Source organism: Ambystoma mexicanum, chromosome 4q (assembly GCF_040938575.1).
Source record: "Ambystoma mexicanum isolate Mex_15411 chromosome 4q, UKY_AmexF1_1, whole genome shotgun sequence".
Lineage (NCBI taxonomy): Eukaryota > Metazoa > Chordata > Amphibia > Caudata > Ambystomatidae > Ambystoma > Ambystoma mexicanum.
Window position 1 is genome coordinate 355076193 of NC_090928.1, and position 72089 is coordinate 355148281.

The following is a 72089-nucleotide window of genomic DNA, read 5'->3' on the forward strand; positions in this document are numbered from 1 at the left end:
GATTGGCCGACACATGCAGGAAACCCCCGAACATGGAAGATCCCAATTGGGCCACGTCAGCACGGTGCTCTTCGTGATGATGTGCGTGCTCCTCCCGGGAAGCACGCACGTCATCACGAATTGCACCCGCGCGCATCGCAACCCCAATCAGGACCTTCTTCATACGGACATGGGTCCCCTCGTCTGCAGGTGGAGGGGAGTCAGGTGACATGGACATCCCCTCTACCTGCGGACGGGACGGGGCAACCCTGCTGGTGCACGCACAGGGTCAGGGACAGCGACATGCACAGGCCCCTCCACGGTGACCTGTGCTGCCTCCTGCCCCTGGCCCTGGACTGCACCACTTGCACCAGCAGGGATGCCCCCACCAGGCCCCATGTGTGCCCCTGTGGCGGCCTCCTCCTCCTCTGTGGTAACCACCAACCTGGATGGCTCCTCACTGTCTTCCACCGTAGCAGGCCCCTGTGGGGGCTAACCCACCCCTTCCGCTGCAGCCGTGGGGGCATCCCCGCTGCCTTGCTCCACAGCGCCGTCTCCGCCCTCTTCTTCACTAGCCGCTGCGTAGAGGGAGACAAAGAACACAAGCATCAGGGTACTGTACAATGGTCCCCTAGACAGGAAGCAATAGCAAATGAGTACCACTGTCAAAACATACAATGATATGGAACTCACATGCATCATGGGTCATGCCTATCACATGCACACACTTCACCTCAGTCACATCCATCTGGCCCCATACACCCCAAACACAGCGGATACAAGGGTAACTAGGCTGCATCAGTGAATCTGTGCATTGTCACACACATGTGTCATGCATCCATGGCATGCACAAGTAACAGACACGCAGGTCAGGCACACAGACATGGCTACCATAAATGTACCTGCCATCAGCACCCATCCCTCACCCCCACCCATGTCCAGGAACAGAGACTGGCATGCTCTCATGTCTAAAATCTGCATAGGGCTCCCCATGTGGCATTAAAACACATGCAACAACCATGTGGTTCACACATCACTGGTCGCACATGCATTACCATGATGTACCTGCACACATACATGCATACATGGCCTATGTCACACATACAGGCAAGTATCAGAGAACCAGCACACCGCAACATGCCCTGTCTCACACAGCAATGCTTGGACACTTACCTCTCAACTCCAGACGGGTCTCCCTCTCAAGGATCTGGGCGTGGAGCGCTGGGCGTACGCGTTCCAGGACCCTCATCTGGATGGAACTCATGCGGCCCCGGCCCCCCTCCACGAGGCGCCGGGCCTTCACGAGGGTCCTGGACCTCAAGTCCTCCCAGCGCTTCTTGATCTTCTGGACGTCGCGGGTTGCCACCCCCTCCGCGTTGATGGCAACCACACAGTCGGCCCAGATCCTCTCCCGTCCTTCCTTGCTGGCGCGGGACGATCCAAAGAGGGCATCATACTGCCCCAGGACATGCTCCACCAGGACACCAACTTCGGTGGCAGTGAAGCTGGCCCCCCTCTGCCCCTCTGGCCTGGGGTTGCCACTGGTGCCAGATGTGGAAGTGCCCGACATGGCAACCCCAGAGGCAGGTGTGGGTGGGCAACTGGGTCCTGGGGCTGGGCTGTGGAGCGATGTAATCTCAGTTGGGAGTCTTCAGTTCCAGCAGGGGTGGACACAGCAACTGGACCCCTGCAGATGGCTGATGTGCAGGCACCAAATGGCAGGGCACGGTGGCAGCAGGCAGGCAGGCAGGCAGCAGCAGATGGCACGTGGGAGGCTGCTCGGGGCACTGGGGGGCAGTAATTCGGCCTTCTGGGCAGGAGCGTGGTCTTCCGTGTGTTTTCGCTTGGCCAGCTTGATACGGAGTGATTTGGCACGTGAAAATCCTGCACGTCAGCGTGAAATTCGAGGAAAGGCCCTTAGCGCGTAAGCGCGTCAGCACGCATACGCGATTCTATTGGACCAAAGGCCCTCAGCGCGTAAGCGCGTCTGTGACGTGACCCGCACGGGTGTTTCCCACACAGCACGTGATGACAGAGCACACGTGGAAAGACTGCACATCAGAGTGTCATTGCGTGTAATTGGACAGCACGTCAGAGTGTCATCGCGTGTAATTGGACAAAAGTGCGCGTACACGCGATTGGCCTGCGTACGTGTATATCAGGGGTGCGCGGGCACTTACACACGCAAGTACGTCAGCGCACCTGTATCCCGGGGTGCGCGGGAATTTCCACACGCTATTGGACTGGGTACTGGATTTCAGGGGTGCGCGGGTCACACGCTCGCCTACAACACGCGCAATGCATAAATTTGCGCGCTAACAAAATAACAAGCTCAGACCCAGGATGAACATACCGTTCCTAGCAGCAGTGGGCGTGGGCTACCAAAGGAGGAGGAGGAGGATAGTCAGGGCCAGAATATTCACACCCAGAACCAGCCTTTTCGGGATGCCTGATGACCAGGTGTATGGGAGGTACAGGTTTCCACCACACATAATACTGGACCTGGTGAGTGAGTGGGAGGATGACCTCACATCACCCACCCTGTGCTCCCAAGCACTCAGCCCCCTGGAGAAGGTCCTCAATGTACTGCACTTCTTAGCCACTGGATCATTTCAGCGGACAAGTGCCATAGTGGGTGGGGTATCACAGGTCACCCAGTCACGCTGCCTACACCAGGTCTTGAACATCATCACTGCACGCCCATCAGTCCGCAGGCACATATACCTGCCCAGAACACCTGCAGAAAGGCATGCTGCCGCCCTGGATTTTTACGGTGTGGCACGATTCCCCAAAGTGCTGGGTGCCATCGACTGCACCCATGTGGCTCTACGTCCCCGCAGGGCATCAGAGCACATCTATAGGAACCCCAAGCACTGGCATTCCATCAACGTGCAGGTAGTATGTAATGCCAAGAGAATCATCACCTCAGTATATGCCAACTATCCCGGCTCCACCCACGACAGCTTCATTTACCGAATGTCCACCCTAAGCCGGGACCTAGAAGCTGGGCGGCATGGCGATACATGGCTGCTTGGTGAGTATGAATGCCACTGCACATGCATGCATGTCAGACACTGAGCAAGGTCACAACCCCACCAATGATACCAATCACCACCTCCACAGGGGACAGTGCCTACCCTCTCAGCCCCCACATGATGACGCCAATTCGGAACCCCACCACGCCACCCCAGGTAAGATATAACACAGCCCACATTACAACCCGGGGCATAGTGGAGCGCACATTCGGAGTGCTAAAGTCACGCTTTCGCTCCCTTGACCGTTCTGGCGGGCAGGTGTTGTACGCTCCCCCAGTAGTGTGCAGGATCATAGTGGCAGCATATGTCCTGCACAACGTTGCAACACGCCGGGGCCTGGCCGTGGACATGGTGGTGGCCCCACATCCCCAACCACATGCACAGCCGCTGCGCATGGGAGGGGAAAGGGCACGGGGGGAGGCAGCCCGTACACAGCTAGTGGCTAATTACTTCACATAGAAATCACACCCCTGTGGAGTGCACACTGCCCTGGCACATTCCATCTGACAATCAATGATGACTCAACCTGACACTGATCCTGAATGTCTGGAGAATCAACCGTGAAAACCATATCAGCCTGAGATTGTTCACCTGGCAGTGTTACAATGTGTGCATCCCTACCCACACAGACACCATCAATGCAGTTTTGTGAAGAAACACATTCAAGCAGCTAAAATGAATACCCACTTGCAAAATGCAACAAGAGGACAGTGCCATGTCAGCCAACCCATCCCCAGCACCGCCACACGACACACCGTGCCATGTCATGCTGTTTGCAGGTAAACAAAGTAATCCCCACAACATGACACTAGTGTCACAATGTACAGTGTCCCTAATTGAAACTTGCAACACCTGAAATGCTCACAGTAATGCAGGACCAACAACAAACTTGAGCAGGTACTACCATTAACATGACATCACAAATGTAATAAATTAGTAGTCTCACCACCTGGAAATGCCTGCACTCCCACCACTACCAACTGTGCAGTGTTGGCGCCATGTAGAGTTGTAGGTGCACTGCTGCCAACATGGACCCCATCTCCAAACTAGAGGGCCTTGTGTAGACATGAGGAAGGGACCTGCAAATTGGGAGGTAGACACAGATGATGAGTTACACATCAATGCACCATGCAGTGTACAACGCAACAGCAATATGCACTAGGAATGTATACACAGTATTGACTAGACTACCCACACATGTAGTGGGAGTCCAATGTCACCATGTACGTCAATGTCACTTGGGCACACCCTTTGCAAGCCCATGGAAACGGGAAGCAGGAGGGGTGTGTGTGACTCAAACCCAAGCATCTGAACCAAATACATGAGAAGCCTGCATGTGCCCAGCCACAATGCAGCGTATGCCCACAGGAACCACGCAAGGCAACAAATTGTCCCAAAAAAAATGGGAAAAAAAAATTAAAATTAAAAATAAAAAAAAAATAAAAAAAAAAAAAAAAATCAAAAATGCCCATTGATGGGCCCGGGGGGGTTGGGGAGGCCACCCAGGAGGTCCGAAGACAGGGTGCACACCAAAACCCACCTGTGTGGATCCTGGGAAAAAAAACACCTCCATGGGCTCATGGCCCACACGGCTACCCTATTGTGGGAGTATCACTGCTGTCGCTATTATCACCCTGTGCAGCTGCATCCGGAGGTGGTTGCACTATGGGAGGCAGTCCACGCAAGGCCCTAGTCTGCTCCTCCATGGCTGCAAGCATGCGGGTGTGGTAGGTCTCGTTCTGGAGGATGAGTGTGCGGAGGTCCCCATGCAACAACTCACGGGATGCCCGGACCGCCGCCCTCATTGCCTGCATCTCAGCTGAGAGCGTACGGGTGAGACGCTCCAGCTGCTGTTCTGTCCTTTGGTGTGTTGAAGCCTCAAGCTCAACAAGAGTCGTCCTGAGGTGAAGGAGCTCCTGCCTCAGGGCTTCCCTGTGGCCCTGGGACTCTATGGAGATGGCCTCCTGCAGAGTCGCCAGTGCCGCCTGCCTGACCCTGTTGGACGCCAACATGTCCTCCCTGTGTGACTGGCAGATGGAGTCGGTTGCCTGCTGTAGTCGCTCCATCAGCCTTTCAGGGGGGACAATGGAAGTGGCCACCCTATCCATGGCCTGAGCCATCATCTCGGATGATGCTGCCTGTTGGGTTGCCATTCCGTAAATGGATTGCTCCCATGCGGTATTGTCAGGTGGCGTACGGCCACCACGTCGGCGGGCACCACACCTGTCTGGGGCAAGGCGAACTGCGCCTTGCTGTGCCGGCACTGCCTGAGGCTGCAGGACTGCATTCCCCCTCTGATCTGCTGGACAGGAACAGGATCAGATGTTGCGGAGTGTGACCCTGCATCCGTAACCACCAAAGGCGTAGCTGCCAACACTGACATCCCCATTGAGGGTTCTGACCCTGGTGCAGGTGGGTGGGACAGAACAGAATCCCTCCCTGGAACACTCACCTGCGACGGCACGTAGGTCTCATCATCCGAATCAACACCTGAGTACAGCTCGGGGGAGGTGCAGCCAGAGACACCCCTTGAGGGCACGACCTGCAGCACTTGTGGGTTCTTACCCACCACCACACCACGTCCCTCACTGGTGGTTGGTCGGCCCTTGGACCCCTCCTGGGTCTGCACCATCTCCACAACCCCAGCAGTATCAGGTGCGTCTTCCCCTGCAAAGACATAAAAACAAAGAAATGGAAACAGGCATTAGCACCATGGCACACAATGAGGGCTGAGAAGCAAGAGAACCAGTACTTGATTGACACATGTCCCACATGACTAAAACCCTCCCATGCATGCACCCGCACTGTGTATGAAGGGGAGGCAAATGGCACACATTGATGACACCAAGATGGAAGATGAACACATTTTCTGCATGCTGCCTGGCAGTGGCATCACACATTGGCCTGTGATTGCCAGGTGAAACACACATGCCATCACACAGATGGCATGTGCCATTGCTATTGAGTGAAGATGGAGAGGAGGGCAGCACCTATTCATTCAGTCCAGTTCCCGCATGCAATAGCTTTTCTAATTCAAACAGGTCAGATTTTTCACCTGGAGCTGCCAGTCCTAAATGGTCCAATTGCACACGGACATGTGTGAACAAATGATATCCAGGTAACAAAGTCACTCCACTTTACCATAGCCATGTCAGACATGTGACTAGAGGACTGCGAAATGGCTAGTAAAAGTGGTGGAATGCAAACAATCTGACTGAATGAACAGTGAAAAATAAGCAACAATGTTGTGGCAAGGTGACACTTCAAGGGCAACTGGCGTGCAGTTGGGCTAGATGTCTACTGTTGGCAGAAGGGATACTGCTATGGCCAAATGCAGCTGCGCAGGATGTATTGCATGAAGCACATGGCTGACCCATACGACTCAGGCGCACACACTCTCACCTGGCACACAAACAGAAGCCCTCACACACACACCATGCACATGGATGACACACACATGCATGTGCACTCACCGGACAATGCCTCGTAATCAGGCAGATCTCCCACGCTTTGGATCTGTTCCTCCGTGACGTAGGTCCCAGCGACTGACTCATGTGGAGTGAGTTCCATGTCTACTACTGGAGACCCACCTCCAGTCACTAGAGTTGCGGCATGACTTGAGGCCCGCTTACTCTTTGCCCTGCGCTTTAGGTCATTCCAGCGCTTATAGCAATCATTGGCTGTGCGCCTCATGATTCCAAGGGCACTTATGATGTCCGCAACGGTCTGCCAGTGTGCCTGGCTTTGTGCAGGTGTGGTCTTGGATCCTGCAACAATGACCATCTCGTTATCATGTGCGGACACATACTCGACAAGTGCATTCAGTTCGTCATCCGTGAAGCTGGGCTTCCTCGACGGGCCGGACTGTGTAGCCGTGTATGGGGCATCAGCCTGTGCCGGACGAGCACTCTTCCTCTTCCGCTTGGAAGGTGGTGGTGATCCTGAGTGTCCTGCGCCGCTCTGGACACTAGGGGCAGGAGCCCTGGTGGACTCTGTATCAGGAGTGTGGGATTGCACACTCAGCATGGGAGTTGGTGCAGGCATTGGCTCAAGTGTAATGGTGTCAGGGGGAATGTCAGCAGGATGGACTAGGACCGACACTGTCCTGGCTGGGTGTGTGAGAGCTGGAGTGGATGGAGCCGCAGCTGCCCCTGCAGCCTCTCTGCCCTGCCTACTTGGGGCAGCAGATGACCTTGCTGCCCCAGATGCACGTGGCATGATGACATCAACGTGCACCAGCGCACGTGTCATAGGCCTGCTGACCTGGAAGTCAGCCATGGAGTCAGCCAGGTCTGGTGCCACAATGGGCTGGTCCAACAAGGGCTGAGCATGGATGGTGTCAGCCACATCAGCCTCAACGGGAGGGGGGGGGATTATGGGTGCCCTTGATTGGTCCTCCACACATGGGGGGACAGGCTCACCGTGCAAGTAACGACCACGTTCCTTACCGGATCCACCACGGCCACCACTTGTGGCTCTTCCACCTTTGCCACCCTTACGGAATCCTCGCCTCCCTGCCATGGCACTGATGTTAATGTGCGTATGGGAGTGGCCGTCAAATATTGTCCTGGGCAATTGGGGGTCAAAGGGGTTGGGTACCAGATGGTAATTGTACCCTAGTGCTCTAGACCACATGTGCAGAAAGAAAAACCTGCACTACGCTGTGGCACCCAGTAACACAAGAATGAACGTATGCGTGTCACACGCAGCCTAGAATGACCACTGAAGGGGTAGGCTACACACGGGGCAAGCACAGATGTTAGATACATGCGTGACTCACCGTCTGCCAGGTAAAAGAGCGTGAAAAAGGAGCGCGTTTGGTTGGCAACACCCCCGCCAAAAGAAGATTTGTACGCTGTCTGGGGAGACTGGACAACAGTAGAAGGGAACACTGTTTGAGGGAACAGGCCCAGGTAAACCAGTAAAAGAGTAAAAAGAGAAAAAGCTGTTAGAGGTAACAGGGAATACGAACTTGAAACGCTGTGAAGTAAATTGCGTGTGAAACGACAAGAAGTACAGAATTCACCCACTCGCTCTCCACGAAAAGCACATACAAGGAAATGGTGTTCTACACGTACCTTTTATACAGGCCCACACGTCCAGCGTCACTTACGCGGCGTGTACGCGCTAGGGCCATTTCCACCAATTACACGCTTTGTCACTGCCGCGTGTACGCGCTAGGCCCATTCCCACCAATTACACGCTTTGACACTCGGACGTGTCTTTCATTTTTTTAACACGCAACATTTTCAAATGTGTGCCCAATTCAACGTGCACGTGACTTCATAGACGCGCATACGCTGGCAACGCGTTTACGCGCTAAGGGCCTTTGGTCCAATGACATCGCATATGCGTGCTGCCGTGCATACGCGCATGGCCCTTTCCTCGTTTTACACGCGGATGTGCAGTTTTTCACGCGCGCTGAAATGCGCATGCACATCTGTACGCGTCACGTCACAGGGGCGCTTGCGCGGCCTTCTGTCCAATGAAAATGCGTATGCGTGCAGACGCGCTTCCGCGCTAAGGGCCTTTCCTCGAATTACACGCTGACGTGCAGATTTTTCACGTGCCAAATCACTCCGTATCAAGCTGGCCACGCGTATGCACACGGAAGACCACGCTCCTGCCCAGAAGGCCGAACTACTGCCCCCCAGAGCCCTGAGCACGCTCCCACCTGCCATCTGCTGCTGCCTGACTGCCTGCTGCCCACGTGCACTGCCATTTGCTGCCTGCACATCAGCCAGGGGTGCTGTTGCTGTGACCACCCCTGCTGGAACCGAAGACTCCCGACTGGGATTCCATCGCTCCACAGCCCAGCCCCAGGACCCAGTTGCCCACCTACTCCTGCCTCTGGGGTTGTCATGTCGGGGCAAACACCATCTGTGACCACTGACAACCCCCGGCAAGAGAGGCAGAGGGGCACCAGCTTCAGCACCACCGAAGTTGGTGTCCTGGTGGAGCAAGTCCTGGGGCAGTATGATGCCCTCTTCCGAAGTTCCCGTGCCGACAAGGAAGGACGGACTCGGATCTGGACTGACATCGTGACTGCCATCAACCGGAGGGGGTGGCAGTCCGCGACTTACAACATGTCAGGAAGCGCTGGGAGGACTTCAGGTCCAGGACCCTAAACAAGGCCCGGCGCCTCTTGAAGGCAGCGGATGCCAAGGGGCGCCGTGGCCACTTGTCGGAATAACAGATGAGGGTCCTGGAATGCATATCCCCAGCGCTCCACGTCCAGGTCCTAGAGAAGCAGACCCGTCTGGAGTCGAGCGGTGAGTGTACATGCATCCTGATTGTGAGCAGTGCGTGTGGTGATTATTCGGTAGTGTGCAGGTTGCACATCTGTTTGTATGGGGTCGAGTATGGGTGGGGGTGTACAGGGCCGTGGGGCTGACACATGCGAGGGCTGTAATGTGTGAGACATGGATGGTGCTTGTGTGTGTAGGCTTGCATGCCAAATGCAGTTGTGTGGGCACACATGTTTGGATGAATGTGTATGTAAGTAGACATGTCCGTGATGTCACGCATGTATGTTGTTTTCGGCTGCATGTATCAGCACTGTGTACATGTGCATGTGTGTGTATTTGACAAGGGTGCAACAGTGATGCAACATGGATGCATGTGACAGCGGTATGTGGAAGCCTGATTGGCAGATGTGACATGGATGCCCCTCTGAACACTGCAACACTTGGCAGAGGTGTACACATGCATGCAAGTGTGGTGGTGTGTGTACATGTGTGGTGCACTCCCTGTGTTGCATGTGATGTCGGGCTCACCTTTGGCTGCTCATGCTGTTGTATGTGTAGGGATGGTGTTGGCAGTTGCAATATGGCTGTGGTATGGCTCATGTGTGCGAGTTGTAATGACATGTGTGTTGGGGATTGTGATGACATGTCTGAGGTTTGCCAATGCCACTCATGTGCAACTGTCATGTGTGTATGTGTCCATTGTACAGTGCCCTGATGCCTGTGTTTTGTTTCTCCCTGTCTGCAGCGTCAACTGATGAAGAGGGCGGAGAAGGTGCTCTGGAGCACAGCGGCAGGGATCCCACCGCCAGCCGGAGACGCAAGGCCCGGCTCCCCTCCCGTGTTGTCATCTCGTCGGGGAGTGAGGAGTCCGGTGCCGCGTCCCAGGCCGCAGCTGCCGGGGGGAGGTCCAAGAGGCAGAGGTTGGAGTTGGACTCCTCGGCAGCAGAAGGGGCAGCTGGGACCCCATAGGGCCCAACAGGGGAAGATGGCACAGAGTCATCCAGGTTGGTTGGGGGTTTGGTGGAGGAGGAGGCCATGCAAGCACCAGAGACGGGGTCTGGAGGTGGGGATCCCACTGGTGCTAGTGGTGCAGTTCAGGACCAGGGACAGGAGGCAGCACAGGCCGCCGCGGAGGTGCCTGTGTGCAATCCTGTCCCCGATCCTGTCCCTGCATCATCTTGCACCAGCAGGGATGCCTACGTCCAGACCCGTTTTCAGGCAGGGGATGAGCTGACGTCAACTGGCCTTCCTCTGCCTGCGGACGTGGCTATCCAGGTCCGGGTTGAGCCTGTCCTGGCTGGTGTTGCGTTGCGTCAACGGGCCATGCGAGGTGACCTGCAGTCTTTTCATGGAGAGACTGCACGTCATCTCGAATGGCTCGTTGACCACGTCAGCCTGCTGGGACAGGTCATCCAGGCCGGATTCCTCCGTCTGATGGGGCTTGCTCCAACCCCCTCCTCAACTGGACCCCCTACGTGCCAGTCGTCCTCTGTGCCATCTTCCCACCCATCAGTCACCTGGGTGCCCTGTGGAGCTGCCTCTGACGGTGCGGCCAGGCTGGCGGAGGAGGCATCCCTGCCACAGTCGGGAGTCGGACGTCCAGCAGGGGTGGCCACATCTACGACTGCACCCCAGCCGGCGGAGAATGTGCAGGCAGCTGGAGGCAGTGCACGGGCAGAGGCAGAGCAGCAGCAGCAACATGGTGGGAGCCATGAAGGCTCGGGGCCTTTGACATCAGAGGGGCAGGCATCGGCCGGAGGGCAGGAGGACCCAGGACAGAGAGTGTCTTCCGTGTGGCAGCGGTTGGGCCACGCCATAGATGCGGAGCGGCGGCGGGCGGAAGAGGCGCGGCTCACAATGGTCAGGGCAGAGAGCTCCATGCGGAGGGCCCTGAGGCGGGCCGAGTGCCTCGAGGCAATCCGCATGGGGTTGGAGGAGGACACGGCGTCGTCCCTGCGGACCCTCGGGGCCATGGAACAGGACCGCCTCCGGGACATCGAACAGGAGTTCGATGATGCCCTGGCCCGGAACACCACGGAGTGAGCCGCTGGACTTGCCCGCCGCCTTTGTATATAGTTCTTTAGTTTTAGGTTTCCTTTGTTTGTTCTTATGATTTGGAGTCGACGGACACTGCTCCACTTTTTGTATATAGTTGTATTTTAGTTAGGGTTTTTTGTAGGTTTCCTTTGTTCAGTTGGGCTCATGGACCCTTGGAAGTTTTGTACATAGTTCTTCATTGGATTGATTTTATTTTTCATTTGACTTTGGACAACATTTTTTTGGATTAGGATTTGGTGTTTTTATTTTTTTAAACGGACATGCAGCTTATCTTTTTTTCATTGCCATTGTAGTTTGTATCATTTCTTTTGCATTCTTATTTTTTTAAATACAATTTTGTTTTCATACTTCACTGTGTGGTTTCATCTCATTGGTTTCATGCATGTCATGTTGGGTGTTTTCCCATTCAATTGCAACCATTGTGTGTGACAGACATGGGTTCATTAGCTTTATGAACATTTTGGGTGTAACATGTAATTTCCTTTTCCATGTGGGTGAATGGGTTACTTGGTAGGGCTTTTTGGCTGTGGAGGCTGACCATAACGCACATGATTGTGGATTGTGAGGACCTGGTGGAGGCTGCCCATGGTGGCTGGGGGGTGGGGGTGCAGGGGAACATGAGTGGGCGCCTGGTGGGGGCTGCCCATGGTGGCTGGGTGGTGGGGGCGGTGGGAGACATGAGTGGGGGCCTGGTGAAGGGTGCCCCTGCACTGCTGGGGGTTGGGGGTGATAGGAGACATGAGTGGGGGCCTGGTGGAGGGTGCCCCTGCACTGCTGGGGGGTGGGGGGGGTGGGAGACATGAATGGGGGCCTGGTGGAGGGTACCCCTGGTGGCTGGGGGGTGGGGGTGGTGGGAGACATGAGTGGGGGCCTGGTGGAGGCTGCCCCTGCACTGCTGGGGGGTGGGGGTGGTGGGAGACATGGGTGGGGGCCTGGTGGAGGCTGCCCATGGTGGCTGGGGGGTGGGGGTGGGTGGGAGACATGAGTGGGGGCCTGGTGGGGGCTGCCCATGGTGGCTGGGGGTGGGGGTAGTGGGAGACATGAGTGGGGGCCTGGTGGAGGGTGCCCCTGCACTGCTGGGGGGTGGGGGTGATAGGTGACATGAGTGGGGGCCTGGTGGAGGCTGCCACTGCACTGCTGAGGGGTGGGGCTGGTGGGAGACATGAGTGGTGACCTGGTGGAGGGTGCCCCTGGTGGCTGGGGGGTGAGGGTGGTGGGAGACATGAGTGGGGGCCTGGTGGAGGGTGCCCCTGGTGGCTGGGGGGTGGGGGTGGTGGGAGACATGAGTGGGGGCCTGGTGGAGGCTGCCCATGGTGGCTGGGGGCTGGGGGTGGGTGGGAGACATGAGTGGGGGCCTGGTGGGGGCTGCCCATGGTGGCTGGGGGGTGGGTGGGAGACATGAGTGGGGGCCTGGTGGAGGCTGCCCCTGCACTGCTGGGGGGTGGGGGTGGTGGGAGACATGAGTTGGGGCCTGGTGGAGGGTGCCCCTGCACTGCTGGGGGGTGGGGGTGATAGGGGACATGAGTGGGGGCCTGGTGGAGGCTGCCCCTGCACTGCTGGGGGGTGGGGGTGGTGGGAGACATGAGTGGGGGCCTGGTGGAGGGTGCCCCTGGTGGATGGGGGGTGGGGGTGGTGGGAGACATGAGTGGGGGCCTGGTAGAGGGTGCCCCTGGTGGCTGGGGGTGGGGGTGGTGGGAGACATGAGTGGGGGCCTGGTGGAGGGTGCCCCTGCACTGCTGGGGGGTGGGGGTGATAGGGGACATGAGTGGGGGCCTGGTGGCGGGTGCCCCTGGTGGCTGGGGGTGGGCGTGGTGGGAGACATGAGTGGGGGCCTGGTGGGGGCTGCCCCTGGTGGCTGGGGGGGTGGGGGTGGTGGTAGACATGAGTGGGGGCCTGGTGGAGGCTGCCCCTGGTGGCTGGGCGGTGGGGGTGATAGGGGACATGAGTGGGGGCCTGGTGGGGGCTGCCCATGGTGGCTGGGGGTGGGGGTGGTGGGAGACATGAGTGGGGGCCTGGTGGAGGCTGCCCCTGCACTGCTGGGGGGTGGGAGTGGTGGGAGACATGCATTGTTGATCAGTAGTGCAAGGTGACAGGTGGGTTGGCTGGGGGCATGCCCATGGTGGATGGGCTGCCTGCGGGACATGAGCAGGGGTGCAGGGTAGTCCCCCGTGGTGTGGGCTGCCTGCAGGGGCCGTGGAGGCGTGGAGGTTGTGGAGCGTACACCTGGGAGGACCCACACGGCCAATTCACGTGTAGTACTCCCCAGAACCCCTGAAATACACATACCCTGCTGAAATCACATGTGGAACTTCCCGCGCACCCCTGAAATACACGTACCCTGCTGAAATCGCGTGTGGAACTTCCCGCGCACCCCTGGAATACACGTACCCTGCTGAAATCGCGTGTGGAACTTCCCGCGCACCCCTGAAATACACGTACCCTGCTTGCACGGGGCCAATCACGTGTGGAACTTCCCGCTCACCCATGGAATACACGTACCCTGCTTGCACTGGGCCAATCGCGTGTGGAACTTCCCGCGCACCCCTGAAATACACGTACCCTGCTGAAATCGCGTGTGGAACTTCCCGCGCACCCCTGAAATAGACGTACCCTGCTGGAATCGCGTGTGGAACTTCCCGCGCACCCCTGGAATACACACACCCTGCTGAAATCACGTGTGGAACTTCCCGCGCACCCCTGGAATACACGTACCCTGCTGAAATCGCGTGTAGAACTTCCCGCGCACCCCTGAAATACACGTACCCTGCTGGAATCGCGTGTGGAACTTCCCGCGCACCCCTGGAATATACGTACCCTGCTGAAATCGCGTGTGGAACTTCCCGCGCACCCCTGGAATACACGTACCCTGCTGAAATCGCGTGTGGAACTTCCCGCGCACCCCTGGAATACACATACCCTGCTGAAATCGCGTGTGGAACTTCCCGCGCACCCCTGAAATACACGTACCCTGCTGGAATCGCGTGTGGAACTTCCCGCGCACCCCTGGAATATACGTACCCTGCTGAAATCGCGTGTGGAACTTCCCGCGCACCCCTGGAATACACGTACCCTGCTGAAATCGCTTGTGGAACTTCCCGCGCACCCCTGAAATACACATACCCTGCTGAAATCGCGTGTGGAACTTCCCGCGCACCCCTGAAATACACATACCCTGCTGGAATCGCGTGTGGAACTTCCCGCGCACCCCTGAAATACACATACCCTGCTGGAATCGCGTGTGGAACTTCCCGCGCACCCCTGGAATATACGTACCCTGCTGAAATCGCGTGTGGAACATCCCGCGCACCCCTGGAATACACGTACCCTGCTGAAATCGCGTGTGGAACTTCCCGCGCACCCCTGAAATACACGTTCCCCGCTTGGCATTTGTTGTTTGCCAGCCCGGTGAACTGGTCCAGGGTTAGCGCAGCCCTTTGCGATGATTTAGCGATTTTGATGGCTTTTCCTTGCGCGAGGGCGTTCTTGGGGGCGTTACTGGCGCTGCTGCAGGGTCGCTGCGATTCTCTGCGCCACGGCTGGTTTGCCTAAAATCCATGAATACGCTGTGCGCGGAAATAGGTTTTAGCGCAAGTGCCTGGCGCAGACAATCGCAAGTGGACACTCTGTGCCAGCCGCTTGCGACACTTTTCTGCGAAATTCTATGAATTAGCCTGACAGGGTTCCAGAAACGTATGTACTGTTATTCCCTGATTTTAACTATAGGGATCTTTTCATCAGGTTTAGATTCAATGTATGGCACACCAAGAATGTTCTTACTAAATGGAAACTAATGCCCAGTGCTGAGAATATCTGTCGCTTTTGTAAACATCCTGAAATGCCTGAAACCTTGCCTCATCTGATAGCTGCTTGTCCTGCGCTTCTTCAGTCTAGGATTGTTCATCCTGAAAGGGTAATCGACTCTCACCTAGCCTTCCGCAAGGCCATCAAAACCAGCCTGTTTGTCTGAAATGTCAGGCGCCGTATGCCCATCTGTACTCTGTAACCTAGCACATATGATGTAACCAAGTAACCGCATGTCCTAATGTACTCATGCCTACGTACACTTTCATGTAAACAGCGCCTCAATGCCTTGGGGCTGTAGTGCGCTTTACAAATGTAAAAATAAATAAATAAAATAAATAAATAAATTTTAAGCGTCATTTTGAATCTTATAAGTTGTTCACAGCTACAAACTTTTGGATCATGGTATATAATACCGACATGAACAAAGTAAGAATTGCTGTTATCAACTTTTTACTGTCACTTAATCTTAAAGATGACATCTCTGAATTGTAACAAGTTCATTTTAAAGCATGGGATATAATAATTTGTAAAAAATCTTATGTACAGGTAAGAATTGTCCCTATATTATTTTTCTTTTTAATTTTGTGTTTAACTTTATGGTGTAATCAAATGGAAAAACTATTTTGATTTAAATGACAATTGTCAAAAATATTTTTTAGTTTGGATATTAATAGTTAACATTGTATGTTTGTAAATATATAGAAAAGTTGAGTTGTCAACTATAACAATAAAAAAAAATGCAGCTTTAGTTGCATGTACCTTGAGGATATTAACTCTACATCATGGATGTATTGTGAGCCACTTCACAATAATTATGCACATATGGATTCACTGTGCGTTGGAACTGGGAAGAGTGACCCTCTTTTACAGCTTTATGGGACAATAGTCTGTAATGCGTCATTTTGGTGCATTGTTTACATTATGACATCATCACGCTCACGCGATGATGTCACACGTAATACTTTGTTTAAAGGGAGCCATCCTGGGTGATCCGCGCTACTCCTACTTTGATATATCATTACGAGATGCAAGACCTTATCTTGGCGGTAAGTAGGATGTTACTCTTATTTGACTAGGGTAATCCAGACATGGACAACTTGCTTACTGTTCTTAGAGAGGCACAGCTCCACCTCACTGCTGAGGCCCAGCCAGGCCGAAGCATGTGTCTGGGGTTGCTGTTGGTACTCTTGTTCAGTAGAGAATTGCCTAGCATTTTGGTGCTGGACTGCCCTTGGGCAGGACAAAGACTTATATGTTGTGGATATTTCTCTTCTGTGAAAGGCATAGTGTTAAGTCAGGGTATATTCCTTGACAAGGTAACCAGGATCCTGGCTTCAATATTTTGAACTCGTCGTGTAGAGGACAAATTCTTTTTGTCAATGTACCCAACAGAGAGGTAGAAGAAACTCTCTGAACAGTCAATTGACCTAAAGATGAGAGGACGTCACAGGAACCGGTCAACCTGCAAAGGAACCGTACATTAGTGACAGAAGACAACCTGAATAGCAATGCACAGACAACCCAAACTCTTAGTACCTGAAAATAGACTGTAGTTGACTGACTGGCAAATCAGAATAGTAAGGTTGGCGTCAGAATTCTAAGAGGACAAAAAATAACCAGTAATTCACTGGAACCCAAACAAGGATCAAAACTTGAATTAGATATATAGGAACAGTCTTGCCGGTTGAGAGTTTCCAAGGAAGTTCAAAATCCGGAGGAATAAATGAAGAGCGGAAGTGATCCGCAAGCAGGAGCGTAGATCCACCTACCCACCGCCGGCACGAGGACGCCTAAACAAGAATCCGGTAAACAACAATGTCCACCTGAAACCGACGGCACGCAAACGCCTAGTACAGAGTCTCCAGTTCCATGGGGCAACGAGGAAGTCTGTATCCACAGGTCTGTAGAAAAGTTCCAGTAGCAGTAGAATGAAGGACGGAGATAGCAGCACCAGCCGAAATGAGGACAAGAAAAATCCGTGAACAGTTCCAAGAATCGAAAACCAAGCGGGCAAAATTCAAGCAGACATCCGTGATCCGTAACAATTCCAATGAGCAGTTCCGAGGGTCGAGGGTCGAGGCAACAACAAGAGGGACAAACAAGGGAAAACCAGCAGGAGTCCAGTAGGCGATCCGGGTCAAACACTAATTCAACAGCAGCAAAGAAAGGTACGTAGCGGCAAAAGAAATAACAATTTCAGAAGCAGCGAGTAGCAGTGAGGCGGGGCATAAGAACAAAAGCCAAAAAGTCACGTGAGGGTCTAACAATGTGTAAAGACATGTGACCTCAAGTACACAGAGTGACTGCGTTTCCATGGTAAAGCCCAGCGCTGCTTAAAGGACACAGAACGAACTGGCTGAGCAAACTTCTGTGTCCTGAACCAACGTCTCTGTGACAAAAGCGAAGGAAACCCAGGTGAGGAAGGTAAGCGAGTAGGAAGGGAAAGATTGCCAGTATGCCTCCCTGATTTACGAATCCTGACACATAGTGAGCTAAACAATCTGGTTGAGACACCCTACGACTGAAGCCTGTAGAGAGACTCCCAGAACCCCCCTGTTTTGCAAATCAAAAAACAACTTTGGGTCTCACCCTAAGTTACTAGTGTAATCCAGACGTGGACCTCTTGTTCACTGTTCTTAGAAATGCACAACTCCACCTCACTGATGAGGCCCAGCCAGGCCAAAACATGTGTCTGGGTTTACTGTTGGTCCCCCTTTTCATAAGAGAATTGCCAAACATTTTGATGCTGCACTACCCTTGGGCAGGAGAAAGACTGATATGTTGTGGATATTTCTCCTCTGTGAAAGGGATAGTGAGCTAAATAATCTGGTTGAGACTCACTGTGACTGAGGCTGGTAGAGAGACTCCCAGAACCCCCATGTTTTGCATATGAAAAAGTAACTTTAGGTCTCACCCTAAGTTACTTGGGTAATACAGACGTGGACCCCTTGCTCACTGTTCTTAGAGAGGCAAAGCTCCACCTCACTGATGAGGCCCAGGAAGGCCGGAAAATGTGTCTGGGGTTGCTGTCGGTGCTCTTGTTCTGTAGAGAATTGTCTAGTATTTCGGTGCTGGACTGCACTTGGGCAGGACAAAGATAGATATGTTGTGGATATTTATCTATGAAATGGATAGTGAGTTAAAAAATCTGGTTGAGACTCCCCTGCGACTGAGGCTGGTAGAGACACTCCCAAAACCCCTCTGTTTTGCATACTCTTATTTGACATCACATTCCTGTACAGGATACAAGATGTGCATTAGAATATTGACTTTGTTTTTAAATCTCCTGTATCCACTGCATAACAGACCACGTCTGCTATCACTGGCTGTCCTGAATTCTGACATCACATACATCCTTAGAGATTTTTGACATACCTACACAAGGTAGATATTTTATACTTTTTTGCCATGTATTTCTGACCTTTTGGTCACCAGTTGTTTTGAACACTAGACGTCATATTGGTGCATAATACTTACATTGAAATTTATTTCATTGTAGTGATCATCTGATTGTAACTCTCTAACTTACATTTTGAAGAAAGGACGCGTATTGGCTCCTAGTACTGGGTAGGATACCTACCTGTTTTGGTGCAATTGATATTCTCAAACTCCTTGCTACCAATTTGCACTTGGGAATTTGCACCGATTGTAATGCTCATGTTTTCGCAGATAACACTAGTTGTGATGTGAAGTTGATGAAGAGGATTAGTCCTCCGGAAGAGAATTTCAGATTGATTTGCTTATACTGTTCTCTTCTGGAAACCAGGTGAATAGGGACCCCTAATATGCAAGTCAGATTCTCCAATTTTCTATGACATTGATGAATTTTGGAATCTTAAGACAGATATGGCTAGTACACTGTATTTACTTTATAGTAATGGAAGATTAAAACTGTTGAACAGATGACCTAATTGAAGCTCCTGATGAAGAGGTTTACCCGAAACGCGTTGAACCCTGTATTGTTTATTTGACAACATCATTAAATGGTGATTGAATTCTTTTTGAAATTATCCCAATACAATTGCCTTTAATTCACTGCTTTGATGACAAATGTGTAGTCTTAAAGCAACTCTTGTTTTAATTTCAGAACAATCTTGACTGTTCTCAGTAATTTGGTTGTGCAGGGAAAACAAGGGTCCTTATTAAGGACTCACTTTCTTAGCTATTATATTCCACCTGGTGCCAGGGTGGTTATACTCTCCTCTACACCCTAAGTATCCTTATTATATTGAATTGATACCCTCAACACTTGGATTGAAATATCAGTGTTTTTTCCCAATAAGAAATGCTATTATATCACAATGTACTATAGATACATACACCAATTGTTTATTGGGGACATGATCTTGTCAAACATGACTAGAGAGACTACATGTATGTTTACACGAGTATCTAATATGTAGGATTTCATTTATCTTTCAAGAGCTTTGAGAAAGCATGTAAGGATTTTTTGGGGATCCTCTTGTGTATTTATGTTGAATGAAAACATTCTTGCACATTTATCCAATACCTGTTTTGTATTGCCTCAGAGTCGTCATTTATATAGCATCATTTCCCCATGTGTATGGCCTCAATGTACATTGTAGTTGGAACGCTCTTTCGGGGACTGATGTCCATGCATGGGAAAGTTGTAAAGGTTTATCTTAAGATGCATGTGTGCATTCTGCTGGGATAGGTCTTAAGGGACTGGATGAGCCCTAGTAAACAACCTATAGGTCAGGCACTTGGACGGGTGCTGTCAGTGGATTAGGATACAGTGCTAGTGCAGAGTACTTGATGTGTGCCTAGCTAGACTGAATTTGTTATGTAGGGTGTCACTGTATACTAATTGTAGGGGTGTTGAGGCGCATTAGGGGTTTGAGTGTGGATGGCTATGCAAACTGCTGGACCGGATTTGCATAGCCATAGCTGCATTCTAGAGTGCATGAATGGGGAGCCATGCCTGCGACATGTGTCTACAGACATGGTACAATTCACATGTACCTTAGACTTGGACAAACCTTTTTTGGTGTTGTTTTCTAAGGTTGTCTAATGGTGACAGACTGGTCATTTAAGTGCATCTTCTGGTGAGTTTAGCATACCACGTTTGGAAGGACCTGACTGGTGGCATATTCAGAGTGCAATAGATACATTCATTAAATTGATCTAGTCACCTGTGGGTAAGATCAATGGTGTAGTTTCCCAATCAGCAGCAGAAATAAATTGCAGAAGAACATCTTGGTGCATCTTTCTTCCTACCCCCAAAGCTAGTAAGTGTGTTCTGTGCCAAAAAGCCCAAGTTGGACTGGCACATTTCCTTTGTACCCCCTGTGAGACCAAATTTATTTATTTATTTTATTTATTTATTTGTAAAGCGCTGAAAGCCCATGGGCAACAGAGCGCTGACAAGAAGACAGGACAATGAATAGTGATAAACAGGACACAAGTAGATTGACCGATTTCCTCAAAAAGATTTAGCCTGTTCTGCGGAGTTAATTGAAAAGTAATGTTTTCAATTTTTTACAGAATAAAATGTAGTTTGACTCGAGCTTCAGTGAGTTGGGAAGTATGTTCCATTTTTTTATACTTAGAGTCGGAAAAGCTTTTCCAAGTCCATGCTGCTTTTTTGTTGTATATGTTTTTAGTTGGCCTGTATTAGAGGATTTGAGCCGCTTAGTTGGGGCATACCAGTTGAAATGTTTCTTAAGGTAGGCTGGCACATTGCGTGATTCTTTCTTTCATGGCCAACCAGTGGAGGGCCTTCCTTTCACCAGTGATGTGTTCCCTCCAAGTCCTTCCTGTGATGGTCCTGATGGTGTTATTTTGAATCACTTGACATTTCTTCACGCAGTTGCTGTTTGCTCCTAGAAGTAGGGCATTACCATAATCCAATCTGGATAGTATTGTGGCCCTAGCAATGGTCGTGCTATTCTTTTGGTCTAGTAAAGGTCTGATTTTTTTTTGTAATATCTGATGATATTGACAGTTTTTCTTTAGGTAAGCTGTGTGGGCTTCTGCACCTAATGAAGCTTGAAGGTATACTCCTAAGGTCTTCACTTTTTCAGAGATCGGTATTTGGGTGTTTTTAATGGAAAATGAGGAGTAGAGTGGACTCAATTTTCTTCTGGCCTGTGTGGAACCGAATATCATGAGCTCGGTTTTAGAGCCGTTTAGACACATCCAATTTGCTTTCATCCAGCATTCTATGATGTTATATAAAGATGAGAGCATGTCACTGTCCTTGCCGTAATCCCCACTAAGTTCTAAGACCAGCTGGGTATCATCAGCAAAGTTCGTAAAGAATATACCCGATTGGCTTGAGTGTTCTGAGTGCTCGGATAAGCCCCTTGATCGTTAGGTAGGGCCATATAACTGATTGTGTGACCATACCTGTCCCCAATGCAAAAAGGTTCCTAACTTTAGCAGTCCGTCTGAATGGGCATTCCTCCCTGACACTTTTAAGTGGTGCATCCAACATGCAATCTGATTTATCAGTCTAGTTCTCTAACCATTTTGCACCATCTATAGCGGTGGTGGTCGGGACAATAAATGGTCATCTGTAGGAAGGGAGAAGGGAGAAGCGCAAATTTATCACTGAGTGCTGCTGCGAACTCTGTCGGTCTGGGCCAGTAGTTGTGTGCTATTAGCCACCAAAGCATAGAGCGGCAGAGGGATTTTAAGGGTAGGATGGAAAAAGCCATGTTTTTAGGGTCTTTCTTAATGCAAGGTGATTTTCAATGCTGAGAACCAGAGGCGTTGCTAGGGGGGGCTAAGGAGGCTATAGCCCCTGGTCTTTTGTTTGGAGCCCCGGATAGAATCTCAGGAGCTACAACCAAAAGGCTAGCTAGCCCCCAGTCCCGACAGTTCCAACATCAGCGTAGCCCTGTGGCTTTTCCAGACCTAGCAACACCCCTGCTGAGAACATGAAGAGGCAGAGAGTTCAAAATGGTGGGAGCTTGGATAGCGAATGAGGATCCTCCCACTCTGGTGCAATTATATTGAGGACTAGATAGGAGTAAAGCTGTGCAGATCTTTGTGTCCTGGAGGGGGTTGGTAGTGTGTGCGTTTAGCTTGGAGGAACTCAGGGCCAGTTTTGGGGATGGCACATGGAGTAATGCACATGGCTTTTAAGGTAGTTCTTAAATCAATAGGGAGCCATCAAAGGACTCTCAGTGTGGGGGTGGTGTGTTTTCTCAGAGGGAAGACAATGAGCAGCTGGGCCGCAGCATTTTGGATTCTTTGGAGTTTCTTATGTTGGAATGCTAGCATGCCTAGGTAAAGGTAGTTTGCATAGTCTAAGCAGAAGAACATGACAGTGAGGATGGCAGAGATTCAATGTGGATAGGTGAGGTAAGGGAAGAAGGAGGTTTTGGACACAGAATTATTTGTGCCCAGTGTGCATCTGAGGTTTTTCTCAGAAGTGGAGGTTGCCGGTAGGGGGGTGGGTGGGCTAGAGAGTATAGTCAGGGGGTAGGTTGGAGAAGGCGCACACCATTTCCAGAGACTAGGATTTCTGTTTTCCCAGGGTTGTGGATGAGGTGGTTGGTTGTCATCCAGTAACTAGTATCCGATAGGCATGTTGACAGATCAGGACGGGTGGAGCTTGTCAATTTTGTGATTTTGAGGATTATCTGGGTATTGTCTGCATAATTGTAGCAAGTTAGATTTTGGGAGTGGATGAGTGTGGGGCGAGTGCTGAGATAGATATTGAAGAAGAGGGGAGAAACGGGTGCTCCCATGGGTCTCCTTTTGGAGCTTTTGGCACTGGGCAGGTTGTGGTGGTGAAAGGGTGGAGGAGCATGATTTGTGAGTGATCAGAGATTAAGGAGGAGATCCAAGTGAGGCAGTGGGCCTCATTATAAGTGTTGCGATAAGGCAACAACAGCGCCGGTAGTGCTACAGGTGCCGTTGTTACCTCACCGCAACATTACGAGTTCTGCTCGCAGGGGCCGCGCTGCATGCCTGGTCAGACCAGACGTGCAGAGCGGCACCCCCGAGCAGTACCAGATGGTAGCAACGGCCCCATTATTAACGGGACCGTTGTTACCATCCTCCCCATTCCCATTGAGCCCTATAGAGGCTCAATGGGAATGGGGACGTACTGGGTCCGGGTCCCGCAAATGGGAATTACCGGGCCCACAAAGGTCAGAATGGCCCAGTAATTCCCATTTTTCGGGACCCGGACCCGAGTTTGGGGGTAGCCATGCCGGTAAAAACGGCAGTGTCTTTAATTCCTGAAGAGTAGAGCCTGTCTAGGAGAATGGTGTGTTCAATATTATCGGAGGCAGCAGATAGGTCAAGGACAATGAGTACAGTGCATCCTTCCATGTCCAGTGATCTTTTTGGGTTGTCCCAAACAGACGGTTCCTCAGAGGGGCCTGAAGCCAGATTGGGCAGGGTCAAGAAGATTGTTGGCTTCAGTAAAATGGCTGAGTTGCTTGTATGCTGTGCAGTCCATGCATTTAGCCATGAAACAGGTGTTGGGAATAAGCCCATAGTTCTGGGGAATGAGTGGGTCGAGCATAGGTTTTTTGAGGAGGGGTTTCATATAGGAGGTTTGACGGCTTACAGGCAGGCTCCCAATGTAAGGGACTGTTTGAGGACTGAGCGGGCAATACTGCAGTTTGATGTTAGGATGTTTTTGAGGGGAGTGGGAAGGCAAGGGTCTTCAGCGGATCCTGACAGGTGGCTTTGTGCTAGGAGCGAGAGGAATTCCTGGTGTGAGATTTACACTTGATATTGTGTAGATAGTGTCAGGATTTCTGATGACCTTTCTCTGCAGGCAGAGGGGTTGTAATGATAGCTGTACTGAGCCATGCAAGTAAATATTATCCACAGGTGGTGACAATTGCAACAGTAGATTGATTGCTACATTTGTATAGCATTTCACCCTGGCCCATTTTCTGAAATTTGAAAGTATCAGAGGATGTTGAATGTGATGGATTCAAAGTCTGTGTGATTGTTTTAAAAATAAATATTATTGGGATTATACACAGAGGTTTGATGGAGTTCTATTTTGCACTACTTTCCTTCTGGAAGTTTCCTTTTTTGAGGAACATAGTACACATCCAGTTGTGGAGTGTACAATGTATGCAGTATATTATATTCAAGGATGCAAAGAATTATTACTTTGACTTTCTTTAAATACATGTTTAGTAAGAATAGACCTTTCAGTACACAAATAAGTGAGAATGCTGCATAACTCATGCTTTCTTTGAAGGATGGATTGAACATTTCTACAAGTGCATGGTCAAGGGTTAGACCTGTAACTTCTGATTGTTGCTGTGTATTGAAGAGACAGCCACAATTGTCCTCTGTATGCATACATGTCTTTTAGAAGAAGGAAGCATGTTGTAGTACCGGGATTTTCTTAGTTTGTTCAAGTTTGACCAACTTTATGAGGACACATTGGATATTATTATTTTCATTTGGATATGTTTGTAAACCATCCACTGTTCCCATTGCTCCATTAACTAAGCCTTGACATGTGTCAAGGTTGTGTCTCAGACTTACTCTGTAGTTGAGGTAGAAAGTCAATACTTTTTCCAATCCAGCTGTGCTTGATTTATACTTGATACATACTGTCCTATGGAAATGTGGTGTGCCTTGTCTTGTTGACACATATGTAGAGTCATGCCATGGACTTTTATTTTGTCTATGCAGCAGATATGGACGATGGGTTGCCTTTCATTTTTGTAGGATGGTATCATCAAATGGGGCACAGTTTGCAAGGGATGGCATTAAATACACACATGGTTGATTTTCCTGTCTTAATTATTCCATTACTGGGGGTGTCTGATGTCATTCGTCCACATGGTTCATGTAGATATATATTGTTTAAAGGATGGTTTTGCATATTCAGTAAGTACCCCAATTATAATGAACTTTAAAACCTGACCATACGTTGGGTCTGCTTACGGATAGATATTCTGTAGAATATCTCTGTAGTTAAGTTAATGCTATAGATTAACATTTGCTATGCTGCCAAGTGAAGTACAGCATTCTTTATAAATGTATGTTTTGAGTATGAGTTGGCCTTTGTCTGTTGTCAACTGTAGAAGATCAGCAAAAACAATTATATGTTTTCCATCAAACTATTTTTTGTATCCAGATTTATGGACTGCTTACATTCTAAGGTGAATTAAGGCTAGCATTACCTTAGAAACCATTGTGAGAAACCTAGAGTTGTCTCACTTGCTAGTCCCTAGGGATCTGTCATCCAGGTGGCCAGGACCCGGCTTTCACTATTGGATACAGTTCCTGGGGGTGGACCAGTGCAGGAGGATCACCTAGATGAGGGGTCCTCGGGGAGTGGAAGTGAGACACTGATGGGTGATATGTGGTATTCCCCTTCTTATAACACCTTTTCCCCATCCTACCACGTAGGATACTCAGAAACTCTAACCCCCCCTCCATTTCCCAACACAAACACTTTCTCACGACAGGAAAGACAACGTACTAACACCAGAGCCATTTGTTTGACATGTTCCAACACAAGGGTCAGGCAAAGTCAGGTAATTGACCAGAACCGCACACACCTAACAGCCCTTTCTTTCCCCACAAGGATAAAAGGTGGAGTACGAGAGCACACTATGAGCAAGGCACACCGCACAATGAGATAGCTCTCCCAGGACAGCAGTTCAAGAGGAGGAGAAAGGTGCCGAGAACCAAAGGGGTGACAAGGAGAGCAGCGACCCGGCCCTTTTCGTGCCACAGCCACATAGCCTCCATAAAATGAATCACAAGAACACGAACAATAGCCAGCGTGTGTTGCAGCTGGGGCTGTGCCGAATAGCATATTTAGTAAGCCGAATATGAAGCCGAATAGTTGCTTTAATTAAGAAATCATGTTCCAAACTTGAAAAAGCACATTTTAAATGCATTCTATACTTGTATTTCTCTTCATTGTAATCAGTGTGGCATCTTTATTTAAAGTATAAAAGCCAGGAAAAAAAGCAGATTTAACCTTCATTTTCTGATTGCTCCAAGTAGGTGTAGGGTGTTATCTCTTGCGTGGTCTGGGGAGGTGGGATGCCATGCAGGCATTTATGCTTAGTAGGGATGGGCAAGCAGGAGTCCAGGTAGGGGATTTGTGTTGTTAGGGTGGGATGTGGAATTTCATGTATGGTATTTGTATAAGGGGTTCACAGGCCCCAAGTAGGAAGTTTGTGGAGGTGTTGGAGAGGCAGGATGCCAGTAATGGGGGCTTGCACTGTATGAGGCAGAGTGTCTGCAATGGTGTCTTTGGTTCCACGATTTACATGCTAAATTTGTCGGTTCAGCCAACGTTTGCCACCTGGAGCCAAGCCAGACTCCAAGGCTCGGCCCGACATGGCCCATCCCAGAAATTCTCTGGCTCTCCCAACTCTACATCCTACAAATTCCAACAACAGAGCATAGCTCTCTTATTTTCTCATACAGAGTCCTCACACCTATCTTCATCCACTGTCACACACTGGCCCACTTTGGAACTGAATGGATTACCCAACACACATTCCTCTGAGAGGCCTGTTAGGTGGGGCATATTACTCTGCCTGATATAACTCAGCCCTGATACTCTCCACTACCTATTGTGAATTCTTAATGTTTCTCCATAGGCATGGCCCATAGGAACAAATGCTGCTCACTTTCCATGTATCCTCGCCACTCCTTCTCACCAATACACAAACATATGCACCTTATCATTCCTGATAAAATATCAGATAATGTTAAACTCAGCACTCAAGTGCTTAAAAAAAGAAAAGGGGGTCTATGACATACGCAATGGGAAGTGACATGACAGGAAATGAATGTATCCTAAAGTGAAATATGCACATTTCTTTCAGTTTGTCTTTTCCAACTGAAGAAAGTGCACATTGCATACAAACAGTCGCCAAAAGAAAAGATTGTCTTGTATTGTTGCTGGCTAAGTATAAAAGGTGCGCACCTTTCATGTCTAAGAATATGTAACAAAACATGCCCTAAAGAGCAAATTACAATCTAAGATATTTTACAGCGGTGTGATAGCAATTTGTCTGGTTTAGTGGCTAAGTGTCTGGCCTAATTCTGTTCAGTTTTGCAAACTGAAGTGTATATTTGCCTATCTGAGTTCTTGTTGCATTGTGTTCATATGGGAATGACAAAGTATTTGTCAAGAGCTGAATAGCAAGAAACTATTAGTGCAGAGCCGATTACCTTCTTTCCAGCCGGAATTCCACCGAATACTTAATCAAAGCTGAAGTTTGGTACACCCCTACTTGCAGCAGATGTCAACGGTTTATGGAGCCCTCCTACACTGATAACCAGCACAGGGACAGACACTTGCTTCCATGGCAACGTCCATGACTCCAAAGACAAGAAAAGCCAAGCGGTTCGTCATAGCCGGTGAGTCGAAAGGAGAACCGATAAGAAACCCAACTGCGTTGAATGAAATTTGCATTCATGCATATAGAAGTCCGCATGTATGCAGTCAGGGCCTGGAAGTTTTCCCCTGGCCTAGATAACAATGGCTTGGTGACTACTGGATTTCCAAGGAACCTCACATGGAGAGAAGAGAAATCACGAAACCACATGTTTTCAGCAATTACCGCTTGGAAAGTATTCGTATTAGTTTGCTTCCCATGGCCAAGGATTTTCAAGAATGCCTCAGCATCCTTTTCATTGGCTGCCTTAATGAGTGCTTCCCAAACCTTCAATGATTTAATTTGTTTCTCCTTAATCAGGGACTTGTACTCACTTCTAATCATAGACATAGACAGTCTAGGCCCTGAACAGGCAAGGACTACCCAAAATCTGTAAATGCCCGCTCAGCAGCACTGTGTGTGCATTTACAGATGTTACTGTCACTGCGGTGGGCCCAACTACATTAGCGTCAGGCCCCACTTGTTAGACAATCCTGGCTATGCCTCTGCTTCCGTTTCTTTTAACATTCTCACCATTTTCTTTATTTGATTTGTTCTCCCCCAATAAATTGTTTTTACGGGATTAAGAAAAACAGCTGCCAAAGCGGAAGAAATTGTATTGTGAGAAGATATTGTTGACCAATATTCATCAAGATTTGAGCTCTGCCGGGTTTCCAAAATAGGAAGATTTTCCTGATATACCCTTAGAAGGTTTCGTTGTAATTCCAGATCTCCCATTTTAATATCCTCCTGTTGTTTGTAGGGCAAAAAGCATTCGAAAAATCTGCCCCAGAAATGCCCATTTTTGTCTCAAGAGTCAGACATCCTGCTCTATGGTCACTTCACATCCCTAGATATCTTCCAGTGATGTAGCACATTTCCATCTTACAATATCTATTAGATTGTTATCAATATGGCTAGTCTTACCCCACCTAAAGAACATTGAAATTGGTGAAATATCAGAATTTAAGTTGCCATTGCCCACTTGCACCCCGTTCTAAGAAAATATCTCTGCAGTTAGTAGAGCATACTTAAAATCATTTTTGTGACATGGTGCTTTTAAGTGGTGACATTCCATATTGTATCCTCTTCATCCCAACAATTTCAACAAATCACTATGGGGTTCAAATTGTAAATTCATATTCCCCATAATAATTGCAATCAGATTACCTTTTATTGAATGTACCCCATCATCTACCAACAATTCCAGCTTATTACGATATCCATGCCATTCGCACTATATGGTCTTTTATAAATCTTACATTTCAGTAGGTTGCACCACCAGGTAAATCAATAAGCAACCCTTGGAGGTCAGATAAGCTACTGGTCAGAGTTTTAATCTGAGCATTAACATTAACCTTTATTGACTCACCCAAACCCCCATTGGAATGCCCCATCTTACTTTTAGGCCATGTCACAGTTGCAATGCCATTTGCATATCAGTATATTTGATTATAGGACCATGTTTCTTGGAAGCAGATTATATGAAAACATCTGACAAGGTTTACCACATCTTGATCATCTAAGTGTTGGCTAGACCAGCAATATTTCAAGATATCAATTTAAGATCCTGTTTACTTGACCAAACTGGATGTGGAATGATACTTGCATCTACTGGATTAAGTATGTGGGGTACTGTGAGTTCCATAACAGCAGTTACATTCAAGTCATTAGAGCTTTGCATTTCCCTAAGCACAATTAGGTCTAGATGTCTACTCCTAAATTCAATCTATAATCACAGGGGTAGGAAAGTTTGTAAATCAATCAACAGCAAGACAGAATTTATATGGTCTTTTCCAAAAAGGATCTTGACATTATCTAAGCTGGGTATTTGGAATCAAGCAAAATCAACTATGTCCTCTCCTACTGTTGATAGGTAGTGTTTGTGTAACTAAACCAATGCATTTCCCCTTTTCTAGGCTTGGTACATTGATGATGTATATCTACCTGATTTCCTGGGTTAGGGACACATTTCCTTCCATCTTCTGGGCCTATCTTCTCAACTCTTGTAATGGTCTTTCCATTTTGGCTAGTTTTACCGGGATAACGAGTTAAGTGTATTAACTGACCTACAATGGATTGGCTGATTTCTAACATGTTTTTCTATGACTTGGTTGATAGAATTTGATTGTGAATTAAGGGGTAACTGCTCTGTGGCTGTAAGTGTTAGAGTGGTGTTGTGGGAAAGAGTAATGTTTAAGACTTTAACACACTTTTGTTTAATAATATCTATTTCAGCTTTTGGGTCATACATGTGTTTCTGTAGTGAAAAACCTCCTGTCCCAATAGACAGTAATTTGAGCAAGTTTGAGTGCTGGGATGTATTTGTAGAAGTGCAAACTCCCCTTCCCTTCACTGTGTCCTACTGGAATTTACTCCTTGGACCCACAATTGTGGCATTGGGGTCATGTAGAACGGATTCCCTCTCCTTATTAATAAGCACATGATTTGTCGACTGGCAAAGGAAGTATTTATAGTTGGGATATCTTCACTTATAATACATGGAAGTGGGGTAAGTCTAACTTTGCCTAGTGCACAATCTGCTGCTTATATCATATTGATTGTGTGTAATGGATACAACTTCCCACTTGCTTCTGCACAATCGGGAAGCTCAACTGAGGATGTACAGTTACTTCCCCCATCTGATTTTCTAACTGTTGATTTGCTATAGGGTTATAGTCCTTGCCTTTTTCCATATGGTTACTCTGTTTCACTCTAGGAAAGGATAATGTATCTTGTTGGCATTTCACAGGTTTTACTTTATTTTCTAGGGAGGTCACCCTCTGGGAATCTTTTGTTTATCACTCTTTGGAGACTACCCCTTTGGGTCTGCATCCTGTTGATTAATGACGTCCATCAAAATCTCAATTTCACTAATCAGAGTGCCACACTTCTGCTATAGGAGCAGTTCATTGTGACTTTTTTTAGCACCATGAACAGGAGAAATGTTCGATGTTGCTTTGCGTTTAGACATAGTCCAAACAAATATTAAATCAAATACAGAAACAAACTACAAGGTTGCAGAGGGGAATGCCCCGACTGGCTTGAGGCGCTGCCTTAGCCCGTCTCTACCTCCCCATCTGTTCCTTAGTTTAAAAAGTGTGCATATGTCACAAAATAAATGGAATATAAGAATATACAATTCTATGTCCATTAGGGCCACCAGAGTATAAACACTATTTTTCTTTAAATTATCAGCATTGGCAATATGTTCTTAAGGCGTTCCAAGAGGATCAATCAGTCATTCTGTCATTTCAGTATATCCAAGCACTTGACCAAAATAATGCCCCTAAGTCAACTGTCCTCTTCAAAGCAACAAGTTCCACAAGGTGTTCTCTCGATAAAAGTACAAGTGCATGCACAAAATAACAAAGCTTATTTCATGACATGGAAACTTTTAAGAAGATGATCCACTAAAAAAAGCTAAAAGGCTAAAAAGCACAAATTTGATATTGCCTGCGAATTCAATATTTTTATTTTTCACAATAACAAATAAGAACATAACATTGTGTTAATCAATTAAATATACATTTAGCCATTCAAAGTCAATACATATTAAATAATTAATTAACTAGTTCTAAACAACAAATACAAAAAAGAAAAAATAATAAAAATGTGAGAGGAAGAAAAGAGGAGAAGAGAAGGAAGAAAGGGAAAAAGAGACAGTATTGAAGCCAAGAACCAAAATATTACATTTGAAAAGAACTTAATAGCAAGCACAATAATATCACTCAACCATTGTATGAAACAATAAGTAAAAATGTTCAACAGCAATATTCAGTGTCAGAGACATACTCTTTCATATTAAAGCCATGTTTCATCCATAAACACCAAGAAAACTGTTCCATATTTCCCAAAACTTGTCAATTTCATCTGTGTTCTTGTAAATGGCTTTTTCATATGTCAAAACAGTAAGACATTCCTCCACCCAGTCATCATTATTAAAATAATTACTTGATTTCCAGGACATCAATATCCATTTTTTAGCAAGCATGCATGCACGTAGTAACCATACTTTCATGCCAAAGGCGATTTCATCTAGCAAAGATATATCACCTAGAACCAACAAAGAAGCATTTATGGGGATCACAATGTTCAAGACTAAATTTAATCTCTCACATATTCTTTCCCAAAACTGCATTGTTTTTGGACACGACCAAATCAAGTGACTGAGAGATCCTCTTGAGCACTTACATTTCCAGCAGAGATCGCTGTCCAAAATCTGCCTTCTGTACAACTTTGCTGGGGTCCAATAGGCTCTAAACAGTAATTTTGTTTGAGATGTTTTCAGGCCCCAATCCAAACTCACTGGACAAGTTTTTTCACAGCACCTCTGCCAACATCTCAAGTCAATGTCTTCCCCCATCTCCTCTGCGATTCTGTACATGATACATGCTGTGTGAGTCGCACTCGAGCATATGTCTAGAGCTGTCCAGGCAGTACTCTGAATAGCCAACGGTGACACATGAACACAGGCAGAAATAATAGTTTTCAGTTTCCTGTATTCAGCAAACCAACATTCTTCCATCTCATATATCTGACCCAGTTGTGTGTACGGTATCCAACTACCTCCCTCAAACAAATTTTCAATGTATTTAATACCAGCCATAAACCATTCCGTCCAGAAGAGGGTCCTTCCTCGATATTTCAAAGCTGGGTTACACTATATTGAGGCATCTAGGTGAAAATAGGGATCAGTACTCAAACGACTCAAGAGTTCACACCAACAGTCTTGCAAGAATGAAGTCAGTGGGCTGGTCCCTTTTGATTTACCTTTCTTAGTAGTCAACTGGGCTTTGGGATCCAGTTGGGAAACCGCACCACACTCCCATGATAAGAGATCAGATTGTTCATCGTTTGAGTCAGCAATCCTGCACAGATGGCGAGTGGAGAACGATAAATGGTAGTCTAAGAAGTTAGGCAGGTTCATTCCCCCAAGTTTTAATGGGAGTTGAAGTTTCCAAATTGCGAGCCTCAGAGGTTTCCCATTCCAAATAAAATGTTGCATGATTGTATTGATCTCTTTGAAAATGTTTCTTGGTACTTTAATTAGGAGCATGGATAAGATGTACTTTATCCGCAGTGCCAGATTCATTTTTATACAGTTTATTTTCCCCCAAGTTGACAATGCCAAGAAACCCCACCTTTCCAAATATGATCTGAGTTTCGGGAAGAGTAATGCAAAATGTATTGTTGGTACCCTCACTATATCCGCTCCAATCCAGATGCCTAGATGTTTCATTTTTCCCATGCAGCACCTAAACTGAAATTGGGCACATGCATGTCGCTGACAAAGATTATTGATCGGCGGAAGGATTTCGGATTTACTCCAGTTAATCTTAAATCCTGAGATTGTGTAGTAATATTGAATATCTCGCATCAAGTGAGGAATACCAACAGTAGGATCCTGAGCGGCAATCACCAAAAAATCTGCGTATAGCCAAATCAAGTTAATTCAGCCATTTCCAATTATAGGTTGAAGGTTCACATCTGCTCGCAAGCATACTGCTAGTGGTTCCATAGATAAAATGAACAAGAGAGGCGAAAGCGGGCAGCCCTGTCTTGTACCTCGATGAGAATCAAATGCATAAGAAATAAGGCCATTTGTTAGCACACTTGCAGAAGGGTTTTTGTATAATAGTTTAACCCACCATTGAAAGTCTTGTCCAAAGTTCATTTTTTGAGGCACGTAAACAAGAATTCCCACTCCACATGATCAAATGCTTTTTCAGCATCTAGCCAGATAACAGCATTGTCAACAGGCTGATTGTGTCCTTTCTCAATGGTCAACAACAGGTAACTTACCCCTGATGAATTTCTGTTCACCTTACTTACACACACGTCCAGAAAGAAACATGTTGGGAAAGTGATGAAAGACTGAGTATGTTTGAATTTGAATTAGAATGAATGTAGTGCGTGATTAAGTTTATTTTGGTTACACCTGTACAACACTACCCCGGAGTGACCCCAATCCTGATTCACTCCCGTTTTTCACACAATCTGTTGTTATTTGGCATCTGTTGTGAATTTTTTTGCGTTTTTTCTGTTTATTCTGCTATTTTACCTCCTAATTTGTAGGGGTACATGTTATTAGCATTTTCACTTTGTACCATTTGTTTGGTTAATGAAGTTTTTTATCTTTGATGTGGAATACACCTCTAGTTTTAATGATGATTTAATTAATAAATTATATATATTTTTGTAAACTTGTTTAGCATCTGAATTGCATTTGTTGATTGATGCTGCAGGTATTGGGACGCCAATTGAAAAGGGAACATAACAAGCCCCTTGGCACTGTTTTGTTTGCTGCTCTAGGCTTCGCCTAAAACTACTGAGGATTTGCTAAGCAGAGGGCTAACCATCCTCTTACCTCCCCTAAGGTGTTTTTTTGTATGTCTCATGTTTTCTGCCACCGCCCTGCCAGAGACAAAACCTACTTGATTTTCATGTCTCAACATTGAAATTACTTTTTCCAATTGAATAGCCAGGATTTTAGCCAAGATTTTACAGTCGCTGTTTGTCAGACTGATCGGTCTGTAATTCTTGCATCTGGTAGCAGATCTGTCTTTTTTTCTCAGGACCGTAATAAATGCATGCCTCATCGTGTCTGGTAGTGAGCCATACTTAAATGCATCATTAAAAACTTTGCATAGAAGCTGCAACGCAGATTCGGGAAGAGCGTTATAGAATTCATTAGGTAGTCCATCCATACCAGGCGACTTACCTACCATCAACTTTGAAATCGCCTGTTGACTATCCTCTAGTTACACCCTACCTTCAAGGCTTGCCGCTTTATCTGTTGACAGATGAGATAAGTTATGTGAATCAAGGAAACTCTCAATTTCTACCTTTTCACAAACCAGTTCGGAGTTATAGAGTTTTTCATAAAAGCCGTGGAACAAATTGTTGATTCCCCTTTGTTGCGTCTCCAATGTGTTATTCAGACCCCTGACTGCAGCAATAAAGCAATCTCTTTCAGCTATCTTCAGCTATGTGCTAGCAATTTTCCTGCTTTCTCACCGTTCTCGAAATAATTTATTTTTTTCCTGAATAGGGCATAGTCGACCTGGCTGGAAATGAGTTTGTTCAGTTCATATTTAGCTTTTCTCAGTTCAGACTTTGTTATGTCATCTTTGCTTGCCGCAAATAGTTTATCTAAATTTCTTTGGCTCTCAATTTTCTCTCTTTTTCAGTTTTTGAAATTAGCACTCCATGGACAAAGCATTTCAGTGCTTCCCATACTGTAGAGATTTTGACGTGAGCAGTTTTATTGATTTGGATGAAGCTTTCAATTTCCTCCATCACCTCTTTCCTGATTTGGTCATTTTTTTGAATATTTGGGTTCATTCTCCACCTTAAGGACCTAACCAGAGATTGGTGTAATGAGAAGCGTAATGACACAGGTGCGTGATATGACAGGGCAATGATATCTCCAATGAATTTCTCAAGATACATGAAACTTGAAAAGCATCCAGTGCTCATTTTGGTCATGCAAGGCATTGCTGTCCACAGTATACCTACACAGTTGTTCAATTGTCCACCAAAGTCCAAAATGCAACTCAAAACATTTAATCGCAGTTGGGGGGCTAAAGGGGCAGTCACTCTACTCCTTGCGCAGGGGCATTCATGAGGAGGTAAGAAGCCCCCCTGCCCTCCCTGCTCCAAAAAGCGCCAAACAGTGGCACCCTTCTTTGCCACAGGCTTCCCCACTGCAGGTTCTCTTTGCTGGATAGGGCTAATGGGGCAAGGTCAAACTTCTTTGCAGTAGCCAATCAGCAAAAAAACTCTTGCAGCCTTTAGCCTCTCCCTGAAGATTACACTCTCTATGATTGACTATTGCATCTCAAACACAGAGAAGATAGTTAATCATAGAAAGTGGACTTTGGCTTGGAGTCAGAATTGTTGTGCGAAGTCAAACAGTTGGATAACAGCTGCATCTCATCTGAATCTGAATACTTACTTGAAGCTGAAGTTCGATACACCCCTTTTCTCTTTATCGACAGCATACACCATCATCATACAAAATAGAAGTATTTAAGGGAAAAAGGTATTCAGCAAATAATTTAAAGAGAGCTTTATGTGGGCTTCGGATAGCTGTGGCTGACAACTGGTAGGGTCTAAAAAAGTCTCTGCTGGGATTCGCTGAACTGATATCCTGACCTAAATTCTTTGCAGTATCGTCAATTAATTAATTATAAGTGACAAATCTGTTCTTGCCCACTAGATTCCAGTGTCACCCAATGTATAGAATCACATTATCCATTTTCTAAATGTGGAATTACAACATTATTTTCTAATTCTCTGAAGGTACAGTATAATAAAAAGAATTAATTGTTTGATTTTTGTAACACAATATTATATTGGAGTCTTGCCAATAGATTAATTGAATAAAAAAATCATACAAAATAAGTACAGATTATTTAGAAGAACTGCATGCTTAGAAGTTGCATTGACCTATTTGATTTCATTTGATTTTTAAGTTTGAATTTTGTTATTTTAGTAATTTATTTGACAAGTAACCACTAACCTTATATTCAACAAAACAACCATGTACTATAAACGTTATCCCCTTTCAAGCCCAGTACCAAAAAAAAATTAAAAAAAATAAATTGAAAAATCCATTATTACCACTTTGTGTTGCTAATGTTAAAGATTGGATGATATGGTGGATAAATGACTGATTTAAATTCTGGGGACATTTTTCAAAAGGAAGGATGCAAGATAATGAAAGATAACTTAACCTCTTCAGTGCCAAGGACGAGTATGCTCGCCTTTTTGCATACACATGCATAATAGCCTGCCAGTTAAGTTATGGCATGGCTTGATCAAGCCAGAGGGGCATTCTTCAATTATCTTTATGAGGTAAGGCCAATTGGATAAAGATGAACAACCCTGCTGCGGATCCCTCACCCACATGCTCTCAATCAAAATTGTTCATCCTCCCAAGACTGACTTACACACTGAGGGGTCGATTCATGGAGCAAACGTGCACCGAAAATCCCAGCGCAAGCAGGTGCAAGGTAGCGCAAGCTCAAGAAACACAGCGCACGTGTGCGATGCAAGGAAGACGCTGCGCGTGTTTCCCGCTGTCCGTGCGCCCTATCCAGCCATACACGGCGTGCGCTATGCGCACAGCAAAAGCGCACATAGCGCGGCGCACACAACCAAAGTGGGCGGAACAGTGGGCGGAACACACGGAATGGGGAATAACGCGTGAAAAAGAAGGCGTAACTGGGGAAGTACTGCAGGGAACTACACGGAACGCCCACACGCACGCGAACAACCGTATTCATGGATTCGAATACGGGAAACCCGCGCACGGTAAAAGACGCACACAGGCGTCAACGCGTCCGCCAAACGAAGTCAGGCGGAAGCGTCCCCGCGCACAGTATAAAAGTGCGCGCAAACAACAAACACGTATATACAGCTACGATGAATGCCCCATTTGTTGCAGCACTGATCGTGGGACACCGCAGGAGGAGGAGAATCGCCAGGGCATGCATTTTCGCACCACAGACAAGCCTTTTTGCGATGCCTGACGACCAGGTCTATGGCAGGTATAGGTTTCCACCCCACATCATCCTAGACCTGGTCAGGGAGTGGGAAGATGACCTTACATCCCCCACCCTTTGCTCCCAAGCATTGAGCCCCTTGGAGAAGCTGCTCAATGTCCTGCATTTTTTGGCCACTGGGTCATTTCAGCGGACTACTGCCATAGTGGGGGGGGTCTCACAGGCCACGCAGTCACGCTGCCTACACCAGGTACTGGCAATCATGACAGCGCGCCCCTCAGTCTGCAGGCACATATACATGCCCAGAACACCCGCAGAAAGGCAGGCCGTTGTCCTGGATTTTTTCAGGGTGGCACACTTCCCCAAAGTGCTCGGTGCCATAGATTGCACCCATGTGGCCCTACGTCCACCTAAGGCCACTGAGCACATCTACCGAAACCGCAAGCACTGGCATTCCATCAATGTACAGGTGGTATGCGATGCAAAGGGAATCATCACCTCTGTCTATGCAAACTACCCTGGCTCCACCCATGACAGTTTCATATACAGAATGTCCGCCCTGAGCCGGGCCCTGGAAGCTGGGCAGCATGGCGACATTTTGGCTCCTAGGTGAGTACAAATGCCCTTGCACATGCATGCATGTCACACACACACACACATATAAACAAACCCCAATAATCACAACCATTTACACCTCCCCAGGGGACAGCGCCTACCCTCTGAGCAACCACATGATGACGCCAATCCGGAACCCCACCACACCACCCCAGGTAAGATACAACGCCACCCATATTGCAACCAGGGCCATAGTGGAGCGCACATTCGGAGTGCTCAAGTCACGTTTCCGCTCTCTTGACCGCTCTGGCGGGCAGCTACTCTATGCACCACCAGTAGTGTGCAGGATCATTGTGGCAGCATGTGTCCTGCACAATGTTGCAACACGGCAGGGCGTCCCGGTGGACATGGTGGTGCCCCCACATCCCCAACCACAGCACAGGCGCTGCCCATGGGAGGGGACAGGGCACGTGGCGAGGAAGCCCGGACCCAGCTTGTGGCCACATTTTTCACCTAAACTCCCACCCCTGTGGAGTGCACACAGGCCTGACACATACCAGGTGACAATCGATGATGACAAAGAGACAGTCAACTGTCACAACCCTACTACCCTGAGATAGTTGCCATGGAAGTGCCGCATTGTCTGCATCCCTAGCTACTTAAACACAAGCTATCCTGTGTGACCAAAAGGCACACATATGACATGACATGATATGGCCTATACACAAGTATTTCAAGGTGCGATGAGGCAGGGAGGGGGGAACAAGGGAAGACAGACAATGGTACTACTAGGCCAGGTGTCATTTAGATTGTGCAAGTGCAGGGGTAGGGGGAAGGGAAAAGTGCAAGGGGAAGGGGAGGGGGGAGTGCAGTACAGGGTAAGTAGACCAAAAAACAAATACATAGGCCAGCTGGTGGCAACTGCAAAGGTAAGTGCAGACAAGTGCTGGGAAGGGAGGGCTGTAGGGATAGAGAGACAGTACCGCAGTGCAGGGTTGCCAGGGAGGCAGTGCAAGTGGAGAGTGGCTGGGCCAGGGACCGAGGTCGGTGAGAGTGGCCCAGTTGCAGATCCAGTGCAGTTCCAGTGAAGAATTTTGCAAGGGAGAGGCAGAGAGAAAGCAGAAGCAAAAAGGAAGGTCTTGGTGTGCTTCCTGAACCGGAGATGGTTCTCCTCAAGTTCCAGTGAGGCAGGAAGGCTGTTCCAGAGGGAGGGCCCTGCCGCGGAGAGAGATCTACCCCCAGCTAGTTGCTTTGAGAAGCGGATGACCCTGACATGCAAGGTGTGAATCACACACACCTGCAAAACAGGCCATGGCCATCACTGTTATGTCACTTAAACCCTCCCAAACCACAACATGACATGGCAAGCAATACCCATACACCAACACAGTAACAATAAGGTACACATTGTCATGTCCAAAATGTACAGTGGCATCAGACAATGATACCTGACCTGGAATCAGATGAAATGACTGACCAACAACCTCCCACCCAAAATAAGTCATTTCCAAATGCATTACAAGAGTTGTAGATGTAACATAACAATGAATGCCTGTCTACATGCACATTGTGCATTGCAAAATCAACACTGCAGCTTCTGTGTGCTGTGTCCTACTCCTGCAATACACTGCTCAGCGCACAGCACATTGAACAGCCATTGTGTGTGATGCACACCCTGAGCATCACATCTAAGCGACAGACCACATCAAAAAGCAAATTAGGCATGTACAGGATCCATAATTGGTCACAGAACATGTGCTGCAGGGACACAGTGGGCACCAGAAGGCAAACAGTGTACACGTGGATATGCAAGGGTGGTAGTACATGTAGTGCATCAGAGTGCAAGTGTGTGGGTCAGCAAGGACATGCACTCAACATATGCATGTGCAATCAATTGACCATCAGTGTTCTCTACATATCACATGTGAACATTCACCATGTGTTCACCCCAGCATGTCAAACCACAACTATCCCCTCGCACCTGAAAGGTAAACACAACACATGAACAGGCATTGATCAGCAGAACACAACATGTACATAGGATACCACCATTACAATGTCAGGGTTCCCATCACACTGCTGGGCAAGGCAACTATCAACAACAACCCCCCCTCCCTCACAAATGACCATGACCCACTGAACAACTGCACCTGGGTCATGGAGCCTTCAACCCTCAATTCCACCTGGCCACAGGATCACCTTTACCCTTCGTCACCATCTCCCACCTTGTGTGTAAAAAGGTGCCTGCACCCTCAGAATCCACACTCATTTCCAAAATCACAAAATCCAAGGCATAAAAATGAACCAGAACACCCTCCAGTAGATGACTTGACGTAGCAGTACCTCACAAAGGCCAAGTACTACCACAATGATGCAACAACCAAGGTAGCACAGTAAAACAATGTCACAACAGGAAGTGAACCATGTGTGGTACATAACATAGAATGATGCACCATGAACGGATGTGTACTGTCACAGGTCCCGTGTACAGGCGCGGGAGTGTCACGAAACAACCACCCCCACCGTGTCCCGGGTGCCTGCAAGGTCAAACTCACACAGGCCCCTGAGACCCTGGTGGGGAAGGAGGTTCAGGGATATGCAGTCGGGACAGGTGGTGGCACACTGGATAACTGGAATGAGTGGCAGGAGAGGGGAGGAGGAATGACACATGAAAGTAGTGAATGCACGAAAATGTACTACCTGCATGAACACATACACAATCCAAACAAACTTGGACATCATTGTCATGGCCTTCTGTAGTCCAGGCTTAGGAGTGGCACGAACCAACCACCCCCTCTAGGGCTTTGGCGCCTGCAAGTTTGGGGCTTACACAGGCATCCGCAACCCCAGCGGGGAAAGAGGGTTAGGGAACGTTGCTTGGATAGGTACGGGAAGCAGGAACACCGGGTAGAGGGTACAGGGTTCAAAATTGCATAGGATTCCGGGTGATTAGGGGGAAAAAAACATACCAAATTGAATAACACATACATCCATGCATTAGTGCACCCCCCAGCAAGCCTATGCAGAGCAGTTTGAAAGAAAAACAACAAGACACTTAGCTCTGGTTTTGAGTGCTGGCCTCCTGCCTGCGCACTCTCAGGTCCGGTTACAGGAGCACTGCAATGCTGCAAAGAGAGCCACAGTCAACAACCTTTACGTGTCAATTACATAAAACACACCACCAAACATGCCCCATAGCAACAAACTACTCTACAAACAGACAATCTGGTGTAGATGCTTCGTACCAATATATAACATTACCCCTGTGATGGGTCATACACAGTCAATGCAGTAAGTCAGCCGCCCGTGGGTGTGTGGCAAATGGAACACCAATGTGTCACAATTCACACAACATGCAATGTTCCCTGGGTAAGCAGACATACCCATATAGCAAGCCATGATTTCAGAGCAAGTTGTGTACCACCATGACCGAAACAAAGTTGGCAGTGCATTTATCATAATGTACATGGAAATGAAATACACTGCACCCGAGTATGTCCCTTGCTGTATGTCCCTGTGAGCTGCCCCTTTGCATGTCTCGGAAGGCTACATGGTTGATACAAGTGCCTCGATGGACCTTGGTGTACCAGAGGGTATGTGCCACTGCCCCTGCAGGTGTCCCAGACAACCTTACAATCAACAGCCATCAGTCCACCAACACATCTGAGCTGCATTGTGTGCTTCAACACCAATATTCGTCTAAGCTCACCCTCAGTGCTGTGACTAAGCCTGTATGTGCAACTCACCTGGTGCAAGCTTTGCTGTGTTGTGGCCCCCCTGTGCTGCTCACCTTGCCTGGAGTTCCTTGGAACACGTCAGCAGTTCTAGGATGTAGGTCTGCAATCCCTGTGCCTCTGCTTGTGCACACATGTGCATGTGGCCACCAACAAACGTGTCCAGAATTCCATCGTCCAATGGGCAATGTCTGCTGGCAAAGGTGCTCTGGAGGCTCATCCCCCTGCAGAAAGGGCATGAAACACATGATTAATGCTTCAAAGTCATCTGTGTGTGTCTCTTCAGGCATCTCATTACTTGACCATGTCAGAGAGTCACATCATAAATCACACCATCAGTCCGTCTTTCACATCCAAAGTGTGGAACACTATCTACAGCATGAAGTGCAACAAGCACGTGTACAGTAAAGATAAGAAACATACTACACAATGCATAGCAATCAATGTACACATTAATCATGAAACACCCCATCTAGCAAAAGCTGAACAGTGGACAATAACACCAAAATCATCCCCACTAGGGGTGTAAACACAAGTCACACAGCACCAGACATGCCACAGATATGACAGTCCAAAGCCCTTGTGTAAAAGGTTGTGACACCGAACCATCCTTGCGATCCCATGGATAAGGGGGGCAGGAGTGGCATATGTGAGTCAAGGACCCCAAGCAGCAAACACATACACAAGACAAGCCTGAAGGGCCCAGCTGGAACAGACAGTGGATGTCTTCAAAAGCCACAAAGCACCGCACCGTCACATGAAAGCACAATAGACAAGCAATTTTAAACTATATTAACTAATTACACTAACTATGGAAAACCTACATTACCTAATTAAACTAACTATCAAACAGAAACTTAACTAACTAAACTAAAAGTAAAATCAAAAATGGCCACATACGACCCGGGGGGAGGGGAGGCACCCAGGAGGGGGAGGTACAGGGTGCTGCTCAACATCCACATGCGATGATGCTGAGCCAAAAAAAAAAACCTCCATGGGCTCAACGCCTGCACAGCCCGACCTATGTGGGAGATAGATGGTCGACCCAGTCTGGCTCATCCTGTAAAGGAGGACGTGGCACAGTAGCCTGGCCACGCCTAGCCGCAGCTTGTCCCTCGTCAGCACCAAGTCTGCCGGACGGGTGAGCCTGGTTCTGTGTGGCGATGTGACGTCGGTCTGCATGCAGAACCTCACGTGATACACGTGCTTCCTCTTGCAAGGTAGCACATGTAACACGGAGTTCCTCCTGCAATGCCTGGCTGGACAACCGCTGCACCTCCCGGCAAGCCTGTAGCTCAGCCGAGATGGTACGCTCAAGCTGTGCAAACCTCTCCTCTGCCTGCTGCCTCTGGGACATCATAAGGACACCCAGAGTGGATCTGAGGGAAGCATACTCTTCCCTCAGGGCATCCATGTGCGCCTCTGCGTGAGCAGCAATTGCTTGACACAGAGACGACATTTCAGCCTGGCGTGCCCTGTCTGAGGCCGCCATGCCCAGCCTGAGCGAGCGGACCGTGGACCGTGCCGCCTGCTGCTGGAGAAGCACCTGCCTAGCAGGGGGGAGCACAGATCGGGCCACACGCTCCATGCTCTCAGCGATGTTCTCCATTGCTGCCCCCTGCCGTTCTGAATTGGCAGTCATGTCTTGCTCCCACTCAGTATACTGCGGTTGCGCGCGGCGACCACAACTGTGTTGGCACCGCCCGCGGCTGCATGACTACATGCCCCCGTCGACGTGATGTCCCAGGCACATCAGTGACTGGTGTGGAGGGTGACCCTGCGTCCCGATCCACCATGGCGGAGGACCAAGACTGTCTGATCCCTCAGTGCAGGTGTCGCAGACAGAGGAGTGTCCACATCAGAATCACTCACCCCTGACACATGGACTTGATGCTCATCCAACTCAACATGGACGTCAGAGTCGTCATCAAGGCTGGACTCATAGGCAGCTAGAGACAAGATGGACTGTAGCACTTGGGGGTTTTCGTGGCCTACCACCCCACGACCCCCACTAGTGCCAGGTTGATGTAGTGGTAACAACCCTGTGTCTGGCATGACAACACCATCCTCCGCCTCCATTGCGTCATCACCTGAAAAATAGAGAGAAAAAAGGTCACTACACATGTCAGAAGCACACAACACACACACACACCGACAGCAAATGCATCAGGCAGACATGTGACACACAACATATAACCTGGCATGCATGCTGGGTCAACTTTGAATTGCTTCTGTGATCAGACCTGTTGAAAGGTGGCAGTTTCCATGGAAGTGGGTCTATGCAGTGCAGAAAATGTGTACGCCACTCACTACCTACATGTACAAGGACTCCATGGTGTGTGCCAGGAAATGTGAAGGCAGTGCAATGTCAAATTCAGACATCACGTGCATTGTGCATTCCCCCCTCCCTCCCTCCTCGCGCCTTGAAACACTTGTGTATAGGTGCGTTACAAATGCCATATCATATCATATGATAGCATGGTATCAAAAGGCTGACCATACACCTGTGTATTGACAGGCAGTGTTGACTGGCATCAACAGCTTAATGTGATTCAAGTGACAACACTGCAAATGATGCTGGGACAGTAAGCAGGACACATGATGAAAACTCTGGATTCCGCCCATGTGTGAAGAAGACACAACAACAGTTGGACAGAGTCATTGGCCATTGAACAGGCTGAGGCCTGTGAGCCACACAGATTGTCAGACCCTAAACATGTATGCAACGCAGGACTGAGCCACAGTTGACATGGGAAGGCTGATGAGATGGAAGGCAATGTATGTAACCAAGGACTTGTATTACAGTGATCATCCAGTCAAGGACACATAGGGGCATGCGTGCAATGCACATGGAGCATGAATGGGCACTCATGTCCCTGTGGGACATCTGACCTATGCACAGTACAAGTGAGATACCCTGCATCAAGTACTAAGGGTGTACCACACGGCATATGTCTGGCAGATTCTACGCTGGAAGTTAGCATCTACACAGGACACATGAACAAGAAAGTACACATTGGCAAGATTGAAGAACACCAGTGTAAAGGTGGAACTGGGGTGCAGAGTGGCGGAGGAGGGGCAAGGGAGCATGCCTACATGGAGTCCCCGCATGCAGGCAGAGGAGACATGCATGACGGAAGCATTGCATTACTTACACATCAGAACCATGTACACGTCACATGTAGTTGCAATCATGCACAACACATCCCACAAGTGAAACACACACGTCCTCAACAAACACGCATCAACACTCACTGGACTGGGCATCAAAGTCCAGCATCTCTCCCACTCCTTCGACCAATTCAGGTGGTATGAACTCCGCAACGAGTGCCTCATGCGGAGTGAGCTCTTCCTCCTCTGGTGCAGGCCCACCGCCAGTCACCAGAGTCAAGTTGTAATTAGAGGCACGCTTAGCCTTAGTGCTGCGTTTGATGTCATTCCAACGCTTTTTGCACTCTTGCGCTGTGCGCACCTCATGGCCGAATGAACCGACATGTTCCGCAACATGCTTCCAGTGGGTGTCACGTTGGGCAGCCGTAGTCTGACTATTGGCACCCACTAGCATGTCACGGCTGTGGCCCCGCACGTAGTCCACGAGGAAGTCCAGTTCCTGCTTGCAGAAAGGCTTCTTCCTCGACGTGCAGGAGGTCGTGGCTGTGTGTGGGGTCCCAGCCTGTGCTGCAGGTGCAACCTTCCTCCTCTTGGACTGTAGCGCAGACCCTGGCTGGTTAATGCCGCCCTGACCAGTATGGCCAGTGGGTTCGGTGGATTGAGCCAAGGGAGTGGCAGGTGAATGGACGACCAAAGGCCTGACTTGTGTCAGTGGCAGCTGGGTGCCCACTAATGGACCCTGCGCAGCAACATCAGCTGTGGCAGGGTCATTGACCGCAACGGTCCTGGTTGGCAGACTCACAACCGGGGTGTTGTTGGGTGCATCTGCCCCTGCACTTGCCAACACCCGGCTGTTCGGGGCAGCAGATGACATGACTGCCCCAGGGACACGTGTCTTGGTCTGAGCAGCCCGGCCTGCCCCTATGGTTTCCCTCCTGGCCTGTTGGAGATCTACCAAGGGCTCCTCAAGTGCCAACGCAGCCTGCGCTGGCAGACCCTGAGCCTGGGTGGCGGTGTACACAGCTGAACCTGCAGCTACCACTACCCTTGGGCCCGTGGCCGTCGATGGAACGGACTGCCGTGTCACACGGGCGCCAGTGCCAGATGCAGAAGCTGCATCCCCCGGAACCACAGGGGGTGGTGGCATGACTGCACGACACATGGCACAACATTGTGCTCAAGAGGCGCACCCCTGCCTCTTCCCCCTCTGTGGCCGCCCTGGACACCCTGGAGTCCCCCTACACCCTGGTCACCACGGCCACGTCCCCGACCATGCCCGCCATGAGGAGGACGCCCAGCGGAGGCGCCCCTCACCTTTGGTGGCCTCCCAACCATGGCACAGATGTAGCAGTGCCGGCACAGATGGAGTGGTGCCAATGGGAGGTGTACACCACAATTGACCTGGGCAATTGGGTTGAAGGGGGTGGGAAGCAAGATGTTAACAGCCCCCCTGTACCTGAAAGGCTGTATGTGACCTGGTGATGTAGTGACGGGTCACGCAACGCTCAGGCACCCCAAAACTGCAGTAAAACCGTGCATGCAACCCTGCAGCCTACATGCGTGGATTCATCCTCCCGCAGTATGCGGTGGCACCCAGTAACACGAATAACGCGTACGCGTGGGACACGCAGGCTACTATGACATCGAAAATGGGTGCGATACACAGGGACACCCGCAGTGGGAAAAAGAGGGTGTGCAACTCACCGTCTGACTAGCGCGATGCAGAAAAACACGCGTAGCCAATACCCCCGCCAAAAGAAGAGATACGTCCTTGATAGCTGTGAAGTTGTGATGGCGCGCGAAACAACAGGAAGCAGCAACACACGTCGGTCTCCACGAAAGGCACGTACAGCGAACTGCTGGGCCCGTTCACCTTTAACCCGTGCTGAGGGAAACGCCCACGCGCGTCACGTCACTTACGCGCATGGGCCCTTTCCTCGGATTACACGCGGACGTGCAGTTTTTCACGCGCGCTGAAATGCCCATGCACGCCTGTGCGCGTCACGTCACAGGGGCGCTTGTGCTTGAGGGGCCTTCTGTCCAATAAAATTGCGTATGCATGCAGACGCGCTTACGCGCTAAGGGCCTTTCCTGGAATTACATGCTGACGTGCAGAATTTTCACGTGCCAAATCACTCTGTATCAAGCTGGCCACGCGTAAGCACACGGAAGACCACGCTCCTGCCCAGAAGGCCGAATTACTGCCCCCCAGAGCCCCGAGCACTCTCCCACCTGCCATCTGCTGCTGCCTGACTGCCTGCTGCCCACGTGCCCTGCCATTTGCTGCCTGCAAATCAGCCAGGGGTGCTGTTGCTGTGACCACCCCTGCTGGAACCGAAGACTCCCGACTGGGATTCCATCGCTCCACAGCCCAGCCCCAGGACCCAGTTGCCCACCCACTCCTGCCTCTGGGGTTGTCATGTCGGGCACTGCAACATCTGTCACCACTGACAACCCCCGGCCAGAGAGGCAGAGGGGCACCAGCTTCAGTGCCAGGGAAGTTGGTGTCCTGCTGGAGCAAGTCCTGGGGCAGTATGATGCCCTCTTCGGAAGTTCCCGCGCCGACAAGGAAGGACAGACTCGGATCTGGACTGACATCGTGACTGCCATCAACGCGGAGGGGTGGCAGTCCGCGACTTACAACATGTCAAGAAGCGCTGGGAGGACTTCAGGTCCAGGACCCTGAACAAGGCCCGGCGCCTCTTGAAGGAAGCGGATGCTAAGGGGCGCCGGGGCCACTTGTCGGAAGATCAGATGAGGGTCCTGGAACGCATATCCCCAGCGCTCCACGTCCAGGCCCTTGAGAGGCAGACCCATCTGGAGTCGAGCGGTAAGTGTACATGCATCATGATTGTGAGCTGTGCGTGTGGTGATGTTTCAGTAGTGTGCAGGTTGCACATGTGTTTGTATGGGGTCGAGTATGGGTGGGGGTGTACAGGGCCGTGAGGCTAACATATGCGAGGGCTGTAATGTGTGAGACTGGATGGTGCTTGTGTGTGTAGGCTTGCATGCCAAATGTTTGGATGAATGTGTATGTAAGTAGACATGTTTGTGATGTCACGCATGTATGTTGTTTTCAGCTGCATGTATCAGCACTGTGTACATGTGCATTTGTGTGTATTTGACAAGGGTGCAACAGTGATGCAACATGGATGCATGTGACAGCGGGATGTGGAAGCCTGATTGACAGATGTGACATGGATGCCCATCTGAACACTGCGACACTTGGCTGAGGTGTACACATGCATGCAAGTGTGGTGGTGTGTGTACATGTGTAGTGCACTTCCTGTGTTGCATGTGATGTCTGGCTCAGCTTTGCCTGCTCATGCTGTTGTATGTGTATCGATGGTGCTGGCAGTTGCGATATGGCTGTGGTATGGCTCATGTGTGCGAGTTGAAATTACATGTGTGTTGGGGATTGTGATGGCATGTCTGAGGTTTGCCAATGCCACTCATGTACAACTGTCATGTGTGTATGTGTCCATTGTACAGTGCCCTGATGCCTGTGTTTTGTTTCTTCCTGTCTGCAGCGTCAACTGATGAAGAGGGCGGAGAAGGTGCTGTGGATCCCACCGCCAGCCGGAGACGCAAGGCCCGGCTCCCCTCCCATGTTGTGATCTCGCCACAATTCACGTGTGGTGCTTCCCACGCACCCCTGTAATACACGTACCCTGATGGTATCGCATGTGATACTTCCCGCGCACCCCTGGAATACACGTACCCTGCTGATGTCATGTGTGAAACTTCCTGCGCACCCCGAAATACACGTAGCCAGGAGATTCGCGTGTGGAACTTCCCACGCACCCTTGATATACACGTACCCTGCTGATATCGCGTGTGAAACTTCCAGCGCACCCCAAGATACACGTAGCCAGGACATTTGCGTGTGGAACTTCCAGCGCACCCCTGGAATACACATACCCTGCTGATATCGCGTGTGAAACTTCCCGCGCACCCCGAAATACACGTAGCCAGGACATTTGCGTGTGGAACTTCCCGCGCACCCCTGATATACATGTACCCTGCTAATATCGCGTGTGAAACTTCCCGCGCACCCCAAGATACACGTAGCCAGGACATTCGCGTGTGGAACTTCCAGCGCACCCCTGGAATACACGTACCCTGCTGATATCGCATGTGAAACTTCCCGCGCACCCCGAAATACACGTAGCCAGGACATTCGCGTGTGGAACTTCCCGCGCACCCTTGATATACACGTACCCTGCTGAATTCACGGGTGAAACTTCCCACGCACCCCTGATGGACACGTACCCTGATGGAATCGCGTGTGGAACTTCCAGCGCACCCCTGAAATACACGTACCCAGCTGAAATGACGTGAGGTACTTCCCGCGCACCCCAGTGATACACGTAGCCCGCTTCCCGTGCTGGTACAGGGTTAGCGCAGCCCTTTGCGCTGGATTGGGGATTTTGATGGCTTTTCCCTGCACGAGAGGTGTTCTTGGGGGCGTAACTGGCGCTGCTGCAGGGTCGCTGCCCACTGTGCGCCACGGCTGGTTTTGGTAGCTGGAATCCATGAATACGCTGTGCGCGGAAATGGATTTTAGCACACGCGGCTGGCGCAGGTATTCGCACGCGCACACTGTGCGTCAGCCGCGTGCGCCACTTGTGCGCTAAATTCTATGAATTAGCCCCTGAGTGTATTACCATAAGAATCGTGATTAAAGAGAAGTATGGATTTGTATGGATGCATTTTGAGGTGCTAATAAATACACAGGGATGTCTCGAGATAAACAGAAAAACGCTGGAATCATTTTTCCAGACCTAAACTTTGTTGTAAAAATGCATCCGTTGTGCCCTACGACCAGATGGTTAAGGTTTAATGACTGGACGTCAAGTCAATGGGTGAAACTAGATGATGGACTTTATGGCTGGGTTTGTCCATCTACATTTTATACTCCCGTAATAAAGTTGAATGCAGGTCAAAGTATTCGATGATTCAAGGAAGAAGCCACTGTGCTTTGTTTGCCTGTGTTCTGAAGGCTTACCCTTATCTTTAACAGATGCATCAATATCAGGAAATCATCATATAACGCTTCTAAGCACCGTCTGATTTCGGCTCGCGTAAATTTCATTTATTTTCTCGTTTTGGAAACTTGTTGGCCTCTTTTGATCAGCATATGGTTGATCTCTTAATTGGCGACAGAACTACAAATGTAAAATGAAAGTGTTGCCTCTTTCAGAGTAATTGATTTAGAAAAAATAGAAGGGTCAGTACCACGTAGGCACATTTCGGATTCAGGCCTGTTGATGGAAAGTCTGCATTACAAACATGTCTTTTATTGGTTCTACCAGTACAATGACTGCACATTCCAAAGTCGTATTATGTGCTCCACTGTGTTGTGTCAAGTGTGAGTGTATAGATATTTGTCTTTGAAAATAATCTGCGTTCAAGGTTGTAATTGCGGAGCATCCTTGCAGTGGTTTAAATGGAGAACCACCTTCAGATAGCCACTCACATCCAGAAAAAGGGTCGCTGAAAAGACTCATGGCTACTATATACATGTATCTTCGCCCTGAATTACACAATGTGAGATTGGGGACTTGGTACGTCCCTCCTAAAATGATGCCTAGGGCAGCGCAGAGAAACACAGGAATTAACTAAACACTCTATAAGCGAGATATGCATGTCCCTTTGTGACACATTCTTCCTTAGGTCTGTAATATTGCAAAGAATGACTGAAATGGTTACACTCATATTATTTTACATTACTTTTGAAACAGCAATTCATTTATGTGTTGTCATTATGTGAAGTTAAGTTAGAATATGTTTAATTCCTTGGTTGTGGAATTTAGAAATCTGTAATGTTCAATCTGCCCTGTTCATGTAATACTCAGCTATGGATGCTCAAGTAACTGGTGCACTTGTTCTTTATTTATTTAAGGATTACACATTTAGAACATGTTGTTCAACACTACTTTTGGGAGCCTTTGTTATATTTTTGCATATGGTTTTTTAGCACATTAATTTATGCGATAAAATGTATTCAACTGTTTGTATTTTTATGGAAACTCAGTTAGTGTTAGGTTTCCTTTGTTTTTGAATTTTTTTGGACCTTTTGGACAATGGGCCACATTTTTGTATATAGTTTTTTTTTATTAGTTAGTGTTGTTAGATAGGTTTCATTTCTTTTGTTGGGATAATGGACCCTGGCTTGTTCATCTGTACATAGTTCACTGTTGGATTTTCTTTTTATTTTACAATTTACCCATGGAGCAATGGCTTTCAATTATAATTTTCCATTGGATTTTCTTTTGTGGACTGTGACTTTGGACACCATTCCTTTGGATTATGATTTTTGGTTTTGCTTTTTTTCACGGACATGCTTCTTTTCATTTTTTTACATTCCCATTTCTGTTTGTTTATTTTTTATTCAATTTATGTTTCCTTTAATACATATTTTTTTATCAAACTTCAATGTGTAGTATCATCTCATTGGTTTCATGCATATCATGATATGGGTTTTGAGATTCACTGACACCCATTGGGTGTATGTGAGGGACATGTGTTCGTTTCCAAACTTGCAATTGGTATTCTATCATGTTATTTCTAAGTGGGTGGATGCAATACTCGGGTGGGTGTTTTGCATTTGGAGGCTGACCATAGGTACCAGGGATCTAGATTGTATTGACATGTTGGCTGGGGAACATGAGTTGGGGCCTGGTGGAGGATGCACCACAGTGCTTGGGGGTGGGGGTGCAGGGGAACATGAGTTGGATATGAGTTGGGGCCTGCTGGCAGGTACCCCACAGTGCTGGGGGGTGGGGGTGCAGGGGAACATGAGTTGGACATGAGTGTGGGCCTGATGGCAGGTGCCCCACAGTGCTGGGGGTTGGGGGTGATGGGAGACATGAGTAGGGGCCTGTTGGAGGCTGCCCCTGCACTGCTGGGGGGTGGGGTGTTGGTAGACATGGGTGGGGGGCTGGTGGAGGCTGCCCCTGCACTGCTGGGGGGTGGGGGTGATGGGAGACATGGGTGGGGGCCTGGTGGAGGGTGCCCCTGCACTGCTGGGGGGTGGGGGTGATGGGAGACATGGGTGGGGGCCTGGTGGAGGCTGCCCCTGCACTGCTGGGGGGTGGTGGTGGTGGTAGACATGGGTGGGGGCCTGGTGGAGGCTGCCCCTGCACTGCTTGGTGGTGGGGGTGGTGGTAGACATGGGTGGGGGCCTGGTGGAGGCTGCCCCTGCACTGCTGGGGGGTAGGGGTGATGGGAGACATGAGTGGGGGCCTGGTGGAGGCTGCCCCTGCACTGCTGGGGGGTAGGGTGCAGGGGAACATGAGTTGGACATGAGTGGGGGCCTGCTGGCAGGTGCCCCACAGTGCTGGGGGGTGGGGGTGCAGGGGAACATGAGTTGGACATGAGTGGGGGCCTGCTGGCAGGTGCCCCACAGTGCTGGGGGGTGGGGTGGTGGTAGACATGGGTGGGGGCCTGGTGGAGGGTGTACCACAGTGCTGGGGGGTGGGGGTGCAGGGGAACATGAGTTGGACATGAGTGGGGGCCTGCTGGCAGGTGCCCCACAGTGCTGGGGGGTGGGGGTGGTGGTAGACATGGGTGGGGGCCTGGTGGAGGGTGCACCACAGTGCTGGGGGGTGGGGGTGCAGGGGAACATGAGTTGGACTTGAGTGGGGGCCTGCTGGCAGGTGCCCCACAGTTCTGGGGGGTGGGGGTGCAGGGGAACATGAGTTGAACATGAGTGGGGGCCTGCTGGCAGGTGCCCCACAGTGCTGGGGGGTGGGGTGGTGGTAGACATGGGTGGGGGCCTGGTGGAGGCTGCCCCTGCACTGCTGGGGGATGGGGGTGATAGGGTCATGAGTGGGGGCCTGGTGGAGGCTGTCCCTGGTGGCTGGGGGGTGGGGGTGATGGGAGACATGAGTGGGGGCCTGCTGGAGGCTGCCCCTGCACTGCTGCGGGGTGGGGGTGATGGGAGACATGAGTGGGGGCCTGGTGGAGGCTGCCCCTGCACTGCTGGGGGGTGGGGGTGGTGGTAGACATGGGTGGGGGCCTGGTGGAGGCTGCCCCTGCACTGCTGGGGGATGGGGGTGATGAGAGACATGGGTGGGGGCCTGGCAGAGGCTGCCCCTGCACTGCTGGGGGGTGGGGGTGATGGGAGACATGAGTGGGGGCCTGGTGGAGGCTGCCCCTGCACTGCTGGGGGGTGGCGGTGGTGATAGACATGGGTGGGGGCCTGGTGGAGGCTGCCCCTGCACTGCTGGGGGTTGGGGGTGATGGGAGACATGAGTGGGGGCCTGGTGGAGGCTGCCCCTGCACTGCTGGGGGGTGGGGGTGGTGGGAGACATGGGTGGGGGCCTGGTGGAGGGAGACATGGGTGGGGGCCTGGTGGAGGGTTCACCACAGTGCTGGGGGGTGGGGGTGCAGGGGAACATGAGTTGGACATGAGTGGGGGCCTGTGGCAGGTGCCCCACAGTGCTGGGGGGTGGGGGTGGTGGTAGACATGGGTGGGGGCCTGGTGGAGGGTGCACCACAGTGCTGGGGGGTGGGTGTGCAGGGGAACATGAGTTGGACATGAGTGGGGGCCTGCTGGCAGGTGCCCCACAGTGCTGGGGGGTGGGGGTGCAGGGGAACATGAGTTGGACATGAGTGGGGGCCTGCTGGCAGGAGCCCCACAGTGCTGGGGGGTGGGGGTGGTGGTAGACATGGGTGGGGGCCTGGTGGAGGCTGCTCCTGCACTGCTGGGGGGTGGGGGTGATAGGGGACATGAGTTTGAGCCTGGTGGAGGCTGCCCCTGCACTGCTGGGGGGTGGCGGTGATGGGAAACATGGGTGGGGGCCTGGTGGAGGCTCCTCCTGCACTGCTGGGGGGTGGGGGTGATGGGAGACATGAGTGGGGGCCTGGTGGAGGCTGCCCCTGCACTGCTGGGGGGTGGGGGTGGTGGGAGACATGGGTGGGGGCCTGGTGGAGGCTGCCCCTGGTGGCTGGGGGTGCAGGGGGAAATGCGTTGGTGGGCAGTAGTGCAAGGTGACATGTGGGTTGGCTGGGGGGCATGGCCATGGTGGATGGGGTGCCTGCAGGACATGTGCAGGGTAGGCCCCTGTGGTTTGGGCCACCTGCAAGGGCCGTGGAGGGTGTAGAGGGAACACCTGGGAGGACCCACACGTGCAATTCACGTGTGGTGCTTCCCGCGCACCCCTGTAATACACGTACCCTGATGGAATCGCATGTGATACTTCCCGCGCACCCCTGGAATACACGTACCCTGCTGATGTCATGTGTGAAACTTCCCGCGCACCCCGAAATACACGTAGCCAGGACATTCGCGTGTGGAACTTCCCACGCACCCTTGATATACACGTACCCTGCTGATATCGCGTGTGAAACTTGCAGCGCACCCCAAGATACATGTAGCCAGGACATTTGCGTGTGGAACTTCCAGCGCACCCCTGGAATACACATACCCTGCTGATATCGCGTGTGAAACTTCCCGCGCACCCCGAAATACACGTAGCCAGGACATTTGCGTGTGGAACTTCCCGCGCACCCCTGATATACATTTACCCTGCTAATATCGCGTGTGAAACTTCCCGCGCACCCCAAGATACACGTAGCCAGGACATTCGCGTGTGGAACTTCCAGCGCACCCCTGGAATACACGTACCCTGCTGATATTGCGTGTGAAACTTCCCGCGCACCCCGAAATACACTTAGCCAGGACATTCGCGTGTGGAACTTCCCGCGCACCCTTGATATACACGTACCCTGCTGAATTCACGGGTGAAACTTCCCGCGCACCCCTGATGGACACGTACCCTGATGGAATCGCGTGTGGAACTTCCAGCGCACCCCTGAAATACACGTACCCAGCTGAAATGACGTGAGGTACTTCCCGCGCACCCCAGTGATACACCTAGCCCGCTTCCCGTGCTGGTACAGGGTTAGCGCAGCCCTTTGCACTGGATTGGGGATTTTGATGGCTTTTCCCTGCGCGAGAGGTGTTCTTGGGGGCGTAACTGGCGCTGCTGCAGGGTCGCTGCCCACTGTGCGCCACGGCTGGTTTTGGTAGCTGGAATCCATGAATACGCTGTGCGCGGAAATGGATTTTAGCACACGCGGCTGGCACAGGGATTCGCACGCGCACACTGTGCGTCAGCCGCGTGCGCCACTTGTGCGCTAAATTCTATGAATTAGCCCCTGAGTGTATTACCATAAGAATCGTGATTAAAGAGAATTATGGATTTGTATGGATGCATTTTGGGGTGCTAATAAATACACAGGGATGTCTCGAGATAAACAGAAAAACGCTGGAATCATTTTTCCAGACCTAAACTTTGTTGTAAAAATGCATCCGTTGTGCCCTACGACCAGATGGTTAAGGTTTAATGACTGGACGTCAAGTCAATGGGTGAAACTAGATGATGGACTTTATGGCTGGGTTTGTCCATCTACATTTTATACTCCCGTAATAAAGTTGAATGCAGGTCAAAATATTCGATGATTCAAGGAAGAAGCCACTGTGCTTTGTTTGCCAGTGTTCTGAAGGCTTACCCTTATCTTTAACAGATGCATCAATATCAGGAAATCATCATATAACGCTTCTAAGCACCGTCTGATTTCGGCTCGCGTAAATTTCATTAATTTTCTCGTTTTGGAAACTTGTTGGCCTCTTTTGATCAGCATATGGTTGATCTCTTAATTGGCGACAGAACTACAAATGTAAAATGAAAGTGTTGCCTCTTTCAGAGTAATTGATTTAGAAAAAATAGAAGGGTCAGTACCACGTACGCACATTTGGGATTCAGGCCTGTTGATGGAAAGTCTGCATTACAAACATGTCTTTTATTGGTTCTACCAGTACAATGACTGCACATTCCAAAGTCATATTATGTGCTCCACTGTGTTGTGTCAAGTGTGAGTGTATAGATATTTGTCTTTGAAAATAATCTGCGTTCAAGGTTGTAATTGCGGAGCATCCTTGCAGTGGTTTAAATGGAGAACCACCTTCAGATAGCCACTCACACCCAGAAAAAGGGTCGCTGAAAAGACTCATGGCTACTATATACATGTATCTTCGCCCTGAATTACACAATGTGAGATTGGGGACTTGGTACGTCCCTCCTAAAATGATGCCTAGGGCAGCGCAGAGAAACACAGGAATTAACTAAACACTCTATAAGCGAGATATGCATGTCCCTTTGTGACACATTCTTCCTTAGGTCTGTAATATTGCAAAGAATGACTGAAATGGTTACACTCATATTATTTTACATTACTTTTGAAACAGCAATTCATTTATGTGTTGTCATTATGTGAAGTTAAGTTAGAATATGTTTAATTCCTTGGTTGTGGAATTTAGAAATCTGTAATGTTCAATCTGCCCTGTTCATGTAATACTCAGCTATGGATGCTCAAGTAACTGGTGCACTTGTTCTTTATTTATTTAAGGATTACACATTTAGAACATGTTGTTCAACACTACTTTTGGGAGCCTTAGTTATATTTTTGCATATGGTTTTTTAGCACATTAATTTATGCGATAAAATGTATTCAACTGTTTGTATTTTTATGGAAACTCAGTTAGTGTTAGGTTTCCTTTGTTTTTGAATTTTTTTGGACCTTTTGGACAATGGGCCACATTTTTGTATATAGTTTTTTTTTATTAGTTAGTGTTGTTAGATAGGTTTCATTTCTTTTGTTGGGATAATGGACCCTGGCTTGTTCATCTGTACATAGTTCACTGTTGGATTTTCTTTTTATTTTACAATTTACCCATGGAGCAATGGCTTTCAATTATAATTTTCCATTGGATTTTCTTTTGTGGACTGTGACTTTGAACACCATTCCTTTGGATTATGATTTTTGGTTTTGCTTTTTTTCACGGACATGCTTCTTTTCATTTTTTTACATTCCCATTTCTGTTTGTTTATTTTTTATTCAATTTATGTTTCCTTTAATACATATTTTTTTATCAAACTTCAATGTGTAGTATCATCTCATTGGTTTCATGCATATCATGATATGGGTTTTGAGATTCACTGACACCCATTGGGTGTATGTGAGGGACATGTGTTCGTTTCCAAACTTGCAATTGGTATTCTATCATGTTATTTCTAAGTGGGTGGATGCAATACTCGGGTGGGTGTTTTGCATTTGGAGGCTGACCATAGGTACCAGGGATCTAGATTGTATTGACATGTTGGCTGGGGAACATGAGTTGGGGCCTGGTGGAGGATGCACCACAGTGCTTGGGGGTGGGGGTGCAGGGGAACATGAGTTGGATATGAGTTGGGGCCTGCTGGCAGGTGCCCCACAGTACGGGGGTGGGGGTGCAGGGGAACATGAGTTGGACATGAGTGTGGGTCTGCTGGCAGGTACCCCACAGTGCTGGGGGGTGGGGGTGCAGGGGAACATGAGTTGGACATGAGTGTGGGCCTGATGGCAGGTGCCCCACAGTGCTGGGGGTTGGGGGTGATGGGAGACATGAGTAGGGGCCTGTTGGAGGCTGCCCCTGCACTGCTGGGGGGTGGGGTGTTGGTAGACATGGGTGGGGGGCTGGTGGAGGCTGCCCCTGCACTGCTGGGGGGTGGGGGTGATGGGAGACATGGGTGGGGGCCTGGTGGAGGGTGCCCCTGCACTGCTGGGGGGTGGGGGTGATGGGAGACATGGGTGGGGGCCTGGTGGAGGCTGCCCCTGCACTGCTGGGGGGTGGGGGTGGTGGTAGACATGGGTGGGGGCCTGGTGGAGGCTGCCCCTGCACTGCTTGGTGGTGGGGGTGGTGGTAGACATGGGTGGGGGCCTGGTGGAGGCTGCCCCTGCACTGCTGGGGGGTAGGGGTGATGGGAGACATGAGTGGGGGCCTGGTGGAGGCTGCCCCTGCACTGCTGGGGGGTAGGGTGCAGGGGAACATGAGTTGGACATGAGTGGGGGCCTGCTGGCAGGTGCCCCACAGTGCTGGGGGGTGGGGGTGCAGGGGAACATGAGTTGGACATGAGTGGGGGCCTGCTGGCAGGTGCCCCACAGTGCTGGGGGGTGGGGTGGTGGTAGACATGGGTGGGGGCCTGGTGGAGGGTGTACCACAGTGCTGGGGGGTGGGGGTGCAGGGGAACATGAGTTGGACATGAGTGGGGGCCTGCTGGCAGGTGCCCCACAGTGCTGGGGGGTGGGGGTGGTGGTAGACATGGGTGGGGGCCTGGTGGAGGGTGCACCACAGTGCTGGGGGGTGGGGGTGCAGGGGAACATGAGTTGGACTTGAGTGGGGGCCTGCTGGCAGGTGCCCCACAGTTCTGGGGGGTGGGGGTGCAGGGGAACATGAGTTGAACATGAGTGGGGGCCTGCTGGCAGGTGCCCCACAGTGCTGGGGGGTGGGGTGGTGGTAGACATGGGTGGGGGACTGGTGGAGGCTGCCCCTGCACTGCTGGGGGATGGGGGTGATAGGGTCATGAGTGGGGGCCTGGTGGAGGCTGTCCCTGGTGGCTGGGGGGTGGGGGTGATGGGAGACATGAGTGGGGGCCTGCTGGAGGCTGCCCCTGCACTGCTGCGGGGTGGGGGTGATGGGAGACATGAGTGGGGGCCTGGTGGAGGCTGCCCCTGCACTGCTGGGGGGTGGGGGTGGTGGTAGACATGGGTGGGGGCCTGGTGGAGGCTGCCCCTGCACTGCTGGGGGATGGGGGTGATGAGAGACATGGGTGGGGGCCTGGCAGAGGCTGCCCCTGCACTGCTGGGGGGTGGGGGTGATGGGAGACATGAGTGGGGGCCTGGTGGAGGCTGCCCCTGCACTGCTGGGGGGTGGCGGTGGTGATAGACATGGGTGGGGGCCTGGTGGAGGCTGCCCCTGCACTGCTGGGGGTTGGGGGTGATGGGAGACATGAGTGGGGGCCTGGTGGAGGCTGCCCCTGCACTGCTGGGGGGTGGGGGTGGTGGGAGACATGGGTGGGGGCCTGGTGGAGGGAGACATGGGTGGGGGCCTGGTGGAGGGTGCACCACAGTGCTGGGGGGTGGGGGTGCAGGGGAACATGAGTTGGACATGAGTGGGGGCCTGTGGCAGGTGCCCCACAGTGCTGGGGGGTGGGGGTGGTGGTAGACATGGGTGGGGGCCTGGTGGAGGGTGCACCACAGTGCTGGGGGGTGGGTGTGCAGGGGAACATGAGTTGGACATGAGTGGGGGCCTGCTGGCAGGTGCCCCACAGTGCTGGGGGGTGGGGGTGCAGGGGAACATGAGTTGGACATGAGTGGGGGCCTGCTGGCAGGAGCCCCACAGTGCTGGGGGGTGGGGGTGGTGGTAGACATGGGTGGGGGCCTGGTGGAGGCTGCTCCTGCACTGCTGGGGGGTGGGGGTGATAGGGGACATGAGTTTGAGCCTGGTGGAGGCTGCCCCTGCACTGCTGGGGGGTGGCGGTGATGGGAAACATGGGTGGGGGCCTGGTGGAGGCTCCTCCTGCACTGCTGGGGGGTGGGGGTGATGGGAGACATGAGTGGGGGCCTGGTGGAGGCTGCCCCTGCACTGCTGGGGGGTGGGGGTGGTGGGAGACATGGGTGGGGGCCTGGTGGAGGCTGCCCCTGGTGGCTGGGGGTGCAGGGGGAAATGCGTTGGTGGGCAGTAGTGCAAGGTGACATGTGGGTTGGCTGGGGGGCATGGCCATGGTGGATGGGGTGCCTGCAGGACATGTGCAGGGTAGGCCCCTGTGGTTTGGGCCACCTGCAAGGGCCGTGGAGGGTGTAGAGGGAACACCTGGGAGGACCCACACGTGCAATTCACGTGTGGTGCTTCCCGCGCACCCCTGTAATACACGTACCCTGATGGAATCGCATGTGATACTTCCCGCGCACCCCTGGAATACACGTACCCTGCTGATGTCATGTGTGAAACTTCCCGCGCACCCCGAAATACACGTAGCCAGGACATTCGCGTGTGGAACTTCCCACGCACCCTTGATATACACGTACCCTGCTGATATCGCGTGTGAAACTTCCAGCGCACCCCAAGATACACGTAGCCAGGACATTTGCGTGTGGAACTTCCAGCGCACCCCTGGAATACACATACCCTGCTGATATCGCGTGTGAAACTTCCCGCGCACCCCGAAATACACGTAGCCAGGACATTTGCGTGTGGAACTTCCCGCGCACCCCTGATATACATTTACCCTGCTAATATCGCGTGTGAAACTTCCCGCGCACCCCAAGATACACGTAGCCAGGACATTCGCGTGTGGAACTTCCAGCGCACCCCTGGAATACACGTACCCTGCTGATATTGCGTGTGAAACTTCCCGCGCACCCCGAAATACACTTAGCCAGGACATTCGCGTGTGGAACTTCCCGCGCACCCTTGATATACACGTACCCTGCTGAATTCACGGGTGAAACTTCCCGCGCACCCCTGATGGACACGTACCCTGATGGAATCGCGTGTGGAACTTCCAGCGCACCCCTGAAATACACGTACCCAGCTGAAATGACGTGAGGTACTTCCCGCGCACCCCAGTGATACACCTAGCCCGCTTCCCGTGCTGGTACAGGGTTAGCGCAGCCCTTTGCACTGGATTGGGGATTTTGATGGCTTTTCCCTGCGCGAGAGGTGTTCTTGGGGGCGTAACTGGCGCTGCTGCAGGGTCGCTGCCCACTGTGCGCCACGGCTGGTTTTGGTAGCTGGAATCCATGAATACGCTGTGCGCGGAAATGGATTTTAGCACACGCGGCTGGCACAGGGATTCGCACGCGCACACTGTGCGTCAGCCGCGTGCGCCACTTGTGCGCTAAATTCTATGAATTAGCCCCTGAGTGTATTACCATAAGAATCGTGATTAAAGAGAATTATGGATTTGTATGGATGCATTTTGGGGTGCTAATAAATACACAGGGATGTCTCGAGATAAACAGAAAAACGCTGGAATCATTTTTCCAGACCTAAACTTTGTTGTAAAAATGCATCCGTTGTGCCCTACGACCAGATGGTTAAGGTTTAATGACTGGACGTCAAGTCAATGGGTGAAACTAGATGATGGACTTTATGGCTGGGTTTGTCCATCTACATTTTATACTCCCGTAATAAAGTTGAATGCAGGTCAAAATATTCGATGATTCAAGGAAGAAGCCACTGTGCTTTGTTTGCCAGTGTTCTGAAGGCTTACCCTTATCTTTAACAGATGCATCAATATCAGGAAATCATCATATAACGCTTCTAAGCACCGTCTGATTTCGGCTCGCGTAAATTTCATTAATTTTCTCGTTTTGGAAACTTGTTGGCCTCTTTTGATCAGCATATGGTTGATCTCTTAATTGGCGACAGAACTACAAATGTAAAATGAAAGTGTTGCCTCTTTCAGAGTAATTGATTTAGAAAAAATAGAAGGGTCAGTACCACGTACGCACATTTGGGATTCAGGCCTGTTGATGGAAAGTCTGCATTACAAACATGTCTTTTATTGGTTCTACCAGTACAATGACTGCACATTCCAAAGTCATATTATGTGCTCCACTGTGTTGTGTCAAGTGTGAGTGTATAGATATTTGTCTTTGAAAATAATCTGCGTTCAAGGTTGTAATTGCGGAGCATCCTTGCAGTGGTTTAAATGGAGAACCACCTTCAGATAGCCACTCACACCCAGAAAAAGGGTCGCTGAAAAGACTCATGGCTACTATATACATGTATCTTCGCCCTGAATTACACAATGTGAGATTGGGGACTTGGTACGTCCCTCCTAAAATGATGCCTAGGGCAGCGCAGAGAAACACAGGAATTAACTAAACACTCTATAAGCGAGATATGCATGTCCCTTTGTGACACATTCTTCCTTAGGTCTGTAATATTGCAAAGAATGACTGAAATGGTTACACTCATATTATTTTACATTACTTTTGAAACAGCAATTCATTTATGTGTTGTCATTATGTGAAGTTAAGTTAGAATATGTTTAATTCCTTGGTTGTGGAATTTAGAAATCTGTAATGTTCAATCTGCCCTGTTCATGTAATACTCAGCTATGGATGCTCAAGTAACTGGTGCACTTGTTCTTTATTTATTTAAGGATTACACATTTAGAACATGTTGTTCAACACTACTTTTGGGAGCCTTTGTTATATTTTTGCATATGGTTTTTTAGCACATTAATTTATGCGATAAAATGTATTCAACTGTTTGTATTTTTATGGAAACTCATTTTTGAATAGAAAATACAGATAGACTGATTTCAATTATGAAGTTCCAGCAGTGGGTGCATAAAGGCCAGGACTAAGCTGGAAACTTGCTAAGAGTAGCCCAGCTACAGCTGAAAGTAGCCATTTCAATGAACAGTGCGTTTTGGGGAATTTTAGGGAATTGGGCCCAGACCTTGTATGTATGGATGCTCACAAACGTTACTAAGTTGGCATAGACTTGCCTTGGCTCATGGCCTTGTGGTATTCTACTGTGATTCAAAGCACTCAGAAGCAGCCAAAAGGAGACTTAAGCTTAAACAGACCACCAAAGCACACAAAGAAAAATAGTATAGCATCCTGCAAACCTGCCATCAAGCTGATCTTTAGTATCCAGTGATCAGAATTGCCAGTCCAGAAGTGCCATACAGTGACCAGAACTGCCGAGCTGTTTGCCAGGCGCGCTGCCGTGTAGTGACCAGAAGCCTTGACGGTCCAAAATCCCAAACTAAAAGTGGACTGTAAGTATCACCACCCCAGAGAAACCATAGTATTTCTCATCTTGCCTTTGTCCTTATCCCCCTCTCTAAGTCATCCTATCCTTTCCCTGCTAACTTGTAAAACTGTCAGAATCATTCTTGCAACTTTGCCATTGAGTTCTAGTGTTAGACCCACGTTTCTCTTCATTTCTGTCTTGCATAGATCCTAAGTCATCAACGATATTGTGTTTAAATAAATACATTTTCCTTTAAGAAAAGGGGTACACTGCTTGAAGGGTTAAAACTGCTTCAGAAGTTTTGATATTCAAGGGTGGCGTTCCTCTTTTCTGTTCTTAGCCATTAAATCTAGTTTAAGTGAGATTTGCCTTTAAATTTTAAAGCTGATTCCTCTTTTCACTGCTCTATTTTCCTAAAAACAAACCTCACTCTACCTTCAATATCTCTCTCAATTTACCAGCTAGAGACTCACTTTAACCTCCATATTATACCTGAGTTTCACCTCTACAACCAAAACAAATTAGTGTATCCCACCCATTTTTAATTAAAAACCGTTTGGTTAATTTTAGGCGGGAATGGAAAAAATGAAACTTTCACAAATGTCATTTTGCTGCAACATGTTTTAAACTTGCCACTCATTTTTGAACTGTATGCTTTTGGTAATCCATTCTTCGGGATTATTAGTGCATTTGCATTGTTGCTTTATTGAAGAATTATATTTGCTGCAAGGTTTTTAACACACATTCATTATTTATTTGTCCATTTCCGAGTGTCTGTTTATAACATTGAAAGGGGTTTAAAATCAGTTTTTCTCTCCTATTTGGGGAGGGAAGTTTAGATTTGGATTCTGTTTCTTGCGTCTTATTCCTGCTGTGTCTGTTTATCCACTCAGATTTGATTATTTGTGGGTTGAGGGAACATTGCAGAGGGACATTCTAACTTTGGGGCTACCTTTCCTAAATCAAAAAGTGCTCCTATTCCGCTGTGCAGTGTATGTTTCACTAGAAGGTTAATTTCAGTGCATTGCTCACATTCTCATTGTAATTATCACCCCATTGGTGATTGCTGCCCCATATTAAAAGTGTATGATTTCTTTTTGAATTTTAAAATAAATAAATAAATATTGTATTTTACCAACCAGCCTCGTTCATGGTCCATTGTGACCCTGGGTATTTGAAAAGGGGGTGTGATATGAGTGGTGTACCATCTCAATATTGAATCAATATAAAAAGATAAGCATTTCAGTGGTGCGCTGCATACTAAGCCGAGACCAAGGTGTGTGTCGCCTGATTGAAATCCTTAACAATGTGGGTGGAGGTGCTTGAATCTGGATGGGATTTAGTGACGGGTTTTAGAACCTGGAAAAGCCAGGCAGATTCCAAAGTTATTCATGGTGGATAGTCTGTTTTTGTAATTGGTTGTATAACAGCATGGAAATAAGGGCCTTATTTACAAAACTCTTTCCCATGTGTATGGGAGTGAGGGGCTCCCAGGCCCCCTCGCGCCGTACACTCCTCAGTACGGGACTTGGACCACGTGCCTCCGGTAGTGGGGTTGCCCCTTGCCCTTATGTTCAGTTAACCACGGTTGACCGCTACATAGATGGGACTACTGAGCAGGACACGAGGCATCCATCTTTTGTGCCCCCTTTCGACTCCATCTTGAGTAAACAGCCCTCACTGCGATAGTACAGCAAGCTCAGCTCCCCCTTCCACCGCAACAGCCAAGGACAGAGGCACACACACAAGGCGTGCAGGCAGCTGGCTGGCACCCACCCTTGCACTCCCCCTGCGAAGGAAAGCTCTGTGCTCCACCACACCGCTTGGCCAATCGGGTCCATTTAGTTATTTTTGTTAGAGTTACTTTAATTGATATATATATGAGTGATGATGTAAATGGTTTTTTGTTTTTTTTTAGATTATTTCCTAGCTGGAGAAATAAACCATCCTTTGAACTCTTGCAGCCGGTTCTCAGTGCCTCCTTCCTCGACAGGGGTTGTGTTGGTTATTTTATTTTCTCTTACAGTAGTAAGCCGGGGAAAGGCACCTACATTTTTGGTGACCCCAACGTGATTTAGAGAGGTGCCTCGAGGCCTGCACCACCCGGCAGCGAGATCCAGGACGCCCCCAGCAAGACCATCGCCTCTGCGGTTGACCAGACTCTGCACATCAAGAAGAAAGGGTCAAGGGTTCCCGGTTGACGAATACCCGATCGAAAAGGCTGCTCGCCAAGGCAGGCCACGGCTTGGTTGGGAGACGTTTCTGAGCGAGGTCCGGCCGTGAGCAGCGACCTTCGGAGTACCTGACTGAACACGTGGAGTCCCGGTTGCAAAGACCCCAAAGGAAGGTAAGGGGAAATACGGGAAGAAGGGAATTAGCAACAAAGGGAAGGTAGTTAAGAATAGGGTCTGTGTGAGTGACGCGATGCTTTTCTGATCTATCCTTTATTTGGCCATTAGGTGTTGTAAGAAGTGAGAAGAAGAGAAGTGGTATCCTAGCCCGTACGGGGTAGAAGGCGGCGCCGCGTAGTATTTGTCCCGACCAAGTGCAGAATAGAGATAAAGAGAAAATAGTAGGGGTCTCGTATATTGAGTAGACTCGGAGTAGTTTTAGAATATTCTTTTTCTGTGGAGGTAAGAAATCTTGAGACATAATAAAGGTGAAAGAGGTGGGGAGTGAATGCAAAATAGTAGGTAGAATAGGGAAGAAGAAAAACCGGGGACAATAATGGGAATAGGGAAAGAGCAAATGCGCGCAGGCAGTGCATGTGTATGTTTCATGATTATATGTTTGTTGGTCTGCCTTGTGTTTATGTCCTGTTGAACACGCCAAAGTATTTCAGTACAAGTAACTTGTTGATTAATGAATAATAGGCAAAGAAATACATTGTGAGAGGTGACCAGGTAACACCTATCAGAAAGAACAGCTAATGTGATATACCATAAATGCGAGCATTGATAAAGAGCGTATTGTCACATATTGTAACTGACATACCAAGTGAGAGGTGGGAAGGGACTCAAGGGTACCAGAACACACAAGAAAGGAAAAGAAGCATTGCCATGGGGGGTGTAACGCCACTAGCAAATATTTGCCAGCACCTTCCACTATATAGCGACAGGATACAGAAGTATCACAATCAGTGGATCACTGAGATAAAAGGAGATGGGGTTATACCAAATTGGCCAGAAGGAGGGTCATTCGACAAAAGAGTGTTGGACCTAGTATCAACACATTTGCTAGCACGATACAAAGGGAAACAATTACAGAAGCGGAGAGAAGTGTTAGATTTATGGCAAATGTTCGAGGAAGTTACCCCCACGGCAGAGGTAGGCACAAGCCAAATGATAGAAAAGCAGAAAATACCTGAAGAAGTAAGCGGGACACCAAAAGGGGAGTGCTCAACAACTACAACCGAGAACAAAGTAACAAAAATCTATCCCTTAATGACCAGGCCAGCAGTAGGGTTTAGTGAGCCCATGTATATACCACCCACTCCCACTGCTCTGTGTGGGGCAACAGCCCATGAACCCCCACCATATGACAAAGGAGGCCTGTACGGCCCCACGAGTGCGCCTCCTGTGAAACTAGCACGTTTAACAGGCGATTTAAATCGCCAGCTAGCACACGCACAAATGGAAATAACACGGTTAAGAGCTCTATGCGACAAAGGGCAAATGCTGCCAGGGGGAGGGGAGGTACCCCCGCTGTCACTGGCAGATCTCACACCTCCGATAGGGGCAGCAAGCAATGCAACCCCAGCAGTCTCAGTATCAGGACAATCTATAGCATCACAAGGGACGTCATCACAGCAAAGACAAGAACAAGAGTGGCAGTCAGGACAGTTCCTGTTCCAATTGAATAACAAGCCAGTGAGAATTATACGCCCAGATACAACAGAGAGTCAACAAAGTGGAGATCAGGGTGAAAGGCAAGGAAGTGAACCCAGGGAAAACTGGGAGGATAATAACGAGCCAGAGTCAGAAATAGAAGAAGTATGGGATGATTTAGATGAATACGAAGAGGCAGCTGCCGCAGAGGGTTCCCCACTGCCAAACTGCCGTTACCCAGACACACTATCACCACCATTATGGCAGGGTAGATTAAGACAACGAACAGGGAGGACAGGGAACATACTGGTAAGTAAAACAAAAAAAGGGAGAACGAGCAAAACAGGAAAGAAACAGAAACTTCAAATGCCACTGATACATAAAGGAGCAGGTAGGCCAAACTATATCCGTGGGCCCAAATGGACAAAAACAACCTGTTAAAACTCCTCCCCCCGCTGACGGGAGGAGCAGGTAAGTGGATACATGTATTTGAGAAGAACACGGCAGGCGTGCCGTTAGCTATAGGTGATTTGAAAAGCTTATTAGTATCAGCAATCGGGGACCAAGCAGACACAATCTGGGAAAGGGCAGGATTCCCGGGAGTAACAATGAGCTGTGATCTCCACGATGGATCACCATTCAACAATGTTCGAGCACAAGTGTGGGATGCATTGCGGCGTGCATTTCCAGACGTTCCAGATTTACACGCAGTGATGCAGTGCACGATGGAGGAGAGCGAGGATCCTGCGCAATTCATTTTGCGAGTGCAAGACTTATGGAGAAGTGAAACTGGTACGGCATGGAATGAATCAACAGACTTATTTTATTTTATCATTAAAAAGGGGTTGCCGAAAGAGGTGCAGAAGGCCTTGGACAAAATAGCTGGGATCGAAGCCAAAGGGTGGCCTGAAATTAAGAGCATAATTGTACACCATTGGAGGAGGATCAAAGAGAAGGAAAAGGAGGTCACACAAAAGAGGCTGGCTGACGAAGCAAAACTAGTGCAGACAAAATTAGTGAAGGTCGCCGCCATTACTGCCAGTGTAGCCGCAGACAGAGAAAACGAAGGAGAGGAAAACGTGGGAGGAAGGCACGTTGGGATAGCAGCGCAGTGGGTTGGAGAGGACCAAGGACAGTGGAACGGAGAAGAACAGCCATACCAAGGATCACAGTGGCAGAACAGGCCGGCCCAAGGAAGAGGTGGGTACCGTGGGCAGAGGGGAGGATACGGAGGAATGGGAAACAGAGGGTATGGTGGGCAAGGACCAAGAGGAGGACAACAGGGGTCATGTTGGAATTGTGGAAGGTGGGGACATTATTCATGAGATTGTAGAATGCGACCATCAGGGTATCTTCAGGGGCAGCAGCAGCCCATGAACAATGAACAGGGGTGGGGCTGCCCACACCAAGGTAGCCCTTGTGGAGCTCCAATGGGGAGGGGGGACAACAAGATCAGTACTGCTATGACCCCCAAATGCAACAAAGACAGCCAGCCCCACCAGAGCAGCAACAGCAGCAGCCACAACATCAAAACGCACTACAGCCCATGGCAAGACAAAACTCAGTAGGGAACATAAACAATAACCCTTTTGCAGCGGCTGCAAATGGTGCCCTTGCACCATTCCGTGGCGTAACGGTCGTAGGTGACAATGTTTTTTCAGTACCAGGTCAGCAAAGATATCAAGACTAGGACAGCCCACAGGGAGTACTTGCGTGTCCAGTCCTATCCACCACACAAAGTGCAAATGAGGAACCACTAGTGGCGGCAGAGATAGGAAACAACCAGTTTATCTTTATGATAGACTCTGGAGCAGAAAGATCATGTCTCACAGAAGGGCGGTTTCAGCTCTCGGGAAGAAATTTGGAGACGCAGGGGTTCTCTGGGGCTATTTTAAAAGTCCTTACACAAAAGATCTTGATGTAACAGTAGGGGGAAAAACAGTGAGCGCACCCTTATTGTATTACGAAGACGCGCCAATCAATTTGATGGGACGAGACTTGCTCAGTAAGGTAAACATGACCATAGCTTTCACTGAAAAAGGGATAGTGTGCTCGACACCAGTGGTATGCCCAGTACGAACACTCCTGATAATAAGCACGATTACAAGGGAAGTTGCAGTAAGAAGAATCCCCATTGAAATGGACATGTTCGTCTATGGAATACAGGTATTAGCCCGAGTAGTGCCAGAAATAACACAAAAAGAGTGGAGAATACCATCAGACTTCATATTCCGCCCAATCACACCAACAGATGTAATGCCAGGCACAATCATATCTATAGACATTGAGGCGGTTCAAGTTTCCAACAGACGCATTGTGGTTATAGGCCTGGACACGCAGGGACGCAAATGGAGAAGTGTGCTATGCATAGAGCCGAACATAATGCTAAAAGATATAAATGATGAAGAATTGTTTACCGATTACGAGGGGGATGGAGAAATAATAATGGAAATAAGCATACCATGTGACATTTTGATCCAATACAGAGAAATACACAACCCACTCATGGCTAACATAAAGGCCCCACTGACAATATTTGAGGAAGACATGGCCAGAGTAGCACCTGAAATTTGGACTACAGGGCCACACGATGTGGGATTGTTGCATGAGGTGACTCCCATAAAGATAAAACTGAAACCAGGTGCCCGCCCACCCAGAGTGAATCAATACCCAATATGCAAAGAAGCAGAGGAAGGTATTAGAGAAACAGTGAATGCACTCCTAAGCCAACGTATCTTAGTGCCATCAACCTCCCCATGCAACACAGCAATTTTTCCGATTAAAAAAGCGAAAGGAGGGGCGTGGAGAATGGTCCAGGATCTCCGCCCACTTAATGACGTCATCAAAAAGAGTTCCCATTAGTGCCTAACCCGGCATTAATATTGTGCAGTATACCAAAAGAGGCAACTTGCTTCACTGTCATTGATTTGAAAAATGCTTTTTTCTCTGTGCCACTCGCACCAGAGTCGCAGTACCTTAAAGCCTTTACATTAGGAAACAACAGATATGAACACCGCAGACTCCCACAGGGGTATTGCGAGAGCCCAAGCATTTTTAACAGAGTACTACGAGAAGACATCGGCAACATAGATGTAGGGAGCACTATTATACAGTACGTAGATGATTTACTCGTCTGCAGCAAAACAGAAGAAGAGTGTAGAGAAGACTTGATACCACTGCTTAACGTATTGGCTGCCAATGGATACAAAGTGGACAAAGGAAAGTTACAATACTGCCTTGCAGATGTTGTATATCTCGGCCAGAAAATATCTAAAGATGCAAAAGAATACTACCAGACAGAGCAGCTGCCATTCGACACATTATCATACCGAAAACAGTGAAGGACATGCAGAAATCTCTTGGCATATGTAACTATTGCTGAGCATGGATCCTTGATTATGCAGCACACACACGGCCAATGCAACAAGCACTGAAGGAAGCACATAAGAACAGGGCCCCAATAAAATGGACACATGAGACAATTGCCCAATTCTCCCGATTAAAAGACCTTATTGCAGACGCCCCAGTCCTTGCAAATCCAGATTATGAAAGGGAATTTTTCCTGTTTTCACACAGCAATGGAACATTGATGACAGCAGTATTGACACAAAAGACATCGCTAGGCCACAAACCACTAGCATACTACAGTGGAATATTAGACCCAGTAATGCAGGGACATTTCACTTGCGAACAGGCCCTCGCTGCAGCGACCTTCGCCATTGAGAAAAGTGCCACGATCGTAATGGGATGTTCAGTGACGCTATATGCGGAACACTCATTATTTGCTAGCTTGGAAAGATCAAAATCTACTCTCACAACACGGAGAGCATCTGCTTATGAAATAATAATATCTAGTCCAAATGTACACGTGGTCAGATGCAAGACAGTGAACCCAGCCACATTCATTACAGAGCCATGCACAATTGAAGATTTGCAGGAACACGATTGTAGCACGTATGAGGGAGAGGGCGATGACATTCCCAAAGCAAGAGAAAATGCCCTTACAGAAGGAGAAATCTATTTCATAGACGGGTCAGCATCCATAAACTCAGAGACAGGAGAGAAACATGTGGGGATGGCAGTAGTGCGCATGGAAGAAGACACATACGAAGTGATTGTTCAAAAGCGCCTCCGCTCACACTACTCTGCACAAGCAGCCAAACTGACAGCAATAATCAGCGCGTTACACACAGCCAAAGATTGTGCAGTAGCAATATATTCAGATTCAGCTTACGCCACCACCACAGTTCACTCAGGGCTATCACGTTGGCGAAGGAGAGGGTTCAGAAGAGCAGACGGTTCCCCCATACAACATGCCACGTTGCTAAATGAACTAATAGAAGCTTTAGCAGAGCCATCGGTAGTGGCAGTGGTTAAATGCCAAGCCCATACCAATAACACAGACGCTGTCTCATTGGGGAACGCGGCAGCCGACACAGCAGCGAAGGAGGCCTCGTACTTCAATAAGTCACCAACATCAGAGTACGTTGTAAAAACAGCCACAGCAGAACAACCAGCAGAAGCATACAGTAACACGCCCATAGTACAATTGATAGAACTCCAGACAAGGGCCCCACCGGAAGATCAGGAGTTGTGGGGCAAACGAGGGTGTAAACAATCAGCCACAGATCTCACGAAACGACAGGCAAGGTAGTGATGCCTGTAGAATTATTAGAAGTAGCGTTCCAACAACTGCACTTCCCAGCTCACGTTGCAAAACAACACATCGCCTCAGACATTCAGGAGGATTGGTTTGTTCCCAATCTGCACGAATACTTGTCTAAATTTGTGATTGAATGTACTACATGCCAAACTTACAATTCAGGAATGACATTACGAACTCTGCGTGGCACTTTGCACCGCCCTACAGGTCCATTCAGAGAACTACATATTGACTACGACGATATGGGAGAAAGATGTAATGGAGCGAGATACTTGATTGTGGTGGTATGCCCTTTTTCACGGTGGGTGGAAGCGGGCCCCTGCCCCCATCCTGATGCAAAATGTGCTGCCAAGTTCCTTGTGCGAAAAGTATTCTCGCGGTGGGGAATCTGTGACGTGATCCGTTCAGACAACGGCACACACTTTGTGAATGGCCTTTTCAAAGAAGTAACCTCCCTTCTGGGGGTGAAACATAAATTATGTTCGATTTATCATCCAATGGCCAAGCGAATTGTGGAGAGGATCAACGGGCTGCTCAAAAGCAATTTATCGAAATTATGCAGCACGTTGAAAAAGAATTGGATATATTGTCTGCCCCTAGCACTGTTCCAACTCAGAAATCAGCCATGCAAGGATCACCATTTGAGCCCCCACGAAATCGTGACGGGGAAAAGAATGCACACGCCGCTCTCTCCTGTTAGGAGGGCGTCTGATGCCCACAGGGCTGCCACAGTGTTGGGGGAAGAGTTTAAGGAATACCTGGCACATCTAACGCGCGCAGTACGCAGCATAGCAAAACAAATTTCTCTGCCATTTACTGAAGATGTAGCAACAGACACCTCCATGCCAGCAGCAGGTAGTACGGAGGGGCCATTAATGCCAGGGGAACACATCTATGTTCGAAGCTTTGTAAGAAGGTGGAATTCACCAAGATTTCATGGTCCATACACAGTGGTGTACAGCACACCAACTGCAGTTAAGGTGAGGATTAAAATACTTGGTACATCTCTCGGACGTGAGAAGGGCACGCAGTGTCGCACTCCCACAAAATGAAACAGACTGTGTGGATGGCATTGCTAACACAGTCTGACATGATGAAAACTGCAACTAAGAGAGGAAAAGTATAGTAGAAAAGCAAAATGTTTTTTTTTACATATTCTGTCTGTCTCTCTCTCTCTCTTTCCCTTTTTTCTCTCTTACTCTCACATGAATTATGTTATTTTTCCTATTTTTCCTCATTGTTTTTATGATAAATGGAAAGAAATTGTTAAATGCCTAACTAAGCAAAAGATGAAAAAGAATGAACAATTGCAAATATGTTTCTTTTCATGATGACTTAACAAATTTGTCTCGCCCACATAGGTTCGCCATGAGCCAATGCGATGAAACGGCTGAGCAGGCTGAAATGTTAGATAGAAATAAGGATGCCACTAGGGCCAGTAGATTGAGCAATGTGGAATGCGTTATAAAACATGCTGCCATACTATTTGCAATAATGATGTTTTATTTTATTTGGTATAACGTTGTTTTATTTGTGACAAATGAAATAAACAAAGGGGGGAGCGGGGCTAACATGATAAAACCAGGGTCTAAACTAATATGG